This window comes from Spea bombifrons, chromosome 5 (assembly GCF_027358695.1).
Source record: "Spea bombifrons isolate aSpeBom1 chromosome 5, aSpeBom1.2.pri, whole genome shotgun sequence".
Classification (NCBI taxonomy): Eukaryota; Metazoa; Chordata; class Amphibia; order Anura; family Pelobatidae; genus Spea; species Spea bombifrons.
In genome coordinates, this window is record NC_071091.1 from 47,610,607 (window position 1) to 47,682,695 (window position 72,089).

The 72,089-nt window shown below is 41.2% G+C and overlaps 2 protein-coding genes across 2 annotated transcripts in view; one reads left to right on the forward strand and one right to left on the reverse strand.

The window, feature by feature from the left end:
- Positions 1–17,471: 17,471 nt before the first annotated feature.
- Positions 17,472–46,294, reverse strand: LZTFL1 (leucine zipper transcription factor like 1). Its single transcript, XM_053466103.1, has 10 exons — positions 46,204–46,294; positions 44,482–44,606; positions 36,286–36,480; positions 35,532–35,589; positions 33,017–33,088; positions 27,874–27,939; positions 27,254–27,331; positions 22,222–22,398; positions 19,539–19,642; positions 17,472–17,739 (listed from the first exon to the last, which is right to left on the reverse strand). The coding sequence occupies exons 1-10, from the start codon at positions 46,204–46,206 to the stop codon at positions 17,721–17,723; spliced, it is 897 nt and encodes a 298-aa protein (XP_053322078.1). The 5' UTR covers positions 46,207–46,294; the 3' UTR covers positions 17,472–17,720.
- A 23,704-nt stretch (positions 46,295–69,998) lies between these two features.
- Positions 69,999–72,089, forward strand: part of LOC128496464 (thread biopolymer filament subunit gamma-like) — a 5,557-nt gene continuing 3,466 nt past the window's right edge. The window contains exons 1-2 of the mRNA XM_053466100.1: positions 69,999–70,758; positions 70,994–71,054. Coding sequence (XP_053322075.1) covers positions 70,067–70,758; positions 70,994–71,054 — 753 coding nt within the window. The 5' untranslated portion in view covers positions 69,999–70,066. The remainder of the gene's footprint in view (positions 70,759–70,993; positions 71,055–72,089) is intronic.

Sequence of the window (72,089 nt, forward strand, 5' to 3'; positions counted from 1 at the left end):
GGGCTTTTACCCCGCATTAAAGATGGCCCTGGCAGCCTATTTTCAGGTAGGGCCCTGGAGCTGCAGCTCCATCAGCCCCTATGTTAACCCAACCCTGTGCAGTGGCCATTTAGTTTAAATTTAGGGCGGCCTGGGGGGCAATTGTCTAATCAGAACCATATCCTCTGACTCAAAAAGCCAGCCCTGGGTGTTGTGAGTCCATGAGAATTGATATTGTTCTTGTTTAGTGTGTTGACAAGCGAGCTATTGTAGCTCATTAAGAATTTTTTTTAAATCGTTTTTAGTGTTGATTTGGATTCATGTTGTTGGTCTGCTATTATTTTGAATGTTTATGTCTGTGTGGTAAAATTAGCTTTCTTTACCTGTAAATAAATAATTATTATTATACAAGGGTATACCTTTGAATCAATACATCCAAAGGGATTAGGTTAATAGTTTAGGGTTTGACACATATCACCTAACCCTTGACATGACAAAGCAATATTTAAATGCCAAAACATACGATAATAAATAACATTAAATATGCGTAAGCTAAAAACAATAATAGGCATAAAGGGAGCAAATAGCAGAATGAATAACTGGTTTGATGTTGTTAATGTTTGATTATAATAATCACCAGTTATGGCCCCTAAAAGTACTTCTGAGTAGTAAAACTGGGAAAAATAAAAGAACAATAAATATTATTTAGCATACAGGCTTAATGAAGTATAGTAAACTATGTTTGCCATAGGTACAGTGATATAGAAAAGTCAACAAATATATTCAGCAAGAGTGGCCCCAATCTTCAAAAGCAGATACTTAAGGTAATGACTGAGAACAAGGAAAAAAAATATATCATAAAGTATCACAAATATAGCAATAAAGAGGTAGTCACTACCCTTGTTGGTTCATGTAAATATAAACAATGTTTTTCAGGACCCGGGTAAGCAGGTCAGGTAGGCGCCCAGTCGCAGGGGATACTTGGAGTTCTGTCTGTACCCCACAATGCCTCAAAGCTGAGGGAAGGTACATAGAGGCGCAGAGAAAGACACCACAGGTAGGATACTATGATATAGTCTGTATTAAGGAAGATGGCAGGACAAACACGTATTGATAATAAGTCTCTGTGGCTGGAAGCCCAATGGCAGGGCGCACGGCAGGAAGCCCAATGGCAGGAAGCCCACTGGCAGGGCTGACGTCAGGAAGCCCACTGGCAGGGCTGACGTCTGGAAGCCCACTGGCAGGGCTGATGTCAGGAAGCCCACTGGCAGGGCTGATGTCAGGAAGCCCACTGGAAGGGCACTCGGCTTGGGACCCCACTGGAAGGGCACTCGGCTTGGGACCCCACTGGAAGGGCACTCGGCTTGGAACCCCACTGGAAGGGCACTCGGCTTGGAAACCCACTGGAAGGGCACTCGGCTTGGAAACCCACTGGAAGGGCACTCGGCTTGGAAACCCACTGGAAGGGCACTCGGCTTGGAAGCCAGGAACAATTCAGGATCAGGTACAAGTCAGGATCAGATACAGGGCCAGAGCAAAACAGTCCTATAACCTATAACAGAGCAAAGGCCCTGACTCAAGGGCAGGGCAGGTTTATAAAGGCAGGGTAATCCAGGTAACAAGGCCCAGCTGCTTTAATAACGAGGTCTGGGTGCTCCAGAGAGAGAAGGGCGGCCACTAGTGGTTGTTGGAAAACATGAGAGTAAATACTTAGTGCATAGTCCTGGCAGGCAGGGTGGATCCTGACAGTAATACACAAATTTTAAAGTGTATAAGATAATTTTCAGGTGATATGTGCACCATCATTCACAATAGCGTGCCTCAGAAAAGAAATACTCAACAAAAAACAAAAAAACAAAAAATTGGGGAAAAAAGGACGAATAAAGATTGTGTTGTGTGTGCAAAATTTTTAGGTACAAATAGAAGGTGTATCATCAAATTCACAGCCTGTCTGTGCGGGCAGTAGGAAAGAAACCTGCTCCAGGACACACAAGGCAGTGATGTCAGAATGTCAAGTAAAAGAAGCTCCTATGGATTATCACGGTAGAACCAGGTAGTGCTACCATGTGCAAGTGATATTGATCACAGGATTTTGTGGTCCAAGATAGCAGCCATACTGGAGGATCTTGTGATGATCTTGTGTGGTCAAGGCCACTAGTGCACACATAAAAAACAAAACAAACAAAAAAAAAACCCAATTCAACAAAAATGTTGAAAAAACTACTGTTGTATACAATATACCAATTATTTATAATATAGTATTTATAGTATACAATATACCAATTATTTATAATTGATGTATTGTATAGGACAGCAGTTTTTTTTCAAAATTTTTGTCATATTTAAGGTGTAAATAGCTGGTATTGTGTTAACCCTTAAGGTGTCGGCAAAGCTTTTTCAAACGTTTTTGAGTTTCACGAATTCCTTTGTGTGATCTTGATATTATTTGGAGGTATGGCAGAATAGTTGTCATTCACTGTGGGATTCTCCCATCGTTTCCTGTCCTTCAGGACACTATCTTTGATAGATACAACCCTTCACATTTAGTTTGGTGTTTCATGAATTGATATTTTTGTTAGTGATTTTCAGTTTGGGGAAGACCAACTGGGCTATGTTTAATTACATGAGGTATCATATACCATATATCATACTTTTTAGTACCTACTATTTGATTTTCTTTTTAAGTTACCCTAACCTCGACTTACTAATGTGATAATTACCTACGTTTTCCACTACCCCCTAATTAATAAATAACATCAAATTAGTTAAAAAATAATCATTAAGGGTAAACAAATTACAATATTTATATGATTACTGCACTCATTAAAAAAGAAAATTTGTTTAAATTAAAAGTTACAAATAATGCTTGGTGCTTGTGTGCTATACTTAACTGTTCTCTAGTCCTTCTTTAGCTCAAGATGCAAAGAGGCAGAGAACACAGACAAAGGCAGTGTTTCTTAACACTGCTTTTGTCTATTGAAGGTTACTGTACATGTGATAGTTTTTTTTAAAAAAAGATTGCATGTAGGGATTTACCTCTAATGGCCTGAAGCTGGTCCACCCAGTATTTAGACTGTCGGCATCAGCTACACCACCGACAATTGCTGGAGGACTTTTAAATGCAGGACATACTACTACATCCTCATGCAATCTTTCAGGAACAGGTAATACATGATTTACATAAAATAAAAAAAAAACAATAAATATAACAGAAATTTTAGTAAAAAAGAAATAAGAGCATTAAAAGAACTCCAAAATTATCAAACCAGCTGATAAAAGAGGAGGTGTGGTTATTTTATCTAAGACCTATTACCTGGAAGAAATAAATAGACAATTAAATGATAAAACTACCTATGAGGTTCTGAATAAAGACCCACGTTCATTTATAACAACAAACTTTGGTAAATATTTAGAACAAGGAAAATCTCTGGGGATTTTAACCCAACATGAATTTAAAATATTTATTTATACCATATCCAAAAATTCCAGTACTCTATATATTACCTAAGATACGTAAAAGACCACTTCTCCTCCTGAAAGACCAATAGTGTCCGGAAAAAAATCTATTCTCTCTAGACTATAAAACTAGAAACAAAGTTAGTAGTAAGAAAGTAACAAATTTTAAATCTAATGTAACAAATACCGTAAAAGGTATGATATAAAAGAAGTACCGGTAATAACCTGCCAGTCAACCAATGTCATATACTTAGTAACTTGTCCTTTTGGGATACAATATGTTGGCCGTATTACTAGAAAAATATTAGATCGGATCAATGAACATATTGGGAATATTAGACAAGGATATATGTTCCATAGTGTATCTGCTCATTTTACTGAAGTACACAAAAAAAGATCCCACAGGTCTAGATTTTATAGGTATAGAAAAGTACACTATATTAATACATATATATATATATAATCTTTTTTATAATAAATTATGAATTTTCTATACAATATCTTTCTTATATTTTTCAATTTTCTAAGTATATATATATTTTTTAATATATCTTTCTCTATGTTTTATATTCATTTTCCTTTCGATGCCGGAATTAAATTGTATGGGGAACAATACGCAGTACATCGTTTATTGAATCTCACTGCTTATCGAATTTCACCGTCCACGAGAAAAATATATTTTTATTAAATTATTAGTGCTTTTCTAGAGCTGGTCTGAAGATTTGGATTATTATCTCTTTTTATATTATTTTTACATTTATATGTTACACTATGTATGGTTTGTTTTTCATGTAAATGAGCCAACCTGAAATATGATTTGCTGATATTCACATATGAGTATACAATCTTAATACTCAAATCACTGGGTTATAACATGTTTTTTTGACTGATATATTACTTACAGCTCACCTACTCTCACTTTTATTTGTTCTTTTTCATATTCTGGGTTTGTATAAGGGCGACTACCCTGCGTATTTGGTTTGAAGCTTTTTTCTTTATACAATCGCTTTATTTCACTTCTATATACTTTTTTCAATTTACTGCATCCTCATTGCTTGGAAGTGAAAGACACAATATTATATCCTGTGTGTGCAGGAGCTCAGAGACAATCTCTCAAGACGTACAATGTGGTGAATAGGTTAGCAAAGGGTTTCTCTGTTACAGACTCCTCACTAAATATTAGGTTAATTTAAAATAAGCTATTACAGTACTATGCGGCTTGCAATATTTTAATTTAGACATATAAGATCTAGATATAATCAAAATGTGTGTGCAAATTGTCTATATTTAAAAATCTTGGATTTCACTTTTCTGTTGTTTGGGTGTTGGTGTTAAAGTTTTGTGCTCATTAAGTTGTAGTTTCAGTTTGATACAGTGATTATCTCGATATACCCTGTATCCACCCCTATATACCAAAAAAGATATTAACAACAAATTATAGTTTAAATTCTTAAAAATGATTTATCAATTGCTAGATAAATGTAATAAAAAAGCACTTTGGAATATAAAAGGTTCATTTCTGCTATGAAAAATTGTTTTTTAATAAAGGTCATAAAGTAAGCTTGGACATTTTCTGTTTCAAAGATTAATTATCTTTAATTATTGTTCAAATACACGTTTGATATTTTACGTCAATGTTCAGTCAATCTTCAATCAATCTTCACTGGATAATATTTTTAAAGTTTTTATATTATACCTTGAAAGTCATTCTAAAAGGCAGTTATATATACACAACATAAAAGGAGTGCCTACATGTTTTTCATATTAAATAACATTTACAAAAGTGTGTGAAAAGAAGTAGAGTGATCACCCAAGTTAAGAGTTAACTCAACTGATCAGACTTGAGTGAGGTTACATGCTCTTAATATGCCACCACTCCTAAAACAACTTGTATATTTGTTATTATATGTGCAAGTACATGCAAGTTATACTTCAAAATTAAAGGGTTTTCTTGCTGTCTTGTTTTGAAACACAATTTCCCTCCTTCTTGTTTAACACACAAATTATATTTTGTTTTTTAAGGACAAGTAGAGGGTTTTTTTTTTAGAAATCATAAAAATATGGATAATCCATATGGCTATAGTACAAAATAATATAAAACAATGGGAAAATGTAGAAAACAAATCACAGTTTTACATATGGAAACTATACATAATGGCCGGAGTAGTCTGGTGGCTGAGAACTGTGGATGGATGGAGAGCTCCAGTGACATTTTTAAATTCCAAATTTTTTAAATAATCAGAGTGGTGATACCTACCAGAATTATCCTTCCCTTGATGTACCAATGTCTCAGCATCGACAAAAGAAAGAAAAGAAAATGTTTTACTTTTCTTTGAGCCAAAAGTCAAGAGAAAGAAGAGGGCTTCAAATTGCATGTCTGTAGAGTTGGATGGATATTTGGACTCATCTACAGGTCAGGAGCCATTTATAGAGCGAGATTTGAATTCCCCATACTACACATATGTGATGAGAATCCAGTGACAGGGGACTCAAATGATTTAAATAAATCCCCTTTTTGAGAAACGCAAGAGACTTTTAAAAAATAATTATAGAAAATATAATTCACATGGGGGTTGTTGATATGATCAACCGATAACCCATGGTCCTGTTGTGAGGCTATTGTATGTTTTTCTCCACAGCATATTGTACCATTCAAGTCACCTTGTGAAAATCTCAATATATAAATAATAATTACAGGATATCACAAACATTTTGCAGAAGAAGAACTGGGCGAGCATTTTGACATATGGAAATTTAAATGGCAGACTTTTCTGAGGTCAATAATAATCTTGTGGATAACGTCACAGCTATCCTTAAAATTGTAATTGTGGATCTGAAGAATCAATTGCACTGGGAGACCATCAGACTGCAGGAAATCCCAGAAATGGTACTAGTTATTTGTAGCCAAATAGGTCCATATGATACTAAATTACATTGCACGCACCACTTTTCAAAAGCCAAGATTCTAAATTAAAATTTATCACTAGGCTTTTATTTTTTATTTTTAATGCATCTTAGCTGTGAAGGCTTTAGCCCCTTAACAACCAGTGATGTGCCAGGCATGTCATGCAAAAACAGTCATGTCATTAAACAAGCTTAGAAAGCAATCTAAGCTAAGCTCAGCTTAGATGGCGTCACTAAAATGCCTCGATAGCGAGGCATTCAGTGACGCTGATAACCCACCCCAGGACGCACTGTGACCACTCGGGAGAGCAGTTGCAAACGTCACTGCAAGAGATTTTGCAAAATGGCGGAATCCTTTAAAAAATAACTATGAAGCTTTCTAATCATAACGTGATTGTAAAATATAAACAAAATAAAAAATGGAAACAAAATTAAAATATTAAAAATAAAAATTTGGTAACATTTAAAAATAATTATGCAGTAATGTCGCCATCAGGGAAATCATCCAGTTCCAACAAAATGTAAAAAAAAAAAAAAGGTAAAAAATATCAAAAATATGCGGGCAGAAGGACTAGATGTGCGCACTTCCCAAATGTGGTGTTTTTACCTCCCAAACAACCATGCATTGGTGGTATCACTGTACTCGGGAGTATTAATTATCTGATTTTTTTTAATTTTTTTTTTTTTTTTTTAATTACTATGGCAAACTTTGGCAAAGGGCTGGTGGTAGAAGTCACTTAAATCCCCTTTCTTCCCCATTCTGATGCTCGGTTTGAACTTCAGCAAGTTGTCTTGACCACATCTACATGCCTAAATGCAATGAGTTGCAAAGAGCATGAGACAAAAATCCGAAGTGATTTTGTTTGCCATGCACATGTCTAATATCAACTAACCAGTTAAGATATTAATTTTCTAAACAAATTTTCTCAAATTTCTCAAACAAAACTCTCAAATTTAGATTTGTTTTCTTTTGCATTAGTTTAATAATTTTGACGGAGATTAGCATTCCAAGAGAGAACTTGGCAACTCATATAATCACCATATCTAAGCCAAATAAAAGAACTGATAGATATAAAAAAAATCCCACTAATTCCTCTGCTGAACAGCAAAATATATCTGAAAATAGTTCAGAAAATAGCAATCAACCAGCAGTAGAAGCCATAAGAGATCCCAGCAGGGTCTAGAGAACATTGACACCTAGTGAAAGGAATTGCCCAATCGTATAACCAGGTATTTCTATTATAACAATGTACTGGTACTTGCACTGAGCGCCTTTACACATGATCGGTCATCAGGAAGCCACCAATCCAGGGGAGAATCCAGGCTGCCATTAGCCTGACTTCCCACGTAGCTGCATGCAGATGTCCCTACCACTACAATAATATCATGGTGGACAAGTATGCCCTAAGGGACATCTTGCCGCCTTTTTTTTTTACATACCTTTATGTTTATAGGGGCATTATGGTGTTAAGAATAAGAGCGAGGTCTAGGGTAATTAAAACCACATTATATGCTCCAAGATTTTGAAGAGGTCTAGGTTTTCAGTACAATGATATTATTATTAGTCTACACATTTAGCCCAGGGAATGCAAAGTTATCTAAAGGAGCGCGAGCTGGCAAAGCTGGCCCAAGAAAATCAATTACATCAAATCATCTGTAACAGAGATGAAGTGGATTCCCAAAAAACGTTGACCACGTCTCCTTCACTTTATGTATTGGATGTAGCAGCTAAGATGATTCCACAGCTGAAAGGAATTACGAAAGCGTCATCATTAAGGTCATTGCCCCATATGATCCCCATATTACTTTTGCAGACTGGATAACTCAAGGGTTGTCATCTGTTCCTTTTAATTGTGTCCCATAAAGATGTTTAGAAGTATCTTCAGTAACATTTATGGAGCTGATGGAACAAAATGTCACCAATGATACAAACATTTATAAATATCCCTAATTCAAAAGGAGTGATTAAGATCTGTTATCCTAAGTTTTGTGCATTAGGATTCATACAAATTTAAGAAAATCTGCTGATTTTGTCAATTTCTACGTATTTCCGAAAACAAGGCCAGCCCTCACCCCACGGGGCCTTTCCTCCCACTCTCCTAAACTCTCTAAATGCCTCCCTACCTCCCTACTTTCTCTTTATACCACTTTGGCTTCCGTGTCTTGCAGCTCCATTTCTGTGTTATGCATATTCTTATTCTTTATCTTCCTGTTCTTCTCTCTTCTTTCTTTATCCAGATCTACTTGGACATGAACTCCCAGCGAACTTCAGCCAATATGGCAGGGATTTAGATGATTTTTGTTAATTATAGTTGAGATTTTACTGTATATGAATCTTATGACTCCTCCAGGACTGGCCTTCAAGTACCATTCAAAATTAATAATAGTAAGCTATCTTATAAGTAACTTTAGCAAAGCTTCCTGGAGTTTACAAAAGAGTATACAAAGTATGTTTTCTGTGTTTTCTTGGAAATGCAATAGAAATGGTTTCATTTAATTACTTAAATGCAAATTCTAAAACAATGCATAATAATTGAAATTTGAAGTGCACTATAATTAAAGCGATTAAAGGTTCCAAAGTCTTGCAGGAACATTTTAAAGCAACTCAGTAGAGTAAACATGTTAATGCTTTAAAGTATAAGAAAGGATTAATGCGAATTATTTCATTGATTATAAATGAATCAAGCCTGGTGACATTTGTTCTTGATAAAATATCAGTGCAATTCCTGGGTGTGTCATTGCAATAAAAGTAATTAGTTTATCAGTTAGTTAAAGTTAATAAGTATACCAGTTAGTTTTGAACGCAGGGTTAATATACAAAAGAAACATTTATTTATGTGACATGCGGTACAATACTTTGTGGAAGACAGAGGACAGCAGATTCTTTAGCACTATTATAAAAGGGGAGAATACAAATTTACCAATGGCATTAAAATTGATATTATACAATTATTTCAGTCATTTTACTGGGTTTTACTAATTTAAAATTCTTCAGACACTTATTGAGATGTGTTTATTGTTTCTCATATCTTGTCTTACTATTCTTTCCTTGTGTAACAAACTTCTTGTGGAAAAGTAAAAAAGCACAATTATGCCACAAAATAAATGCAAAGGTTGCTGTGAGCAGGGCTGCGCCGAGGCAGGTGCACGGCACACAGGTGGCAGGAAGCAAAGAGGGGTGGTCACTCATGAAAAAGTTCTTTCATCAACTGCTTAGTGCCCCTCTCCTCTGCTCCCTACCGCCACTTGCCGTGGTGCTGCCCTGACTGTGGTGGTGTTCCCACCACAGGACTTCAGCGGGATGAGTAATAGTGAATATAATTAGAAAAGGGAGGGAGAAAGTTAGGGAAGAGGTAGATAGTGAGAAGGGGGAGTAGATGGTGAGAAAGGGGGTGCTAGGGAATGTCACCTGAATGCTGGGGCAAGTCCTCTGAGTGAAGTCTGGGTGCTGGGGCAAGTCCTCTGAGTGAAGTCTGGGTGCTGGGGCAAGTTCTGTGGATGCAATCTGGATGCTGCTGCAAGTCCAAGAGTGCAATCTGGGTGTTAGTCAAGTCTTGTGGATGCAACCTGGGTGCTTGGCAAGTGGATTGGATGTAACCTAGGGGCTGAGCAAGTGGTTTGGATGCAACTTGGGTGGGTAAGCAAGTCATGCGGATGCAATCAGGCTGCCGCGGAAAGTCCTAAGGGGTGGATCTGGGTGCTGAGCAAGTCCCATGGATGCAATCAGGGTGCCAAGGCTGGCCTTTGGGGTGTGTGACTTATCTATGATCTATGCATGCTACGTGGGCCAACAAATACTAATGTGCATTTTTCACTTAATCTTGGTGGTTTTCTGTCTGTTTTCTGATTCTAACTTTGTTAACACCATAAAAATGTAATTTGTTGATGTGTGATGACTCAATGTTCATATTTTTAATTGTGCATTCTGATGGGCTAACTGTTTATAGTTTCTTCTAGCTGGCCCTTTTATATATTTAAACTGGCCCTTAATAATGTATAGTTATTGGACACATGTTTTACCTTTAGCTACTTGTAAAACTAAGAAATTTTGAACCAATGGCCCAGCACATTATCATTATCTCTGACAATGAGATTGGGAGCGATTGGGAGCGGTGGTTCGTGTTGCGGCCCCCAGTGAGAGGTGGGCTGCGGTCTCTGACAATGGGTGGTTTTACTGTAGACAGGTTCAAGGTCAAGTTCAAGCTGAGGTCAGGATGCCAGAAGTCAGGAGTAATGATAAACAACGCAAGGTCAGGAATCCAAAGGTCAGAAAAACAGGAACAAGCCATGGTCAAACACTGAAGACGAAAACCAAAACGCGCACTGAGTAGCACTATGAAACATAGGCACGACCATTTAGAGGGCAAGGTCTTGATGTCCACTGAGGGCTCATAAAGGATAGGAAGTGACTAGGCACCAATTAGCGTTTTTGGCGCCAAAATATGAAAAGTCTGACGTCACTTCCCCTTTGGTGGAATCCGGCAGCCATCTTGAGTGTGGCAAGACCGTAGCCTATAAGTATAGGTGCCCGCAGTTCTAGGTCTTACCACCAGTGGGCGCACGCAAGCGGATGGAGGTCTTCCTCTTCTCTGTGCTGGCTGCTGCAGCTGTTGGCTGGTGGAGGGAGGTCCCCCTCTCTTCTGTAACAGCTGCTGTGGCTGTTTGCTGACAGTATGGTATGACCCTTGGAATTGGGTAATTCAACAATACAGTCCATCGCTAAATGGGTACAAGGAGCAGAGGGGTGAGGAAGAGGTTGGGCAGACCGGCAGGTGGTCTTCTGGATGCAGCACAGGCCATGACGTATTGCATGGAGTCTTTGCTCCAGTCTGGCCACCAGAAGGTTCGGGAGGCAAGCTCCTTAGAACCGTGAGACAGTCATAAAACCTCAGTTCTCAGCTCTATAGGTATGTTTGACTGGAGGTAAAGCTGAAGGAGCTGCATTCTGCGTGCCGGAGAATTGGTCAATGAAGGGCGTCAGGCGATGTAGTTGTACCGGTGCTACGAGTTTGGCTAATGGGATGATTGATTCTGGAAGGCATCTCTCCTCCTCCTCGGGTACCATAAACATGAGTGAGAGAGCATCCGCCTTGACGTTCTTGGTTCCTGGTCTGTAGGTGAGAACGTACGGGAACCGGGACAGAAAAAGCGCCCATCTGGCTTGAGTTGGGTTGAGGCATTTAGCGGAACCGATATATATTGCAGGTCATCTTGTGGTCAGGGAACCTGGGCACCTTCAAGCAGATGATGCCACTCCTCCAAGGCGAGGATAACTGCTAATAATTCTCTGTTGCCTACATCGTACTTCCGTTCAGCGGGTGTAAAACGTTTAGAGACGTATCCGCAGGGGTGCAAAATGAAGGGTTGCTGTGGAACGGGATGTCTGATTACCAGGGCTGTGATGAACTTCTCCTTTAGGCGAGTGAAGGCTTGAATCGCCTCAGGTGACCAAGATTGTGTATCGGAGCCCTTCATAGTAAGGGCCATGAGGGGTGTAGCGATCTTCGAGTGATCCTGAATACATTTCCGGTAATAATTGGCAAACGTGGTATGGTTGTTGGTGACAGATGGGATGGGCTGAGTATTTAAGAAACTCATCTACTAGGATTTTCTCGCACAACCATCTCTAGGGTTTACAGAGAATGGTCTGAAAAAGAGAAAATATCCAGTGAGCGGCAGTTGCGGGGACGAAAATGCCTCACTGTTCAAATAAACCTACCAAAATTATAGACTGATTTGTCTTTGTCGCTAGGCAAACATACAAAATCAGCAGAGGATCAAATAATTTTTTCCCTCACTGTACCCCCCCTTTTCACTAGCTTCCTCCTCCCCACTATCTAACCCCCCCCATTTGTAGTTCACTTACCCTGCTTAAGACCTTTGGTGAGAGTGCGGGGTCTCTGTCTTGCTGCTTCACTGCTGAGCGCCTGGATATGCCTTTACTCTGCACATCACTTGGCACCACGCTCCTACCACCAGTCATGAGCGACTGCTTGGCACCCCTCTCCTCCGATCCCTGCTGCCTGGGTGCCGTACACACCCACTTCAGCGCGGCCCTCACCTTGGTGATGGGACGGCCACCTGGCAGTTTCATTGAGGAGCATACAGAGGGGCAACGCATGACGTAGAAGGCCATAGCTCCCCTGCCGACGCCAATATTTACCTCATCAACGAGCACCAAAGAGGGAGGGACTGTATGTAGGAGGGTACACATTGACTGATTAATGCTCATTGTTCACCTACCATATGTCAAGCTCATTAATAGTTTATTTTAGTGCAGAGAATGTACTGTTGTAGAGTGGATAGAAGAAGCTGTAGTGTACTACTGTAGTGTTTTACAGGGAATGTGGCAGACATTTTTTCCCTGTTCCTGATTAAAGTTTATTTGATTAAGTTGTCCATTTAAGTTAGTAGCAAAACCTGTACTTTGTGGACAAGTTTATTTTTTTATCTTATCTAATCATATCATTAATTATTCTTCATTGATAAATATTGGTGACAATATAATATGTATAAATAATATTGTGGAAATTCAGTCCTGCTCCAGGGGGCTGTATGTTTCTATTATCTGTCAATGTCTGCCTGCCCAGGCCCAGTGCTCTAATACTGCTGCACCTCCTAGATCATCCTTACTCTGGGAGAACCTTCCTTTCTATTTATATCATGAAAGGTGAGCATAGAACACCATTTCGGATCAAAAGTGGCCATCTGAATTTCATCCTAGCCAAATGGCTGGGAAACAAAATTTGTTGCCTGAAAACAAATGCGGCAAAGACTAAATAAAAATTTTGTCCTACCGATTTTGCTTGCTGTGCACATATCTAATACACAGGATGTATAGAGAGATTTTGGACTGGGACACTGTACATAGTCCTCTGTATTGGTTTAGCCCCCTAATAATTGCTACATCCACTGGTGCAGGAATAGACAAATACTAAGATTTTTGTGATGCAGTTTTTTTTCTATATGTACTTTATACATGGTTTCTAAAGCCCTTTCAGAACTAAGCCACCGATGACCATAAAAGCATGCCCTTGCTTACTAACATTGGTGAGAACATGCAAAAGTGCCCTCAGTTCAGTGCCCTAGGCCATCTGTGTGGTGGCATCAGCTCAGATATCTAAATATTCCCTCCTAACTCTTACATCTATGCAGGGGTGACTCTTACACAAAGGTTATTCTTAAGGATCTTCCAGGGACCACTTAATATTAAAGATACATGTCGAAAATAAGTAGCAGACATTAGGATTTTACTGCATATTTAAAACCATTGAACTACACTACACTGAATAAAATTACCTCAAAACATACCACCATTAAGCTTTTATTAAATATCCCAACATATTTAGGGAAGTGTTTACTGTGTTCAACTGAATATAGAAAATGACCAGAATGGTGTCAATGTATACTAACAAATGGAATGGAAGCTGCTATCCCTGTGCCAGTGAACCATAAATGCTTAATAATTGTATTATTATTGTTGTTTTTTTATTGCATCATCATATTCTGTAGCACTGTACAATGGGAAGACATAACACTTTGACTTACAGAAACAACTGGTGTGGAGGGCCCTGATCAAATGAGCTGACAATCAATGCTGTATGCAAGGGGTAGTGTCCAGTTTAACATATGAATAACTGACATCACTTAGTATTGTATTAGTGAAGCGGTTTATCTTATGTGTGCATACTAAGTACCGTATTTGCTTGATTATAAGACCCGGAGGTCCTGTCTTTGCCCGGCGTTTTGACCTATGTGCGTATGCTCGATTAATGTTTTCTTGAGCCTGCGCACTATGGAAAAGACATCGGATGCGGGGCAGTGTATGACTGGGCGGAGACGTGGTGCCGGCGCCAATTTGTCTTCAACACGTAACTTCCGGTGGGAGAGGTATACATCTACACATTAGGGAAATAACAGCGACCCCTTGAAAAAGGAGAACCGAAACGGCGTAGGGGAAGTGGAGGTCATATTTATCTAATGGGTAAGCACTAGGGCACTTTATTTGATCGATAATAATCATTTGATTATCTGTGTATGTTTGCATTCTGCATAGGCACAATATGTTATAATGGATATAGGCGCACTCCATAGTGAGCAATTGATGTTATAGCATCTTATTCTTATTTATTTATATCATTGTCCATATGCACATAAGCCACTTTATATATGTAATTATACCGTATTTGCTCGATTATAAGACGACCCCCCAGAATCTGAATATTAATTTATGAAAAAGAAAAAGCCTGAATATAAGACGACCCTATAGGAAAAAAACTTATCAGTACATGTTAATTCATGTAAACAATTGTTAATAAAAGCTATGATTGAGAAAAATATTTTGTTTTTATTTCCTTTTTTTTTTCAGCCTGCCCCCCCAGTTATGCTTGCCACTCTGCCCCAGAAATGCCTTATACCCCCTATATGCCACTGTGCCCCATGATATGCCTTTTAACCCTCTAAATGTCACTGTGCCCCATGATATGCCTTTTGACCCCCTATGTGCCACTCTGCCTCCAGAATTGCCTTATACCCCTATATGCCACTCAGGCATTTAGGGGGTTAAAAGGCATATTATGGGGCAGAGTGGCATATAGGGAGGTATAAGGCATTTCAGGAGGCAGAGTGGCGTATAGAGGGTTAAAAGCATTTCTGGAGGCAGAGTGACATTAAGGCAGTTAAAAGGCATTTCACAGAGCACTCTGCCTCCAGAAATGCCTTATGCCCCCCATTTAACACTCCCTCCCTCCTCCAAACTTACCGGTGCTTCTGAGTCCCCAGTGCTTAGTCCCGGCAGCGCCTAGAGCTCTACGTGATTCGCGTAGACAACTTCCGCTTGAGCTCTACACGCTGCGTGGACTAAGCACCGGGGACTCAGAAGCACCGGTAAGTTGGGGGGGGCATAACACAGGAGGATCCAGGTCCCCTGCATCGCTTAGTCTCATAGTCAGACCTATTTGAGGTCTGATTATAAGACGATCTCGTCTTATAATCGAGCAAATACAGTACTTCTGTACCTCAGTTGTGTAAAAAAAGGCTGCCCTGATAGACAGAGAAAAAAGCATGTCCCCTTCATAAATGATATACTGATGTTTGCATTTGCTAATGTTTCCAATAGCATAAAACCCTATTGGCTGAATCCCAAATGCTCTATAAAAGCTTATATAGAAACACATATTGACGGCAGGTAAGAAAAATACAGTACTTCTAGTCTGGTTGTTTTTCCTGCCATTAATATTTGTAATGTAGCCATATATTGTTATTGAAGACCTTACATATTACATAAGCAGATATTCAGACACTACATAACCATAACTACATAAATGGAAAATAATTTGGCAAATGAAATAATATATGATCTACAAGGAATTACATGGTGATAGGAATTATCACAACCCATGAATATACAGGTAAATCAAAAGACAAACACATAAGTAAAAAATCATTCTGGAAGGCAAGTATCTTATCAGGCGCAGCACTATTCAAAAAGTTGAAGAGTTCTCACTGATTTAACTATATAGTATCCACTAAGCTGTCCTCCAGAAGAAACTCATTCGTTTTGGATCTTAATAAATGTATGTATTGTTATGCCATGGACTTGAAACCATAACCTTCCTACCAAGTACCCCTTAAGCGAATAGACCCCATTGCAGCCACATACTCATAAGGTTACCAATGTGAAATACATTATAAATCTTGAAACACATGGAAAAATTGCTTTCCTTTGTCCAAAATACCAAATAAGCTATTAAAAATTTGAAGCAATGAAATATTCCACCAGGGGGATACCTGTAAAATCCCTGTACACTTTAATTTGGTATTAAAGCTTGTTGTTATACTTAACAAAACTCATCCATGTCTAACAATAATTATATTTTTGGTTTAATTTGTTTAACATAACAATGAATCACAAACTAAGAAAACTAAGTGCATTACACTTGTGTCAAAAGGCTGGTATGATGTTAAAAGCATTCTAGAAAAACATCTTATCTTGAGGGGAGGTTAATTCTGAAAGTCATGATTACTATGACTTTCAGTTTGACTGCAGGTAGAGCTAAAACACGCAGGACCACTTGCTACATAGCCATTATGGTCAATGAAAAAAAAAAGTACCTCAATTATACCAGTAAATGTGTACATATTGCTGTGGGAGATGCATAGCTTGTAATTGTCATTTGTGGTAATCGAAAAACTCAGATTCATGTAAAGGGAACTTTAACTGTAACCACCTTCAGAGAAACTCTTTTTGGACAAATATAGTTTGTACCCGAAGGGGCCCAAATGAAGAATTCAATTACACTACATTTATAGTTTAATTACATTGAATGCATAGGTGTGTGCATTTATGAATCCTTGTTCACTCTCTATACTATGACAGTGGGGGCAGCCTTCAGGCTGCACCTCGAAGTCAAGCGGGCTACACGTAGGACGCCCCTTTGCTAAACAATAGTACCGTATTGGCTCGGATATAGGCCGCACCCGGATATAGGCCGCACCCTAAAAGTTAGGTGCTTTTTTAAAGAAAAAAAGTTTCTGCCCCCCCCGAGATATGCTGCCACTCTACCCCCCCCGAGATATGCTGCCACTCTATCCCCCCCGAGATATGCTGCTACTCTGTCCCCAAGATGCCCCCCCCACCAGACTTACCGGTGCAGACTCCACGGGGTCTTGCGGGGCCGGCAGGGGACATCTACGCATAACGCGTATTCAACTTCCGGCGCCGGCACTTCCCTGTGGGAAGTACCGGCAAGGAAGATTGTTCGCACAGACGTTCACCGGCAGCGGCCATGCGAGCATAAACAACCTCCGCTGCTGGCACGTCTCCAAGATGTGCTTTAAAATCTCCCTTGCCGGGACTCCCCCGTGGGAAGTGCTGACAGGAAAGGCTGTCTGAGCATATCAGAGAGTAGGATACAGGTCCCCTGCACCGCTGCGGGGGATCTGTATCCTAACCCCGCTGCCTGCCCGGCGCCCGGTACTGCACGTCCCGGGTGTCGGGGGCTAGACCCCGAATATAGGCCGCACCCCCACTTTAAAGACTTAAAGCGGGGGAAAAAAGTGCGGCCTATATTCGGGCCAATACGGTATATGCCGCATATGAACCGGTGCTCATTATGTTTCTCCACAAGAAGTACTTCTTATACCATTTCTTTATTATTGACCTAAGTTTTTGTTGTTCAATTACCCAAAGCCAAGGACATGTTGAAGCTATGTGATCTTTATGAAGAGCATAAAAATACAATGTTTTCTCAACACACAGCCCTGAACTGAAACATTTAAATGCACTACACAATAAAATAAACAAATAAGATAATTTAATACATATTATTGTGCTACAAAAAGTTGATATTCCTCGTTTACTCCAACTAATTTTTCATATCTCAGTCATCTGGTTCATACCTAGAACAGAAGAAAATTTAACAATTTAATAATTGTTTATTAAAATGAAAGGCCTATGCCCAGCCAGTCTAGAAAAAGTGGGGCAGAAATTTAGGGGATTTACTCACTTGAAATAGTAAATGTGATAGAAATATTTAAAAACATAAAGGGAATTTTAAAAGTTCATTGTAACGGGGGTATAAATGTTAAAACACAAGGTCATAATCTAAACCTAGATGGTCAGAGGCTTGGATGTAATGTAAGGAAGTTTAACTTTACTGAGATGGTGGTAGATAAGTGGAACAGCCTCCTAACAGAAGTGGTAAAAGCTAATATGGTAAGTAAATTACCGGTAAATTAAAGATACACGGAACAGCTATAAACCTGTCCTGAACCTATGAAAAGTCCTTGTCAATCGTAGGAAAAGGACTGCAGTTGGACCTGCACCAAAATATCTGGAAATCTTTTTCACATCGCCTGGTTTTTTGTTGATTTACTTTATAAAATAAAAATAAACCATAGTATTTCCAGATCTTTTGCAAATCCGGCAACATCGCCGCAAAGAGTAAGGATATCCACATATGCACTTTGTTCTAATTCTATTCCTGATGTAATGGTCACTACTGATAAAAGCTAACAAGGACTTTTATGAAATAGCATTCTAAATACAGACATTAATATGTAATTGGTCCCCCCCTTTGTAGCTATAGTAGCTTCCACTCTTCTAGGAAGGCTTTGGAGTGTTTCTGTGAGGTCAAGCACTGATGCTGAATGAGAAGGCCTGACCTCACAAATGCTCTACTGGATGAATTCCAGAAACTCTCCAAAATCTTCTGGCTATATATATCTATATTGAATGCAATGTCATAAAAGTCCACATTTATTGACTTATTAAAAAGGCGTAAAATGTATTTATTAGCTCATGGCATCTCTTACTTGTTGAGACATGGCCTGATAATCTTTTCAAGAACTTAGGAGACAGGGGGACCTATTCAGGAGCTTGCCCGTTTTCTTGCATTGCTGAATTGAAAAACCTCAGAACTAAATGTAGCATTAGAAACTTCCTTCCTATTTGTATTGAATGCTCAAATCCTTCCCAGAATTACCGTATTTGCTCGATTATACCATTGTCTTACATTCGAAGTTGTCTAGGGATACACTGGTAAGTCGAGGGAAGGTAAGAGCGGCATATGGTGGGTATAAGGGCTTTCTGGAGGCAGAGTGGCAAATAGGCAGAGTGGCATATAGGGGGTTAAAAGGAATATCAGGGAGGCAGAGTGGCATATAGGGGTAAAAAGGAATATCTGGGAGGCAGAGTGGCATATAGGGGGTGTATAAGGCATTTCTGGGGGGCAGATGTGCATAACTGCATAACTGCAGGTGCATTTTTTTCAATCAGAGTTTTTATTAAATATGAAAAACAGGTTTACATGTGAATTAATATTTACAAGTAAAACCTTTTTCTTATAGGGTAGTCTTCTAATCAGGCTTTTTCTTTTTTTCCTAAATAAATATTGAAATTTTGGGGGGTCGTCTTATAATCAAGCAAATACGGTACTTATATTTATATTGAAAAATCATATGACAATGCTGCACAATGGAATATTCAATACAATTGCTGCCATACAAACAAGAAAAAGCTTCTCAAATGTTTCTGTATTACATAATTATATGTAGGAAAGAATAAAATGATCTGTTAAAATGTATTTGTTTAATATACTAGAGCGCTCAAGTTATATTTCTCAAAGTGAAATAGCACCTCTGAGTGATTTCTTTGTCTTAGGTTAAAAAACTAAATAATAGAAAAAACTGATACTCACTTTAAAAGTTTCTTTCGCAAATCCTTTATCAGATCATTTTTCTTATTCAGAATATCTTTCATATTGCGATAAGCAGTTGTCTGCTGAAATTTCATTTCTAGTTCCTAAGTGAAAAAAATAAATAAAATAAAAGGGGATGAGACTGCATTGATTGCTTATATTTAGCATATCTTCCAAAGCAAAAGAAAAAATAAAATTTTGCTATCCATGCGTATATAAAATATACAAAGCACTGAGGCAATTTTAAGATTGCAACATTTTGCAAAAGAGTAAAAAAAAAAAATTCTATAATTGCATCGACATCAAAAATAAACCTGAGACATCAATTGGGCAGAAAAATATTGTGATGTAAACACCGATCAGCCATATCATTATGACTACTGACAGGTGAAGTGAATAACATTGATCATGTTACCTGTCAGTGGGTGGGATATACCGTATTGGCTCGAATATAGGCCGCACTTTTTTCCCCCACTTTAAGTCTTTAAAGTGGGGGTGCGGCCTATATTCGGGGTCTAGCGCCCGACGACCGGGACATGCAGTCCTGGGCACCGGGCAGGCAGCGGGGTTAGGATACAGATCCCCCGCAGCGGTGCAGGGGACCTGCATCCTACTCCCCGATACGCTCAGACAGCCTCCCCTGCCAGCACTTCCCACGGGGGGGGGTGTCGGCACGGGAGGTTGTCTAAGCGCATCGTGCGGACCTCCGCACGATGCGTTTTACCTCTGCCCCCCCCGGACTTACCGGAGCAGACTCCCGGGTGTCTTGCGGGGCCGGCGGGGGACATCTACGCAATACGGCACCGGAAGTTGTATTGCGTAGATGTCCCCCGCAAGACACCCGGGAGTCTGCTCCGGTAAGTCCGGGGGGGGGCAGAGAAGGACAGTGGTAGCATATCTCGGAGAGGGAGGACAGTGGCAGCATATCTCGGGGAGGGAGGACAGTGGTAGCGTATCTCGGGGAGGGAGGACAGTGGTAGCATATCTCGGGGAGGGAGGACAGTGGTAGCATATCTCGGGGAGGGAGGACAGTGGCAGCATATCTCGGGGGGGGGACAGAGTGGCAGCATGTTTTTTTGGTGCTTTTTTAAAGAAAAAAACTTTTTCTTTATAAATGCACCAAACTTTTAGGGTGCGGCCTACATACGGGGGCGTATATATCCGAGCCAATACGGTATTAGGCAGCAAATGAACATTTCGTCCTCAAAGTTGATTAGAAGACGGAAAATGGGCAAGCACTGGGATGTGAGCGACTTTGACAAGGGCCAAATTGTGATGGCTAGATGACTGGGACAGAGCATCACCAAAACTGCAGCTCCTGTGGAGTGTTCCCGGTCTGCAGTGGTCAGTACCTATCGAAAGGGGTCCAGGAGGGAAAAACTGCGACAGGGTCATGAGCGGCACATTGATATATGTGGGGAGAGAAGGCCGTATGGTCACATCCAACTGCAACTGTAGCTCAAATTGGCGAAAAAGTTAATGGTGGTTCTGATTAGGGCTGAAACAACTAATCGATAATGAAAATAATTTGCCAATAGTTGAATCGATTTTATCGATTATAAGATAAGGGTTTTTTCAGAACAAATGCTCTGAAAAATACCCTTTGTCAAATAGAGGTCGGATTATAATAACTCTAAGATCCAGATCCCCCGTAGCGCTGCAGAGAAGCCGGATCCTTCTCTCTGGCAGCTGGTGGGCGTCTGTTGTGTATGGAGCTATGTAGCTGCAGACCAGTCAGGGTGCCCATGCTGACTCCTGTCCACTGCCAAAAGCGCCTACAATACTGACGGCATTTATCATAATGCTGGGTTTGGCAATCGCTGCATATATCTATATCCAAAATGGGTATGGAAGCCTACATCAGTAAATGTAAAGACGCTAGTTTAATACACAGTGTTTATCTTGGCTTTTAACGCAGTACAAAAACAAACCGAGTTGCTGCTTTAATCATTATATTATTATTATTATTAATATTGTTATTTGGTATTTAAAATAATGTAGTAACAGTTGTACAAATTTGGAAAAGACAGTCAAGAACTAGGTACATTAAAGAAAAAAAATCGAAATGAAAAAACTAAAGTTAAAAAACGAAACCTGGCTGTGCGTGAAAACCATCTCATCACAGAAAACCAAAAAAAGCAGAATGTATTCCACAATACATAAGAAAAACATCTGCAATTTGTATATTTATTACTTGCTTATCTAATCAAATATTTTACCACGTTAATATAATTTACACCTAGCCATATACAGTTATTTCTTAATGTTTGAAAGTATGTTAAAAGGTGCTGTTCTCAATAGATCACATGTATTGCTCTCCAGTGTGTTAAGCAAATAAACCTTAGCAAATAGGTTCCTTTTTTTTCATCTGAAAGTTCACAACACAGAACACTCTAATAAGCCTTTTCAGTTATGTCGGGGTTACCTACCAGTGACTACTTTCCTGTCATACAACAATTAAGTGTTCCCTTGCAAAAATGACATAATTATTTCTGAGAAGAGTGTAAATAATAAAACTTACTAGGGAAAGTGTTACATTTGTAAGGTGGAACAGTACCTTTTCATTTGTGTTATAACGCGAACAAGGGTATTTCAGATGCAATATTAAATTTTTTTAGGACTTTTCCCTCTCTGCAAACAAGTTACACTTTTAGGTTATTTAGTATATACAAAACACGACAACCTTTTCAGCTAAAGAAAGTTGTTCCTGGACCTTGAGAAGATCATGTTTTGATCTAATTAGATTTTCCTCCATGCATTTTTGGTTAGATTTACGCTCATCCAATGTCTTTTCAAATTCAGTTTTAAGGTCAGCCAATGTTTTCTCCAAAGTTTCAACCTCTTGCATGCCCTGTTTCTCCTAAAACAACAAAACATATGAATGCAACAAAAATAAAATTCCATAAGAGCATAAGTACGATAAAATATTGGTATATGAATACTAGTTTGAGTTTATCTATGATGATTGATTTTTTCAACAACCGACCTCAGACTACAACACATTTAAAACAACAACAGAAGAGTAATATACCGTATTTGCCCGAATATAGGCCGCACCCCCCCACACTTTAAGTCTTTAAAGTGGGGGTGCGGCCTATAAATGGAGTGTAGCGCAGGAATGCACAATTCGTATCACCCGACGCCCGTGACATGCAGTTCACGGGTGCCGGGCAGGCAGCAGGGTTAGGATACAGATCACCCCCACAGCGCTGCAGGGGACCTGCATTTTACTCTCCTATACGCTGAGACAGCCTCCCCTGCGAGCACTTTCCATGGGGGAAGTGCCGGTAAGGGAGATTGTTAAAGTGCATCGTGCAGACGTTCATTAGCTGCGGCGATGCGAGCGTAAACAATCTCCGCTGCCGGCACGTCTGCTCGATGTGCTTTAACAATATCCCTTGCTGGGACTTCACACGGGGACAGTGCGAGCAAGGGAGATTGTCAAATCACATTGTGCAGATGTGCCGGCAGCGGAGGTTGTTTACGTTCGCATCCCCTCAGCCAGTGAACGTCTGCACGATGCGCTTTAACAATCTCCGGAAGTTGTCTACGCGTATCGAGCAGATGTCCCCCGCCGGCCCCGCTAGACACCCGGGAGTCTGCATTGGTAGGTCTAGGGAGGGGGGCATATCTAGGGGGCAGAGTGGCAGCATATCTCGGGGGGGGGCAGAGTGGCAGCATATCTATTCCACTAAGTTGTTTTTTTTTTCTAAGAATCTTACTTTTTCTTTAAAAAAAGCACCAAACTTTTAGGATGCGGCCTATAATCGAGCCAATACGGTACTTCTTTGTGCTAAATTATTACTGATTTCAATCCCAGTGAACCTAGACCTTGCATGCATAATAGACTCCATGATTTGAAGTTTGTAAACTTAATTTTGACAACTAAAAATGTCCTATATAGTCCACAACTCTGCAGTCAATATGTCAGAAGTGCAAGACCTGAAAAAAACATTGCACTGTACTATTACACTAATTGTCAACATTTGCAGTCCTATTATTGGAAACCCCTAGGGGCAAATGAAAACATTGGCATGCAATTAGACCATATACCTATTTTTTTTTTTTGGAAGAGAATAGGTAAGTAAGTGGTTAACAAAAAGATTAAAAATGGTTCCAGATGGTTTCCAGCCTAACCAAATAATTATAGTGTAAGCTAGTTTATTGTAATATATTACTTCTTTTTCCGTTTACCGTATATTATGTGTTTTATTTTACAAATGGAGAAATGATAATAAACCTTTGAAACGCAAGTTTCTGATTAATATAATTAAAGCTTCCTAAATTACAGGAGTATGTACTCTTATACAAAGCAGCTCATGTTTATGCATAATGTGAGTTGTACTCCACAGCACATAAATTGTGGAATAGTTTGACACTGAACTTGTTGTGGACATCTAACTACTGTCAAGCACATTATGTTTTTTTAAGGTGCCTACATGTGTTGCAGGAAACCCTTGTGAAGAATGTTACCAGCAGATCAGGAGGCATCACAAATGTAAAACAGTAGTCCCAAGCTGTCTGATCAATACATTACTTAACTTTCTATAACTCCTAATATGTTAATTGAGACCTGAATGTCTCCTGACAAATACACTATGCCAGGCATGTCCAATCTTTTTTCGAAGAGTGCCAGATTTGATGAAGTGAACATGTGCGAGGGCCGACCATTTTGCCTGACATTTTCTGAACCATTAAAATTAAATGCAAATTAACTATTTTATGCAAAGTTTATTGAAACCTTCTCACAATCTCCCCTCTCCCTCCCTACCCCCTTCTCACAATCTCCCCTCTTCCTCCCTACCCCTCCTTCTCACAATCTCCCCTCTTCCTCCCTACCCCTCCTTCTCACAATCTCCCCTCTTCCTCCCTACCCCTCCTTCTCACAATCTCCCCTCTTCCTCCCTACCCCTCCTTCTCACAATCTCCCCTCTTTCTCCCTACCCCTCCTTCTCACAATCTCCCCTCTTTCTCCCTACCCCTCCTTCTCACAATCTCCCCTCTTCCTCCCTACCCCTCCTTCTCACAATCTCCCCTCTTTCTCCCTACCCCTCCTTCTCACAATCTCCCCTCTTCCTCCCTACCCCTCCTTCTCACAATTTCCCCTCTCCCTCCCCTTCTCACGATCTACCCTCTCCCTCCCTACCCCCTTCTAACGATCTACCCTCACCCTCCCTACCCCCCTTCTCACGATCTACCCTCTCCCTCCCTCCCCCCCTTCTCACGATCTACCCTCTCCCTCCCTCCCTCCCTTCTCACGATCTACCCTCTCCCTCCCTCCCTACCCCCCTTCTCACGATCTACCCACTCCCTCCCTACTCCCCTTTGTAGGTCACTTACTGTCAACTCCTGTGTTGGGAGCGTGAGGCGTTTGTCTCGGGTGCCGGCGCTTCACTGCTGAGTGCCGGCATATGACGTCATATGCCGGCGCTCAGCGTGAAGCGCCGGCACTCGAGACAAACACCTCACGCTTCCAACACTGCACTCTGGGCAGCGCAGAGGCAGGCGGCGGTGGCAGCGACGGCGAGCAGAGGAGTCCTGGATTTCTGTCAGTCAGGGGGGCCCAAGAGGTGCCGAGCGGTCGTTTTCAGCAACTGCTCGGCACCCCTTGGGCCCCACTGACTGGCAGAACTCCAGGGCCCGGTCGCAGTCGTGACCCCGGTAGTTCCGCCACTGCCTACAATTTCTTCATCAGATGCCCTTGTGGCTGTGTGTGCCGGCGCAGGGAGAAGGAAAGCCCAAATCTAACGACGTCCGAGATCGCAAGATTTGGGCTTTCCTTCTCCCTGCGCCGGCACACACAGCCACAAGGGCATCTGATGAAGAAATTGTGTAGGGGAGGGCAGGGGCGTACCTAGAGTATTTGGCACCCGGGGCGGATCCTGTATGTGGCACCCCCCCCACACACACTTTAAAACTACCTGGCCGAAACTGAATATGACCCCCCCACACACCATAAAAAAATCTAACACTTTTATTTAAAGTAGGTAACACACCAAAATAGGACAAAACAATTAAATAACAATATATATATATATATATATATATATATATATATATATAATTGTTAACGGCAATCACATTCCTATCATGCCCAGGCATACCCAGATTCCAGGAGGCACTCGCAGACTTGGCATGATAGGAGTATGATTGCCTTATCTACCCCTTCTCGCTCCCTTCTGCCCTATCTTCCCCCTCTCACTCCCTTCTCCCTATCTACCCCTCCTAACTATCTACCCTCTCCCTCTTTGAAGTTCACTTACCTTTCAGGAGTCCTGCGGTGGGGGTGCAAGGCCTCGGTCTCCCAGCTCTGCCACTGTATGGAACAGTATAGAGTGATGGGAGTTATGATGTACTTTAGAGCATAATTATATAATGAAAAATACATTGGAAATGGTACAGCATAACACCCATCACTCTCACACATTTACCAATCCACACGCATACCAATCCACACGCACATACCAATCCACACGCACATACCAATCCACACGCACATACCAATCCACACGCACATACCAATCCACACACACATACACCAATCCACACACACATACACCAATCCACACACATACACCAATCCACACACATACACCAATCCACACACACATACACCAATCCACACACATACACCAATCCACACACATACACCAATCCACACACATACACCAATCCACACACACATACCAATCCACACACACACACCAATCCACTCTCACTGTATGCTTTCCTACCTTTCCTCTTTTCTCCTTACAGCTCCTTTTCCTGCTCTTCGCTCCTCTTCTTCTTCAGTTCTTCCTTCTTCTTCCGAGGGTACGGGGTTCAGAGGGCACGGACAGCGGTGGGCGCGGCTTCAGTGTTGTGCGCCGGGATCTGACAACAAACCCCGGCGCACAACAGCTGTTGCCGCGCGGATCGCAAGGGAGCGGTATCGGAGGTCTTTAACAGACCTCCGGCTCCCTTGAGTGATTTTAAGCCAGGTTCAAGGGAAATCCTTGAACCGGCTTAAAATCACTCAAGGGAGCCGGTGGTCTGTTAAAGACCTCTGATACCGCTCCCTTGCGAGCCTGCTCCTCCAGCGGCGGACATTACTGTCCGTCTCTGGAGGGGAGCCGGGTGCCGGCAAGTTGGCACCCCTCTGATGAGCGGCACCCGGTGCGGACCGCCCCCTGCTAGGTACGCTACTGGGGGAGGGTTAGATTTCAACCCTATTTAAAGTTACTGTAGACGAGGGTTGAAATCTAACCCTCCCCTACACAATTTCTTCATCCGATGCCCCTGTGGCTGTGTGTGCCGGCGCAGGGAGAAGGAAAGCCCAAATCTCGCGCTTTCCTTCTCCCTGCGCCGGCTGATGACGCCAAGTCCCGTGGCTCACCTGGGGGCCGTATCAGTCCGGAACGCGGGCCGCAATTGGCCCGCGGGCCGGACTTTGGACATGCCTGCACTATGCTGATTTAAGAGAAAGATTGCCCTAGGGCAATATAAGCCAAACTTTACACAGGCATACTATTAGTTACCAGAGTGTAGCATGAGAGGGCTCAATGCAATTTTGCAAACTGGAATAAAACTGCATTTGAAACCAAGAATTATAAAAAATATTAAAGTCTATTTATTAGCTGTTAAAAAAACATTTACCTTACAAAACTTGAATGAAGTCTTGAACATCATATTAATTTCCTAAAACTTCAGTATCATATATAAAATATGATGCTTACCTTATGTGCATCCTGAATTTTCTGCAAGTCTTTCATTGCACGCTCAAATCTTGTCTTTTCATCTAAAGCACTGGTTGCCTTTGTAAAAATGAAATCATAATAGGATAAACCAACTGGACACACATAACAGAAAATTAGCAATCATGTATGCCCCCATATGCCCCCCAACTGAAACAGCCCTTCTGTAGCCTTGCCAATGGAGCGGATACCCTAGACAAGCAGCTGAAGAAAAAAGACTGAAGAAGAGGCAAGAAAAGTGGAGGATAAGGGGTACCTTATCCAGTTCCAAGACAGATCCTTGAGGTCTTTATCTCAAAAGGAGCCTCCGGTAAAAACCCAACAAACAAAAACAAACACAGCAACAACAAGTGGTATAAAGAGAAATCCCTATCTGTCCTTCGAAAAAAAACCCTATCATTTGTGTGGTTACATTTAACATGGAAATGGGGAATCATGGTTGAACAAACATATGGTAAAAATGGCAATAAGCTCCACTTCCTATAGGGCATAAAATCCCTGGTGGTCTCAAAGGGGGTCAATCTTCTCCAGGTAAAACAGATCGGGATTTTATTCATTCATTCATACTTCAAAGTTCACAAAAGTAAAACGATGTGCGTTACCTGAGCCTCAACTGTTTTTAAACGTGCCTTCAATTTTTCATTTTCTTCACTGAGTCTTGCAATTTCCTATTTGGGTAATAAAAACAATGTTTGTTGTTAAATGTTCAAAATGAGGATTTTGCTGAAATGCATGTTAGTTTATACGGTTAAAGAGAAAAAAATTGCTACAAACAAATACTCAAGATATGCGATTCTAATCATTGGATTAATAAGCACTTGTAATGTAATTTAAGCACATGGTCTTTTTTTCCCCTTGCTACTGAAAATGCTTATTCTGCACCAAAAAGCTCTAGAATATGTATCAGAGTATACCGCATAAATTAGTGGATGCTTTCAAAATTTAGATTCAAGAATGCACCTTTATATTTTATTGTACTTTTATGACTAAAGGGACCAATAAAAACTTGCCTGTCATTACAGTGCCCGACACTGACAAGGCCTTGAGGAGCACAAGCAGGTCAGGGATTCTGTGTATACGTGTCAGAAAAAAAGTATATTACCGTATTTGCTCGATTATAAGACGACCCTGATTATAAGACGACCCCCCAAAATCTGAATATTAACTTAGGAAAAAAAGAAAAAGCCTGAATATAAGACGACCCTAAAGGAAAAAAGTTTTACCAGTAAATGTTAATTCATGTAAACTATTTTTTTTAATAAAAGCTATGATTGAGAAAAATATTTTTTTTGTTTTTATTTCCTTGTATTTTCCAACCTGCCCCCAGTTACGCACATCTGCCCCCAGGCTTGCCACACCAATATGGCACTGTGGCCCATGATATGCCTTTTAACCCTCTATATGCCACTGTGCCCCATGGTATGCCTTTTGACCCCCTATGTGCCACTCTGCCTCCAGAAATGCCTTATACCCCTATATCCCATTCTGGCATTTAGGGGGTTAAAATGCATATTATGGGGCAGAGTGGCATATAGGGAGGTATAAGGCATTCCAGGAGGCAGAGTGGCATTAAGGGAGTTAAAAGGCATTATATAGAGCACTCTGCCTCCAGAAATGCCTTATACCCCTATATGCCACTCTGGCATTTAGGGGGTTAAAAGGCATATTATGGGGCAGAGTGGCATATAGGGAGGTATAAGGCATTTCAGGAGGCAGAGTGCTCTATTAAATGCCCCCTTAACGCCACTCTGCCTCCTGAAATGCCTTATACCTCCCTATATGCCACTCTGCCCCATAATATGCCTTTTAACCCCCTAAGTGCCAGAGTGGCATATAGGGGTGTAAGGCATTCCAGAAATGCCCTACACACACACACACACACACACACACACACACACTTACTTACTTACCGGTGCTTCCAATTTCCTGCTGTATTGCCGGGGCAGCGGGTTGACGTCTCATTCCGCGGCAGCCGGGAGGAGGTGGAGTTGGCAGCGGGGGTTTGTATGCGTCCGTCGCAAATACCTTCCCCGGCTGTCAGCGATCAGGAACTCTGGAACTCTGATCTCTGACAGTCGGGGAAGGTATTTGCGACGGACGCATACAAACCCCCGCTGCCAACTTCACCTTCGGAAGCACCGGTAAGTGCGTGCGTGCGTGCGTGCGGGGGGGGGGGGGGCGACGATAGGAGGATCCAGGTCCCCTGCAGCGGTGCGGGGGATCTGGATCTTAGTCTCCTAATCAGACCTCTATTTGAGGTCTGATTAGAAGACGACCCCGATTATAAGACGAGGGGTATTTTTCAGAGCATTTGCTCTGAAAAAAACCTCGTCTTATAATCGAGCAAATACGGTATTATTTTTTTTTTTTTTTTTTTTTTTTTAAGATATCTGTTCCCAACCTCAAAGACTGATTGTGGCCTCAGGGACTGGAGTTGTGCATCGGTATTCTATTACTAGAAACTTGCATATAAAATACAAAATTAGTTGTAGTAAGAAATTTGCATAATGTTAATTTTGTTTTTCCACAAATCAAGGCAAGATAACAATTTGGAAAATGGATTTATCTGGAAAAAATGCCTTGGAGGATAACTGCTTTCCCAAGGGAGCAGTTAATATTGCAGGTTACTTTAATAGTCACCTAAGGAAAACCAGAAAAAGAGGTTATTTACCAAACGACCATAAGGTATAACAAACTTTATGGTTGTTTTGGCCTTACATAACCAAAAATAGGCAGATATTTTTTTTAAAAAATGCAGGTAATATCTAGTGCGAAATATTTGTATTGGTAGCATCAATTATTTTTATATGTTGGGGGTTCTGTTCTATTTTCTTGGAATGTTGTTTCACACAATATTTCGGCATATTATGTTGTATTTGCTAGAACCATAAACGGTTAATGTAATTTATATGTGGCAAATTCTAATCAATCAAATGTACCGTATTTGTCGATTATAAGACAAGTTTTTTTTCCTGAATAATACGACCTTATAATCGAGGTCGCCTTCTAATCAGACCTCCAATAGCTGGAAAAAAATGTCCGCAGCTTTGGTTGCGAGCAGCGTCTCTTGTACTAGCAGCAGGAGAACAGGAAGCCAGCAGAGTCGTCACATGACTCTGCCCCACTCCTTCTTCCTCTGGGGCGGGACAAGAGAAGTTGCTCGCATAGCCGGACCCCTGCAGAAGTCTGCAAGTGAGAGATCTGCAGTTCAGGTAAGGGGTGGGGGAGAGTTTATGAGCAAGTATGTGTGATTAATGGAATGAATGAGTATTTAAATGTTTGTGAATGAGTGTGTGTGTGAGATAACATGGATGTGTAAGGGGGGGTGGTGGTAGCATGGCATTGGGAGGCTTGAATCACACTACTATCATCCCCAGGTTCCAGCATATACTGGCTGCCTGGGCCTGATAGGAGTGTGATTGCTGTTAGCAATATATATATATATATATATATATATATATATATATATGTGTGCCTTTTAACCGCCTATATGCCCGTCTGCCCCATTATATGCCTCATACCACTCTGGCATATAGGGGGTTAAAAGGCATATCATGGGGCAGAGTGGCATATAGGGGGTTAAAAGGCATTTCTGGAGGTACATATATATCTATATATATAGAGATATATATGTACTGCCCCCCAGTTATGCACATCTGCCCCCAGGCTTGTCACTCTGCCCCCAGAAATGCCTTATACCCCCCTCTATGCCACTCTATGTGCCCCATGGTGAAAATTACAGGCGTCTCTCTTATTTTTAAGTGGGAGAACTTGCACAATTGGTGGCTGACTAAATACTTTTTTGTCCCACTGTATATGCCACTCTGCCCCATAATATGCCTTTTAACCCCCTATATGCCAGAGTGGTATGAGGCATATCATGGGACAGAGGGGCATATAGGGGGTTAAAAGGCACATCATCGGGCAGAGTGGCAAATAGGGGGGTATAAGGCATTTCTGGGGGCAGAGTGGCAGATGTGCATAACTGGGGGGCAGGTTGGAAAATAAAGGGAAATAAAAAATATTTTTCTCAAATCATAGCTTTTATTAAATATGAAAAAATAGTTTACATGAATTAATATTTACTAGTAAAACTTTTTTCCTATAGGGTAGTCTTATATTCAGACTTTCTTTTTTTTCTAAATATTCAGATTTTGGGGGGTCGTCTTATAATCAGGGTCGTCTTATAATCGAGCAAATACGGTATTCTTTTTCAATTCAATCTCAGTGTGTGTTAATACACATACACTGTTCTAGATGCTTTATGCTTGTGCTCCAGTAACCTTCGCACTAGGTATAATAAACCTGACGTCTATGTGATGGGTTAGAAAGTGTCGTTTTAAAACATTAGGAACAATATAGTAGTACAATATACTTTTATTTTATAGAATAAAAGTTAGCAGGAAAGCCTAAGGGATAGCAATGTGTATTGCTTGGATGAAAGAAGGGAAAGGGGAGATGTTATGGGAACATTTAAATACCTACAGAAGGGACGTTTATTTAAAATGAGGAGAAATGATAGAACAAGAGGTCATTCTAAAACTAGAGGGAGTCAAAGGCTAGATTTAATGTAATACAGTTTTACTTTAATAGGAGGGTGGTAGATATACTGAATTTGCCCGAATATAGGCCTCACTTTTCCCCCCAACTTTAAGTCTTTAGAGTGGGGGTGCGGCCTATATTCGGGGTTTAGCGCAGAAATGCGCAATTCGTATAGCCCGACGCCCAGGACATGCAGTTCCAGGCGACGGGCAGCTCTGCAGGGGACCTGGATCCTATTCTCCTATTCTACTGCGCAATACGTGTAGACAACTTCCGGTTCCGCCATTTCCGCCGTGGGAAGTGCTGGCAGGGAAGGTTGTCTGCGTGATGCGAATCAACAACCTCCCTTGTCGGCAGAGTGTCAGCATATCTGGGGGGGGGGCAGAGTGTCAGCATATCTGGGGGGGACAGAGTGTCAGCATATCTCGGGGGGACAGAGTGTCAGCATATCTGGGGGGGCAGAGTGTCAGCATATCTGGGGGGGCAGAGTGTCAGCATATCTGGGGTGGGGCAGAGTGTCAGCATATCTGGGTGGGGCAGAGTGACAGCATATCGGCATATCAGCAATATTGTTATATTGTGACCATGTGGTCACCACACTGACAAAAAAACACCTTCTAGCATTGCAATAATCTGTCTTCTATCTTGTATTTTGATTTTGTGTTGTGACAGTTGAAAAGATCAATTTTGTACCATCCTCCAGCTACTATATCGGGATATGAGCTGTTCTCACCATTAAGTACGGTATCCAGGCACTGTAGACATTTATGGGGGTCAATGCAATGGGACAGGGTCCAAAGGCAGCTATCAAGTCTGTTGTCTTCTCCTACATATCATGTTATCCTTTTGTAGGGGACAATTAAAATCCACTACACATGTGTGAACAGCCCTTGATAGAAGAGATATTTGATCTTTCCAACTGGCCCATTCAGAGCTGTGAGACAAAGTAATTCTGACACTCCCTCGGACCGACTGTCCTAGGTCTATGTGAGAATATGCTCTCCCATTTCAGTTACACATTTTCCAGCGGTTGTCTATTTGATAAGTACTGTTGACATATAAAATAAATCAGTGTTTCCACTATTGTAAGATAGTTTCCTGCTTGTGTCTTTTAGATCTAGTTAAAGTCAGTCAAATACGACAAAACAGATACTTTTATCTTGTGCACTTTATAAATGAATTCAATACAATGAAAACACCTACCCTATTAAGCAACTCTGATGATCCACCTTCACAAAGCGGGGCAAGTTTAGGTTTAATAAGCTCTGTATTTGACTGTGAATATAATTAGAGAGAAAAAAAAAAACATTTTAATGATAACATTTGCAAAACCACTCAAATCACATGTTTTAACACATTTGTATCAACTGGTCTTCACCAAGCTTAATTCGGTGTTACAAGCTTATTTCAGAAATAGATCCTTGTGATTAGTTTTTCAAACCACAGAGGCAAAGTAACCGTTTTCTTGTTTACTTATTTAAATCATTAACCCCTTTGTGGCAATGGCTGATTTTTCTGCGGTGCTCGTGTTAAGCTGTAATTTTCTTTTTTCCTGTTTACTGAACCTTCAAGGGATGCAAGTTATGCATTGTGTTTTTTGGGTTTTCTTTCTTGAGATCTCATAATTTTGATTGTATCATATAATTTACTAAAAAAAGTATACAAAAATGTGGTGAAAATTTTACTCATCTATAAATACTAATGAAATTTACTAAACAGCTAAATAGACTCTACTATTTGTCCTGAGTTTAGAAACACCCAATGTTTTTTTTTCACGTTATAGGGCAATAAGTACAAGTAGCGTTTTGCTATTTCAAAACCATTTTTTTTCCAAATGTGGTAATTTTGGCCCCATGAGCTATTTCGGGTATCTTTGAAGCGGGTCAGTGTAATTAACCCAATCAAACCATCTATTTTTGAAAACTGGACACCCCAGGGTATTTCAAATGCTAGTATTTTAACTCTTTCTAACTCTACCCCTAGTCTTTGTCAAACTTTGCGGTAGTTATGCTTTTGCTTTTTTCTTTGTCTTCTGTCACACAACACCCCAGTATGTGATAAGCAACATCTCCCGAGTACAGTGATACCACCCATGCATGGGTTTGCCTGGCTGTTTGGGGGCAAAAGGGCCACATGTTGATCTTTGACATTTGGTGATCCTGTGCCCATGCCCTATTTGGTAGATATTTGAACTTGGCCAATTCAGTGGGCCCAATACAACCATATATTTTTGAAAACTAGACACCCCAGGGTATTTTAAATGTTGGTATTATAACTCTTTCCATCCACACATTTTACCGCCAGCCTTTGGCAAATTTATAGTAGTGTATTTCCCTACACACATTGTACTTTAGATATGAATTTACACAATATGTGTTAGCAACATCTCCTGAGTACATGGAGATTGGGCTGTTTGAGAATTTTTCAAATTAAAAAAATTTGACATGTGGTCATCCTGCCCCGTGTTTATTGGGACATTGTTCAACCTGGCCAATTCAATTTACCCCACCAAATAAAACATTCAAACAACAGAATTGTTTGAAGATATGACTTGCTCATATTATATATATATATATATATATATATATATATATATACATACATGCATACATACACACACACACACACACACACAGTGTGTATGTATGTACAATGAGTACACTTATTTTATTATCTTTTCATGCGACAACACTGTCACTGCTACAAGGTAAAGTAGTGAGTGCACAGCCTATATAACAGTGTAAATTAGCTGTCCCCTCAAAACAACAACACACAGCCATTAATGTCTAAACCTTGGCAACAAAAGTGAGTACACCCCTTAGTGGAAATGTCCAAATCGGGCTAAATTAGCCATTTTCCCTCCCCGGTGTCATGTGACTCGTTAGTGTTACAAGGTTTCACTTGTGAATGGAACTGGTACGTTTCCGTGGTGGTGATCAGTGCAAAATAATTTACATGTTACCATTTTTTTTCTTCTTTTTTCTTTTTCATTTATTTTACTAATCACATTGTGATTAGAAAGCTGGGCTCCACTGACTTGCATAGTTGAATGCCTGAGCCCGAGTTCTCAGGAGGGTCTGGAGAGATCCTCTTGGAAACTTTTCTTCTTTTCTCCATAGACTTGCATGGAGATCACAGTGTCCATGATCTAGACAAACCCTGCACGGGATATCCTGTCCTCCGATGACTTTCCGAGTGACGTCAGCAGTGACGCGACCCTGAAGGGAATGGTCGATAATGTGATCGGGCATTTTAACCGTAACAGCTTTCCGGTGCTTGTGTCGGAAATCAGTTATAGGCGATCGGGTAGCAGAAAGCCAGCGATGCAAGAAAGTCAGAACATACCGGTACATTTCTTGCAATGTGTTTTCTGGACGTACCGGTACATCCATAGGGGACTGAAGAGGTTAAAGATATTCTAGAGCAGGGGTGTCCAACCTGCGGCCCTCCAGCTGCTACAGGACTACATCTCCCATAATGCTCTTTCAGCTAACTGGCTGGCTGAGGAGTATGGGAGATGTAGTCCTGCAGCAGCTGGAGGGCCGCAGGATGGACACCCTTGTTCTAGAGAGAGTTGTACGCATTTAGAATCAACACACAAACATCCGTTTCATTTTATATGCATGTGGAATTTACCGGAAGTTAGGCCATTTCAGCTTGTAAGACACTGGCTAATAATAGAATAATGTACATAGTGATACATATTTATAACATGTACCTTTTTGCTGGATGTAAATTCTGCTTTTTCAAACTCAGCAACTTGTTGCAACAATTCCCTGAAACATGAAGAGCACAAACAAACAAAAAATGGCATTTGTTATTGTAGGTTCAAATAAAATAAAGGAATAACCATTTTCCTCATTTTTGTGCTTTCCACCTGCAGATGTACACTAATGCTCCCAAAATATGAAATTGTGTATCTATATTTTTTACGATAACTGGGGAGCATAGTAGGGGGGTATGAAAGTGTTATTTATTATGAGGATATAGATTAGTAGGTTTAAAAAGGTTTAACTATTTTAAATGCCGTTGCTCATTTTCTGGGCAAGAAATAAAAAAAAGGAGAATTACAAAGAATCAATGGAAACAGGGGGGAAAACAAAGTAACCACCAACTTTGAAAGTGATTGGAGATAATATGGTCAAGGCCCTAGTAAAATACTCCAGGTGGGCTTTTTTTTTTCTTCAAACCCAGGTGATAGTTCTTTCATCAAAACTACTGAAGTCCCACCTTTCTAATTTTGACCTTGTAATATTTGCTCCATTACAGACAAAACAGATGACAATCCTGGACATGGCTGTAGCTGTGTGTAATTTATAACTTACATTAAATTGCTTATCCACCAGAAAAATGAACTGGTGGATGTGTTGCTTTTCTTCTAACATCAGTTGCTGTGATTGCAAAGATTAATAAAAGCCAAATCAGTGCAAACCATTCACATATTTTTTATATTGCCAAGTCCAGCTTCATACCTGTTTTCCAGTTCAGAAATGTCAGTCTGTAGCTTCAGATACCACTTTTCCGCTTGAGTGAAAAGCTGGCGAAGTAGTAATACATTTGTATGGGCTGTGTTAATTAGCTCCAATTCCATTTCACTATGTACCACAGCTTGCAGCCCGTGAAGCATATCAGAAACCTCATCAACAGTAAAAGTCTCCTCCACAAGCCTGGAAAAATGGGTGAAGATGAAATATAACAAATAGACACTAAAGAAACATGTTGCACATAGAATTCAGATATAAACTAATTACAGGAAGCTTGTAAATTTGAGACATTAAATTGGTCTGTGTTATTTAATCTGCATCCTTAATAGGTAATACGCATTTGCTGTTACTAGTGCAAATCATCACTTTAATAATTACAGAAAAAATAGAATTGCTGGCACATCATGAATTAATTTTGTACGTAGAGAGCAGAAAAAAAACAAAGCAGTATTGCGCTACCATGCTTTCTGAAAAGAATTAGCAATGTAAACCAAGGACCTACATGCCGTACACTACCACGTATTATGCACCTAGAAATGCTCACTATTCAATTTGTGCCAAAGGTAAATGTAAAGTAAATAAAAGAAACTTAAATTCATGACAATTATGTTGAAAAGTATTCATAATGGATGTATATTTAGAGCTATGATTGCACACTTAGTCAGATGGAGATTGTATTTGAAGACAACACTGACACATGCACCTAGGTATTTAGTATAATTTATGTTACAGACTATAAACAACCTCTTTGTTCTTAAGAAAATCATGTTGGTTGCTTACAAATTTGTCTATTTAACATGGCTATATTATATGTAACATCATATTGGGGTTTATTCAAAGGAAGAGTTGTCAAGAGAGTTGTGGGTTTCACTTTTTGACTTTAATATACATTATCAAGGTCTGGCCTCGGTGAGCAGCTGTTACATGAAAAACTTGGCTGGTCTCGTACAATGCTTAGTTACATAAGATTTCCTTACACCTTACAGCTTTTATAGAGGTTTTCACAATTGCTTCTCCATTTTGGTTTTCATGACATGGTGTCATATGTTGTCCATATGAGGTTGTATTTACCTAGTGAAACCACAACTCTCCTACAAAACCTCACATTAATTAATAAGCATTAAAGTCTTACTTTGACAAAAGGGCAATGCATATGTAGAACAATGACAATGCTGATGCTTAAAAATCATGAGCTTCTCTGCCTAATAAACACTTTGACGACAATTAACATGCCACGCACGTCACATAAAAGCGGGCAGTTAATGACACCTGACATCCCTGGTACGTCATGGGGTTAAATGAGCAAAAATAGGCTTTCTTCGCTCAGTGTTGCTACAGTGCCTCAATATCATTCAGCAAAAATTTTCAGGGTCCCGTGTGACCGGTCCTTGGAGTGATTAAATTAGCCCTATTGTAAGACCGTGTGTCTCTTAAATAAGGTGCCACTGGAAAAAGGGTTTCGTTCGATCAGCTGGTGTTGCTAAGATGGCCTATTGAGGGCTTCCCATATCTGTCTTGAATCTGACTATAAAGGGGGAGACCTCAACTCAACATCAAGAGGGCAGAAAGGAATTATGCATGCTGAGCACCATCCACAACTATGGAGGTTTATGTCTGTGGCAAAGATGAGGTTGTGGGAAAAGCGGTGCGCATCACGGCCTTTAACAGGAATATGGGGGGGGGGATCTATCATAATGAGGCAGACAAAGGCCTGGTACAAGAAGGTTGCAATTTATCTGATTCTATATGCAATTTACAATGTTGCACAAAAAAGCAAACCTTGGAATTAATTATTATTGTTTTTTTTTTTTTTCAGTTTTCAGCCTCGGGTCATTTCAGGGATCTTATACCAGGCTGCATGTGACCCACAGGCAGTAATAGGGTATTTAACCCTTTCCATGCACTAATTGTACTGCAAGCCTTTGTCTAACTTTGTGTAATCATTTTTTGCATTTATTTATTTTACACACATTTAAAGCTCCTAGTATGTCAAACACCACCATAATACAGTGAAGGAAAAAAATGATTTGATCTCGTGCTGATTTTGTACAGTTGCCCACTGACAAAGACATGGTTAGTCTTTAATTTTAATGGTAGGTTTATTTGAACAGTGAGAGACAGAATATCAACAAAAAAATACAGAATAATGCATTTCAAATAAGTTAGAAAATAAAAATACATTTGCATTTTACTCAGTGAAATCAGTATTTGACCCCTTTGCAAAACATGACTTGGTACTTGGTGGCAAAACCCTTGTTGGCAATCACAGAGGTCAGAAGTTTCTTGTAGTTGGCCATCAGGTTTGCACACATCTCAGGAGGGATTTTGTCCCACTTATCTTTACAGATCCACTCCAAGTCATTAACCCCTTAACGACCTTTGCCGGCTCAGGACCGTCATGGAAAAACGGTTACTTAATGACCTTTGACAGTCCTGAACCGTCAAAAAATTAAATAAGCTTAGAAAGGGATCAACGATCACTTTCTTCGCTTAAACGGCGTTACTGTAATGCCTCGATGTCGAGGCATTCAGCAAGGCCGAGATCGGCATCGGGGGCCATGTCTGGCCCCTCCCTGGGGCGTCAACAGCCACCATACATTGTATGGCGGCGGACGCCCGTTTTAAAAGCGTTTCGGAGGCGATCAACGATCGCCTCCTAAACTTAAATGGTGTCGCTGGAATGCCTCGATCAAGAGGCATCCAGCGACACCAAACACTTACCTCTGGACCGCCCCTACCGGTGATCTTCACCATCAGCAAGATGGCGGCGCCCGGGAAAAAAAAACAATAAAGATGAAAGAGTTCGCTAGACGGTCTCCAGACCCTCTAGAGAACTCTGGCTCCACTTGCAGGTTGAATACAAGTACTGCATTCAACCATGCAAGTCAATGGAGCCCAGCTTTCTAATCACAATGTGATTAGTAAAATATTCAAAAAATAATAATAAAAAAAAAATGTGCTAACATTTAAAAATAATTATGCAGTGATGTCACTAGATGAACCATCCAGTACCAGCAAAATGTGTAAAAAAAAATATAAAAAAAGTATTAAAAAAATAAAATAAAAAAATAAAGTTTATTATTTTGAGCAAGTGCTAAAATTTCTCAAAAATCTCAACAAAGAGTTAAAATAAAAGCACTTCAAATACCCAAGGGGTGTCTAATATAAAAAAAATGGCTGATGGGGTAAATTGGAGTGGCCGAGCTCAAAGATAGGGCATAGGTACAGATTGACCAAAATGGAGAAAAAAAGCGCACTTCCCAAATGTGGCATTTTAAATCTCAAACAACACAACAAACCCATGCATGTCGGGTATCACTGCACTCAGGAGATGTTCCTGAACACACATTGGGGTATTGTTTGACAGTGACATATACCAGAACCTGTATATCTATAACTAAAGTACAATTTGTGTGAAAAAAAAAATAAAACAAATTACTATTACAAAGTTTGACAAAGTGTAATTGTATAATTGGTGCATGGAAAGGGTTAAAATAACAGCATTTGGAATACCCTGGGGTGTCTAGTTTTCAAAAATATATGGTTTGACGGGGTTAAATTGAGTTAACCAGATTCAAAGATATTCCAAAGAGGAGATGGAGGCAGAATGACCAGATGCTAAAAGTATGTGTTGCCTCAAAAGTAGCCCTTTACCAGCCAAACAATCTAACAAACCCATGCATGTGGGGTATCGCTGTACTCAGGAGATGTTCCTGAACACATATTGGGGGGTTGTTTGACAGTGACATATACCAGGACCTGTATATCTATAACTAAAGTACAATTTGTGTGAAAAAAAATACAAAAAATTACTATTACAAAGTTTGACAAAGTGTAGTTGTATAATTGGCGCATGGAAAAGGGTTAAAATAACAGCATTTGGAATACCCTGGGGTGTCTAGTTTTCAAAAATATATGGTTTGAATGGGTTAAATTGAGTTAACCGGCTTCAAAGATGTTCCAAAGAGGAGATGGAGGCAGACTGACCAGATTTGTTAAAAAAGGTTTGGAAATCATAAAACGCTGCTTGTACTTATTGCCCTATAACTTACAAAAAACAGCAAAAAAACATAAAAACATTGGGTATTTCTAAACTCAGGACAAGTAGTAGAATCTATGTAGCTAGTTTTTTTACTTGCTTTTTTAGGTGAGTAAAAGATTTTTCAAATAAAAGTCATAAAATGTGTTTTTTTTCAATTTTTCACCATGTTTTTTTTTATTTTTTTTTATAGTAAATAAGATGATACGATCAAAATAACGTTATCTGAAGAAAGCCCATCTTGTCCTGAAAAAAACAATATATAACTTATGTGGGTACACTAAATGGGTGAGGAGAAAATTACAGCTGAACACAAGCACCACAAAAGTATTAAAACAGCCTCGGTCCCACAGGGTACAAAAAGAAAAAACGAGCCCGGTCCTTAAGGGGTTAATGTTTCCAGGCTGACATTTGGCAACTTGAACCTTCAACCCCTTCCACAGATTTTCTATGGGATTAAGTTCTGGAGACTGGCTAGGCCACTTCAAGACCTTAATGTGCTTCTTCTTGAGCCACTCTTTTGTTGCCTTGGACGTGTGTTTTGGGTCATTGTCATGATGGAATACCCATCCACGACACATTTTCAATGCCCCGGCTGAGATTCTCACCGAATATTTGATGGTACAATATGCAGTGAAGTTGTCCTGTCCACTTAGCAGAAAAACACCCCCCAAAGCATAATGTTTCCACCTCCATGTTTGACGGTGGGGATGGGGTTCTCTGGGTCCTCCTCCAAATACGGCGAGTTGGGGCCAAATAGCTCTATTTTGGTCTCATCTGACTACAACACTTTCACCCAGTTCTCTGAATCATTCAGATGTTCATTGGCAAACTTCAGACGGGCCTGTACATGTGCTTTCTTGAGCAGGGAGACCTTGTGGGCGCTGCAGGATTTCAGTCCTTCATGGCGTAGCGTGTCACCAATTGTTTTCTTGGTGACTATGGTCCCAGCTGCCTTGAGATCACTGACAAAATCCTCCTGTGTAGTTCTGTGCTGATTCCTCACCGTTCTCATGATCATTGAAACTCCATGAGGCGAGATCTTGCATGGAGCCCCAGACCGAGGGAGAATGACAGTTATTTTGTGTTTCTTCCATTTGCGAATAATCGAACCAACTGGTTTGGTGATGGTCTTGTAGCCCATTCCAGCCTTGTGTGGGTCTACAATCCTATCCCTGACATCCTTGGACAGCTCTTTGGTCTTGGCCATGGTGGAGAGTTTGGAATCTGATTGATTGCGTCTGTGGACAGGTGTCTTTTATACAGGTAACAAGATGAGATTAGGAGTACCCCCTGTAAGAGAGTGCTCATAATCTCAGCTCATTACCTGTATAAAACACCTGGGAGCCAGATATCTTGCTGATTGATAGGGGATCAAATACTTATTTCAAATAGTAAAATGCAAATCAATTTAAAACTTATGTGAAATGCGTTACACTGGATTTTTTGTTGTTATTCTGTCTCTCACGGTTGAAATAAACCTACCATTAAAATTAAAGACTGATCATGTCTTTGTCAGCGGGCAAAGTACAAAATCAGCAGGGGATCAAATATTTTTTCCCCTCACTGTATGTATTCAGCAACATTTCTCTCCAGAGACCGATGATCTCCTCCTAACTCCTTTTAAACAAGTGGTCGACTAAATATGGCGCACGCTAACACTCCGTGGAGCGATCAGATGGGCCCCTGCTGCAGATTTCGGTGTTTCTGAATGCCTCGGGATGAAGGCATTACAGCAACACTGCTTGGGAGAAGAAAGTGATCTTAGATTAGTTTCTACAGTTGTTTACACTCATGACGTGCTAGGCTAGTCAATTGTCGCCAGCAGTGATGTTTGTAGCATATCGAGGTAGTTCGAGGTAGCATCCGTGGCATTTTAACAGTCACCTTTGCCCTTTTAGGGATGGGTGGTACTGGGCGGAAGTAAGCTATAGAGGCTGTGCAATTTTGACATAGTACTACAAAGTATTGATTATACTGCGTTCAAGAGATCGTTAATCTACACCCATAGAGAGATCAGCCTATTCAGCAGGGTGATTGGCTCCTTTGTACGGGACAGCAGGGCCTCTTGGAGCTGCTGTTTTAGGACTAGGCAGCCTAGGACAAAATACACCACTGGGGGTAGTAGTTGTACTATTCTGAAATACTCGCATTTTCTTTATCTTACTAGCCCCAGGTTTATAAAAATAAAACAAAATAGAAAAATGCTCCAAGTGAACTTGATAAAGACCTCATCGTGAGGTCGAAACGTTGTTGTTCATCTCTTTCAATAAATCTGCCTGATGGAACCCCTGAGTGCCTGGAGCCTGTTTCTATTTTGATTTACTGGGGAGTTGGCCCTTCCTGGCACAGCTAAGCACCTGAGTTCCTGTGGGAGTGTGTGCAGATTCCTAATTCTGGTGACACACTATAAAAATAAAACAAACATAGCCTCAACTAGGGATGCACAAGTACAAGTACCGATACTTTTTGTCAAGTACTCACAATACCAATTACCAATACTTTTTTTTAAAGCTGTGATGACCTCCCATGCGTTGTCAATCATAGCATGGGAGCAGCACCGGGAGGCTGGCAAAACGTAGTGACACTGACACTCTGGGATCAGTCAGTGAATCAGCATTGGTATAGGAGGTGGGTGGTGAGCGAGCGGCACTTGACTGACACTGACTGGCAGCGTATGCTCGCTCAGTGATTCAGGCACAGGACCGGACTGGGAATGAAAAGCAGCCCTGGAAACATTTGGAGACCATCCCCCATATAGTTTATCTGGCGGTCCAGCTCTTATACCTACACGCACCCTTAATACATACCCGAGTCACACTATTTGCCATACAAATAACTATAAAACATTATTTTTGTCACATTATTTGTATTAAAATGCCAGAAAGCAAACGTGTTAAAAGGCCCTAATAAATTCAATACATTAGACATATTGGAATCAAAACATTTGCTACTACAAAATTTTTTAGATGAAAAAGTTAAATTTTATTCAGTGGAACAAAACAGTGATCACATTATTCTTCACAATATTCTTGTAAGAAACTTTTTTCTTTATTAATGCATGTAAACTATTTTCATATTTAATAAAAGCTATGATTGAGAAATGTTTGTTTCTATTTCCTTTCATTTGCCAACCTGCCCCCCAAGTTATGCACCTCTGCCCCCAGGCTTACCACTCTGCCCCCAAAAATGCCTTATACCCCTCTGCCACCAGAAATGCCTTATACCCCTATATGCCACTCTGGCATATGGGGGGTTAAAAGGCATATCATGGGACAGAGTGGCATATAGGGGGGTATAAGGCATTTCTGGAGGCAGAGTGGCATATAGGGGGTTAAAAGGCATTGCTAGAGGCAGAGTGGCTTATAGGGGGTTAAAAGGCATTTCTGGAGGCAGAGTGGCATAAAGGGGGGTATAAGGCATATCATGGGGGACTCTGCTTCCAGAAAAGCCTTATGCCCCCCATATAACCCCCCTCCCGACTTACCACTGCTTCTGACTCCCTGGGGGCAGCGGGTGGAGGCCGTTCATGAAATTAAAGGGGCCGGTGTGCACGCACCGCGCCGCCCAATGGCCGTGCCTCAGCTCTTTGTCCCAACCCTTTTAAGACATGGGACGAAGTGCTGAGGAACGGCCATTGGGCGGCGCGGTGCGTGCACGCCAGCCCCTTTAATTTCATTAGGCACCGGCGCCTGGAGGAGGCGGCTTTCAATCCCACTAGCAGCCGCTCAGCGGCTGTTTTGAATGTCGGTCTGCCAGCCGCCTGGCCCACAGACCAGTCCGGTCCTGTTCAGGCAGGGTATCGTTTCGGCATCGTGCAAGTACAAGTACTCGTGCAACTGCTGTGTATCGGCACTGACACCAGTATTGGTGCATCCCTAGCCTCAACTACACAGAGAGTATTGCCAAGGAGATAATGCAGTTACTTTACATACAATAATATATTTAAGAAACAGGTGTTTCTGGTAAATGTCTACATACTACACAGTTGGTTGAATACAGGACATTTTAGTGTAAACATGCATTGCATGGTAAGGAGGATAATTTAACTAAAATTAGTTACACCTTTGTAAGCTTTACATAACAATTCATTCTTGGATAAACAAAAATGTGGTAATAAATACTAAAACACAAATGCAAGTTACCTACTATCCTTGAGATCCTGGAAGCAAGAGTCAATCGTTTTAAGTCGCAGAGCCCTTTTAGACCTAGCAAAACGTATATAATTAATTACTTCATTCTGATGATGATCATTCAAACCAAGTTCCGCCTAGAGCAAAACAAATAAAACACAAACAGCGTTAAACAGATTAGTAGTATAAGACTCAAAGAAGTAGCTGCAGAGTTTCCCAGAGACATAACAAAACATACATAGAGTACAAAAATGTAAAAATTACATAATGCGTTGGTTCAATTTGCAATTTACTATGCTGTATTTTAGACCTCCTGTTCTAATGGCCTTTAGTAGGAAGTTTCTCTACTAGCAACTGCAACCAACGATGGCTGGCTAGCTGTTAGCAAGTGGCTAGATGTCAAACATTTCTCACAACTGGTCATCCAGTGGCCCTTTCATTTAATTCAGTCGTACAGGAATTATAAAAACAACAAAAACAAACTGCTTCATTGAGCTCATGTTTGAAAGATGTAATTAAAAGAATAAGATAAAAAGGTGGGATATCAAGGAATAGTATGAGCAAACCATGTACACTATTCAAAACTTTGGAGTCTGTAATTTTCGTCTCATGTAGTGTACCCACACAAATTGTACCGTTATTCTAAACGTATCATCTAATTTACTAAATAAATTTATATATTTTTTTTTTTTTGCAAGTTATAGGGAAATAAGTACAAGTAGTGTATTGCTATTTAAAATTATATATATATATATATATATATTCGAATCTGGTTATCATATATACATTATTATTCAAACATTTATTTGGTCACTTAGCTATTTTCATGAAAAACAAGGACCTTTCAAGCTATGTAACATAATTACAAAAAGGGGTTTCTACTGATCGATTAGCCTTTAAAACATAAACCTGGATTAGAGAACACAATGTGTCATGGCTGCTGATAAACGGCCTCTCTACACTTATAAAGATTTCCCATTTAATATTAGGTACAATAGTCAATTACAAAATTAATAATGTCTCCATTGTGTTTGTGATACATTTTATGGACATGGACATTTCCAAGTGACCACAAACTCTTGAGCAATAGTGTATGTGGAATGCACATCACACCATTCAGGATTGGAAGGTGGAGCCATGAAACTACTTACTACACTGAGGTGGAGGACTAAAACTTAAAACTGGGAATAAGCTTTTGTATCTACTCCATGCACATATGTTACATAGATACAGAATAATACATGCACATAATTTAATTGCAAACAGTTTTGGTAGAACATTTCAGCCAAAGAAAACCTGTTCAGATCAAAGCATATGCCTCTCCCACCGTGCAACATTCTAAAAGTGCTAAGCTTTGTAAATGGCAATTTAATATAAGCAACACAGGTAACCGATGGTGCCCGAAAAACATTTGACATTAATGCCTACAATGTGAGACATTTATCAGTTTTACGGAGAGGCGCACACACAGATCGCTCGCCCGTTTCTTAAATACATCAACATTTAAGCTTAATTGAATGCATTTACAAGTAAACATTATATAATGTATTTGTACAATACTCAAGCAAAAAAAAAAAACACGTCAGCGCTACGAACGATAAATGCCCTTTACGTGACAACTGTAAAACCTACACCTAAATCATACGGGGACTGATTATGAAGGTCATTTGCCACATCATCAACATTTCTCGCTTGATGGGATGGTTAAATAAAAACACACACAACTCTGCTTACCATTTCTGAAAACTAAAGGCGCAACCGAACATGGAATTGGTAGGCCGATCATCTGGTTGTCATGGGGACGTACCATTCGACAACGTCTTAGCATAGCTATATCATTGGATAATTTTCTGGTCACATGAGCCGTTGCTTTTTTGCGTTTTCGTTACCTAGGGTTACGGGGCGGCGCTTACAAGTCTTCGTCTGGGTAAAAATGGCGCGACCAAGTTGTAGATGCGAAATAAAATGACACGGGTTATATTGTATTCAGTTCGTTTTGATGAAACGAGTAATTTTAAAATGATGAAGCCATCTGCTTTAACACACATCACACTTCTGTGTGGTTTACTTACTGGCAAGACACTATTGTGTCTCTCGCCGGGTGTCTACTTGTTTCCGTTGTAGTGTGTCACGTTTAACCGTTTAACAGCTGGTGCATAGTACAGCAGAACCTTTTAGTTTGATCACATCAACAAATGGGTCAAATCCTATCCATCATATGAAAACAAGAGAAATAGATGAAAGAACATAACGTTTAATTAAAATAGTTTTGCCACATAAAATAATTAAGTAGTTGTGTTAATTTTATTGAATGCGCACATCAACTTATCTGTAATAATTGTACCTGGGAACTCTCTGGGCTTGGCCAGGAGAAGCCCTGCTTCTCTGGGTCAACACCTGAATCCTTTGAGTCAGGGAGTGGGGTCCTGATGTCACCCACTCCTCGTCCATTTTCCATTTAAATGGGGGTGTTTCCCGTGGTGTAAGCAGGAATGCCCACTGATGGCAGCAGGATGGCCCACTCACGTCAGTGGGTGGTCCTGGCCGTGTCCCGCAAGGGTAGGCTCCGGTTATGGTGATAATATATATTTTTTATTAAAGTGAAGATAAGATACACTTAGATAACTGATGTGGGACAATCCTAACATAATAGCCGGCCCAAAACTCTTCCCAAAAGCGCCCCACAGACAGAAAAATGTAACTCGAAGGTTATAAAAAAAAAGCTAATAATAATAATAAAAAAAAAACCTTGCATCCCATTGCCCCAACACAACATCTAAAAGGTATAACCCTCCTGCCCCCGTTCACAACCCACAAAGCCGTTAAGCTACCCGGAGACTTCACTTGCGGGACGCGGCCAGGACTGCCCACTTAAAAGAAAATTGGGCGGGGTATGTCAAGACCCCGCTCCCGCGACCTGGAGGATTCGGGTCTTGACCCAGAGAACCGGAGAGTTCCCAGGTATGCCTATAGGGTACTATATGTAAGGCATGTATATGACCTTCTAGAAAGAAAAAAAACAAATGATCGCTAACCGGCATACCGCAAAAATTGATCCAGGAGTTGAGGTACCAAAGCCCTGTTACACCTACCTGTCCGGCCGGGGTCCCACGGCGTTCCTCGTGCACGTCCCCCTCGTGTACTGACGTGTGTGCGTATAGAGCAGGCACGCCTCCCGGCCACTGACAGCCCTGTTCGGGGCTGAAGGGGTTAAACACCTGGGCAGCCCTACCACCCTGAAAGCCCTGGTTATCAATCCAGGGTTGAAACCATGAAACCTCCCATTGCAACCGAAGAAGCAGCCTCACCTGTTTCCATGCCCGTATTGTAGTGTTTAAGAGGGAGTTCTCTAGAACATCTACAACCAGCCTAGTTATCAGAGTGTGCAGTAAGGATAGCAGGGAAACATCTTTAGACATATGAACATAGGTATAACATCAGACGAGAATATGAAAAACACACAGTATCTAAACACTTTAAAGATCATCACTATAAAGATAAGCCTTTGGAATTGAACAGGTAGTTTTGCCAATTATGTCAGTATAGGCCTTGTCAATTATTCTGTAGGATTTCTTCTACATAATTGCTGCTGCTGAGCAATGATCATACCTGGGAACTTCTTCACTCCGGGTACCCAGAGCCCTCCCTTGCGGAACGCGGCCAGGACTGCCCACTGCTGTCGGTGGGCAGTCCCGATGACGTTGGTGGCGTTCTCTCTGATGTCAGCGGGAAACACCCCCATTTAAAGGGCAAATGAGTGGGGAGCAAGTCTCCACGACCCTAAGGGTTCGGGTGTTGACCTACAGAACGAGAGAAGCGGTGCTTGACCCGGAGATCTGCGGGTAAAACCCGGAGTGTTCCCTGGTATGGCAATGATCCAATTTATATTTTAAAACATTCCCTGATTATAGTAATTTTTTAGAGATCCAAATCCATTACTTAACCTTCTATTGTTGGGTAGTGTAAAATGTTTTACATGTAATGGAAGGGCTTACAGGATGCTAGGGTACTTTTTTGGTTTGAAATCCCTCTTTGGATGTCAGTGATGTCACAGGGGGATCAACGACAAAGAAAATATTGTTTTTGATTATTGTAGCTTAGCCCATCTGGATGTGGGTGTCGGTGTGGCAGAATGTGTCCTGGTGTGTGTGTTTGGGTGTCAGTGTAGCAGAGCCTGTCCTGGTGTGTGTGTTTGGGTGTCGTTGTGGCAGAACATGTCCTAGTGTGTTTCTTGGTGTCGGTGTGGCAGAGCCCTCCTGAATTTGTAGTCATTGCAGAGGGCAAAACGTTCTATATAAAAATAAAGTTATTGTGTCATTTTCTAAATTTTAATCTGCATATTTTATTAAAAAGGATTAGTGGCACTAAATTGTGACTTCAGGCATCCCAATTCCATTACATAAGATTCTATCTTGTATTATCTGCCTAGCACTGATGTCATCTTTATCCAGTACACATGAATGCAGAGGAGTTAAGATTCTGTCTATTTTATTTATTTCCATAAAAAGGCCCACCAAAATCCTCAGCACCAGGCCCACGATTCTCTTAATCCGACCCTGCTTGTATCTAGGGTAGGGTGACCACATGTCCCGGGCAGCTTAAATCTGGGATAATGCAAAAAATGTTTTTTGACGTGGAGGAGATCGGTCGCAGTGCCGGCATGTCATGCTGAGGGCTGGAATATGATGTTATATTCTGGCACTCAGCAGTGAAGCAGCGCACACTGTGGCACAGGCCTTGCGGTCCCACCGCAGGACTTCTGGAAGGTAAGTTAACTACAAAGGGGGGGTAGACAATGAGCAGGGGAGGAGAGGGGGTAGATAGTGAGAAGCAGAGGCGTATCTACTGAAAATAGCACCTATGGCAAGTGCTGAAATTGCGCCCCTGTCCAAATATCTAAAACCCATTTATTAGCCCCTGCTGCCCATATATATATAAATATTAGTCCCTGCTGCCGATATATATATATATATATATATATATATATATATATATATATTAGACCCTGCTGCCGATAGCAGGTATAGATCAACACACAAACCCAGATCAATTGAAATTCACTTGTGATCTCAGCACTGAAGGTATAGATCAAATAACACACATAAAAACACGGCATTAAAGGTATATTTAAAACCCCCTAAATTACAGGCATAGATCACAGGTTACACACCCCAAAGCCAGCCCTGGCGTCCACACTGCCCACATAGAACCTGACCAGCACCCAGATAACACACATTAGATTTGCAATCTTTGTCCCCAAATAGCCCAGCACAAGTCAACTTTGTCCCCAAACACAGGGCCGGACTGGCCCACCGGGATACCGGGAAATTTCCCGGTGGGCCGGGCGGTCCGAGGGCCCCTCCGCCCGATCGTGCGGCCGTAAGTCTTGTAAATTCGTAAGACAGCCGCTAAGCGGCTGCGAGGAAGCTTCAAAGCGGCCATTGCGCGGCCGCCAGTCCGCCTCCACCGGCTACTAAAGAAATGAAAATGGCTGGTGTGCACACCGCGAAGTGGCCGCTTTGAATTTTGCTTGCAGCCGCTCAGCGGCTGTCTTACGCTGCAGCAGCACGGCGGCTGTGTGGAACGTGTTGTGGGGAGGGTCGAAGAGCTGCGGCACGGCCATTGGGCGGCGCGGTGCGGTGACACCCAAGGGGGCGGGCTCAGCCTCACAGAAGTAAGTGTTCCTCACAGAAGGATTGTCACGTCGTCAAGGAGATCAAGAGAGCAGGACAAAAAAGAAAACACAAAAATGTAAGTACTGGTGTTAGTATTACCAAAATATAGTTATGGGTTAAAGGGGAAAGCAGACCCATATTCAAGGGAGGGGGGTTTGCCTTCATTAAATTTTAAAATTAAATAATACAAATGGAGGGGGTTGCTGGGGGGTAATACACATGGCAGTGGGGGCATCAATAATAGACAAGTGTGCTTCACAAAAGTGTTAGGGGCATCAAGGGAGGGGGTTAGCTAGGGTATCACATAAATCAATGGTGGGGGTAATAAATGCACAAAGAGGGCAATACCCAAGGTTGTGTTGTGAGGGGAAGACAACTGTGTTCTACATGATTTCATGTTATTGAGCTACTCCATATAAAATCATGTTGTGTTTGGTTGTCGTTCAGTTGGTTTATACCTGTGTTTACAGGTTTTGCATGCAGTTGTCGTTCAGTTGGTTTATACTTGTGTTTACAGGTTTTGCATGTGGTTGTCGTTCAGTTGGTTTATACCTGTGTTTACAGGTTTTGCATGTGGTTGTCGTTCAGTTGGTTTATATCTGTGTTTACAGGTTTTGCATGTGGTTGTTGTTCAGTTGGTTTATACCTGTGTTTACAGGTTTTGCATGCAGTTGTCGTTCAGTTGGTTTATACCTGTGTTTACAGGTTTTGCATGTGGTTGTCGTTCAGTTGGTTTATACCTGTTCTATGTATTTCTTAAATGGTATGCAGCCTGTATACCCATGATATACACTTTATACTGCATTTGTGCATCTCTTGTTTTACAGACATCTTTCTTATGTGGAGGTACAATGTAGAATTGTACAAGGCTGTGATCACAGGTTTTGAACCTTGTGCAAGCCATTTTTTGAGTTGTTGGTTTTCAGGGCATTTTTAGAGACATATGTCCTTACTATTTGGGATAGGGACACTTAACCTGGAAATGTCTCTTTTTTAGAGTTGATGGATAAAAAGGGAGAAGGAAAAAGAAAACATCAGAAAGGAGGGGCAGAAAAAGAACGTGATAAGAAAAAAAAATTATTAGAAAAGGATGCAAGCCAGTGCCAAAAAGTCAGTTCTATGTTTAAGACCATTGAAAGCAAACAAGTATTGGATTGTGAAGATGATGAAGATTTACATGAAGGCACCAGTGCCAGCTGTAGCACTGCTGCACATGCAGCTGTACAAAGCACAGCGATAACTAGTGAGGCCACTAAGAACATTGTAGAAGCGTGTATTGATCTACAAGGTGATGAAGAAATTTCAGTTGAGTGTACTGAAGAGTCCCAACAAGTGATTGAAAAACCAACAACATCCATTCGTGAAGGTGTGCATGACATAATTGAAGATGAAAACTTGTTCTTTAGGCCATCATCAGAAAATCTTAGTGCCTTTTTAAAGTTCCATCCTTCCCAACCAGATGTCCTCAACTTGAATTCCAAAAAGTTGTACCAAAGAAGAGATGGGAAAAAACGTCAGTGGCTAACATATTCACGCAGTCATGGAGCTTTTTATTGCATGGTCTGTCTTGCTTTCAGTAGAGAAACAGACAACAGTGCTTTTATTGGTGGGTGCTTTGATGAGAAACATATGTACCAAAAAATTGAAGAACACGAAGGAAGCAATCTTCATAATACAACTTCAGAAGCCTTCCTCATGAAGTGTAAGGGCATGGACTTACGTAGTAGGTTTCATGAGAAACAAATGTCTGCCAGAAAACAAGAAGTGAAGAGAAAGCGTGCAATTCTTGAGAGAGTAATTGAAACTGTTAAATTTATAGGCAAAAGAGGATTGAGTTATAGAGCATCTACTGAAGCTGCTTATACTTTATTGGATGAAAAAGTCGACCATGGCAATTTTTTAGAAATTCTTCTACTGCTGAGTAAATTTGACCCTATGCTCAAAGGTCATCTTGATGACATAATTAAAAAGAGTAAAAAACAACATGAGGGTGCAGAGGGCAGTAGAGGACGTGGCAGCCTTGTAACAATGATTTCAAAAACTACAGTTGATAGTATTATCTCTATAATTTCAGCACTCATAAAGGAAAGTATAGCTAAAGAAATCAAAGAAGCTGGTATGTTTTCTGTACAGCTGGACACAACGCAAGACATAAACATCTCTGATCAATGTGCCGTTATTATTCGATATGTCACAGATGTGGTGCATGAACAGCTTGTAGCGGTGATAAATTGTACATCTACCAAAGGAAAGGCTCTTTGTGACCTAGTTTGTGAGGTTCTAGAGTCCATGGATATTGATATTACCAATTGTGTTGGCAATGCAACAGACGGAGCTTCAAATATGCAAGGGCAATACAATGGGTTTACTACATGGTTAACCAGCAAAGCACCTGGCCAAATTCATGTATGGTGCTATGCACATGTACTTAATTTAGTCATAATGGATGTCACCAAGATTTCTATACAGGCAGTATTGTTATTTGGACTTCTAAATTCTTGCGCTGTGTTCATTCGTGAATCTTACCTCCGCATGACTGTTTGGAGAGAGCAGTCTCATGAAGAGCGATTTAGATCTCTGTCTGTTATTGGAGAAACAAGGTGGTGGGCCAAGGATGCAGCACTGACCAAAGTGTTTGGTTCATTTAATGACCAAAGCCAAGCAATGTATGTGGAACTCATTCAGGCCATGGCTGAAATCTCAACATCTCATGTTTTTAATGCAGAAACAATGTACAAGGCTGGGACATTCCTAGAGTCACTGAGAAAGTTTCAAACTTTAATCACAGCCCAAATGTACCTATTTATTTTCAAACATACCTCTCCCTTGTCTCTTTACCTGCAAACCCAGGGTCTGGATGTTCTTCAGGCATATCGAATGGTGACAGAGACAATAGACACCTTAAGAGACCATGAACGGGACTTTCAAAGCATTATGAGTGCAACAAAGAATTTCATTTTGTGGGGAAATGAGAAGTTAGAGAAAGCAGGCTGTGAGTTTGTGATTGAGGAAGATTTTCCTATACCTGGAAGAGTACGCCGAAAGAAGAAGATGGCAGGTGAATGTGCAGATGATGAGCCAATCATATCAGAGTGTGACAAATTCAGGGTGGACGTGTATAATATAACACTGGACAAGATTATCAACAGTCTGCAGAGCCGGTTTACTACCCATGGCCATCTGTTTGCAGATTTGGTATGTTTGGACCCTAAACATTTTGAGGACATTTTAAAGCACATTCCCCACAATGCTTTAGAACGACTGAGTAAACTACTCTCAAGATTTGATTCTGCAGCATCTAAAGAAAAACTGCAAACTGAACTGCTTGATTTTGCATCAAAGTGGAATAGGCTAAAAATGTCTCTACCATCATCTCTACCATCACCAAAAATACCATCATTGATGTTCTAGCTTCCAAGAGTAGCTTGCTGCAAGGATTATTGGTTATTTAAAATGTTTTTTGTATCTCAATACTCTTAATGTTTTCACTGTTTGTTTGCATAGTACTTTAATTCTATGCCACATTTAGTGGTTTTCTGTGTTTTGCCCTGTAAGGGCTTTTTGCACAATAAGATAAAAACATTTTGCACTTTTTACCAAAGTTTATAAGAATTGCTTAATATAAGCTACAGTGTAGCTAAACAGTTTACATTTTGTATTTATTTATAATTATTATTATAAATATTTTTCATTACCTGTAAGAGTTTCCACCTTATTACAGTTTTAAGGCACATTATTTTTAGTAAATTATGTAAATTAATAAAACTTTGAAAAAGGTTCCACACTATAATGTGTATTCAGGCTTCCCATGTTGAATGATTTATCGTTTTTAGAGTACTGATGTCCTCCTAATCCCTTTACATAAGGTTATATTGCTTTACAATCTGCATAGCACTGATGTCATCTGTATCCCTTACACATGGACCCTGAGACGTTAAGATTCTGTCTGTTCCCCAGGTACTTATTTGGGCCTTTTAACATTTGGTTTCTGGGATTTTAATAATAATGTGATATAAAAGAATGAGTTATAGCTATTTGAATGGCAAATAGTGTGACTCGGGTAAGTATAAGGGGTGCGTGTGGGTATAAGACACGACCGCGAGATACAACATATGGGGCTGGTCTCCAAATGTTTCCAGGGCTGCTTTTCATTCCCAGTCCGGCCCTGCTCAAACAGTCCGGCCTGTGCCATCTTTGTCCCATATACACCCTGCCTGTGCCATCTTGGTCCCCAAGGCTCAAACCTCCTGCTAGTGCCATCTTTGCCCTTCCACAATTATACGTCTATGATAAACACAAACACTTTTATAGTCACTCACTAATTCACACTTTCATTCAGACAACTCATCCACACATTAACTCATGCTCTCCCTCATTCAGACAATTCATCCACACATTAACTCATGCTCTCCCTCATTCAGACAATTCATCCACACATTAACTCATGCTCTCTCTCATTCAGACAATTCATCCACACATTAACTCATGTTCTCCCTCATTCAGACAACTCATGCTCTCCCTCATTCATTCAATTAATCCACACATTAACTCATGCTCTCCCTTATTCAGACAATTCATCCACACATTAACTCATGCTCTCCCTCATTCAGACAATTCATCCACATATTAACTCATGCTCTCCCTCATTCAGACAATCCATCCACATATTAACTCATGCTCTCCCTCATTCAGACAACGCATCCCCATATTAACTCATGCTCTCCCTTATTCAGAAAACTCATTCCACATATTAACTCATGCTCTCCCTCATACAGACAACTCATCCACATATTAACTCATGCTGTCCCTCATTCAGACAACTCATGCTCTCCCTCATTCAGACAATACCTTCACATATTAACTCATGCTCTCCCTCATTCACTCAATGCATCCACACATTAATTCACACTCTTTACTTATATCTAACCCCTCTCCTTCCCTTATCACTTTCTAACCCCTCTCCCTCCCTTATCACTTTCTAACCCCTCCCCCTCCCCCTACTCACTATCTACTCCCGTCCAGCGACGGGAGCACAATGCTTCTGTCTTCCTGCACTGCTGTGGTGCCCGCTGCTTCACTGCTGAGCGCCGTAATATGACATTATATTTCGGCGCTCAGCATGAAATGCAGGCACCGGGACGGAGTAAGAGGCCTTGTTGTTATGGTCTAGCTGCTTTTCTGCTGCATTGCTGGAGGCTATACAGCCTGGCTGGGTTGCCATGGTACACTCCTGTGACTCAGCCCACAGCCAGCCCCCTTTGGCTATTTAAGCAGATTAACTTCACTTCCTCCTTGCCCTTGTGTTGTTTCTGGCTGCAAGTGCTATTGCTGTGTTCCTGAATTCCTGTCTATGACCTGGCTTTCTCTGACGTCCATCCCGGCTCCTGATTCCTGGCTTGTTCCTGACCTCGGCTTGTCTTTTGGTATATGCTTTTGGATCACAATTTGGCTATGTTCACTATTGTCATTACAATAAAGGTGATTGCATTTTACGTTTTGTGTCTGTCTGGTTCCTGGTCCCTAACATTACACAAGGGCCATGAACCCAGAAGGGGCAGGCAATCCACCAAATGTTTTTACCAGGCTGGACCAGGTAGACCAGCGCATGGACCAATTTGCGTTAGCTCTCCAGACCTTGTTGCTCCGTACTGCACATCTGGTTCTGCCAGCTCAGGTCCCCACGGCACAGGCAGCCTCTATACCTGCTGCTGCTTCTGCTCCGTCTGCCACTGGTGATTTTAATACTGCCAGAGGCTTGACTGGGTCTGTCCCGCTTCCCGAGCGTTATGGGGGCGACCCTAATTTGTGCAGAGGTTTCCTGAACCAGGTCAGTATCTATCTGGAGATGGTACCTCAGGCCTTTCCATCTGACAGGAGTAAGGTGGGCTTTGTGATTTCTTTACTCTCAGACAGGGCCTTGGCATGGGCGAATCCCCTTTGGTAGACACAGAAACCTTTAGTACACAATTACCCTGAGTTTGTTGCGTCTCTAAAACGGGTATTTGATGTACCGGCACGCTCTGCTTCGGCTGCCAAACAATGTCCATTCGGCAGGGTACAAGGACGGTTTCAGACTATGCTATTGAGTTTCGTACCCTGGCCGCTGAGGTTGGTCGGAATAATGAGGCTCTCGTGGCTGCTTTTTCTAATGGGCTCTCAGATATACTTAAGGATAAGATTGCGGCCCGGGACCTTCCCAGTGATTTGGAGGAATTGGTCTCTCTTTGTATCCTTATTGACTCATGAATCCGTGAGAGACCATCCTTCCGGGAGCGCCTGCGGAGGCCTCCTATACGTTTAGCCCCGAGCTTTTCGTCCCCACCCGTGCATCCCTCTCCTCCCATGCCTCCTGGTCTCGACACTTTGGGCGTTGTGGAACCCATGCAGCTTGGATTTACCCGTCTCTCAGTTGAGGAAGAGGGCCTTTAGGAGGAGGGAGGGTTTCTGTCTTTACTGTGGTAAAGCAGGGCACCTGCTGCGAACTTGTCCTACACGTCCGAAACGCCTGCACCTAAGGCTACAGAGGGGACAGTCCTTAGGTGGCATCTCGACGTCCCCAGATATCCAGAAGGATAAACCTCTAGTCTCGGTGGGTCTCACTTGGGGCAAGATTTCCGTCATTTCAGAGGCACTCATTGACTCGGGGGCAGCGGGCCTTTTTATTGACAGCACTTTTGCTCAGAAGCACTCTATTCCGTTGCAGCTTCGGAATCCTCCACTTGCCATTGAGGCGATCGATGGCAGACCGTTACAGTCCCCGCAGGTCACCCATGAAACCGCTCCTTTGTCTATGGCTGTTGGGGCTCTCCGTCATGAAATTATTCAACTCCAGGTCATACACTCTCCCCATTATCCTGTGGTTTTAGGATATCCATGGTTACGCAAACATAATCCTGTGTTTGGGTAAGGGCCGAAGTCTTGGCATGGTCGCCTAATTGTTCCAAAACATGTCTAGGGAGAGTGGTGAAGGTGCTAACCACTTCTCCGGTCTCTTTGTTGCCTGAGGAATATCAAGAGTTTCATGATGTATTTGATAAGGGCCGGGCTGGTGAGCTCCCACCTCACCGCCCGTACGATTGCACCATTGAGCTGCATCCTGGTGCCATACCCCCTCGAGGTCGAGTCTACCCATTATGTGTCGCAGAGAATAAGGCCATGGAGGAGTATGTTGCGGATGCGCTGTCCCGGGGTTCATCCGTAAATCCTCTTCCCCTGCTGGGGCCAGATTCTTTTTTGTGAAAAAGAAGAGCAGCGAACTGAGACCATGTATAGATTACAGGGGGCTCAACCGTATCACGGTTAAAAATGCCTACCCGATTCCACTCATTACTGAGTTATTCGATCGCTTAAAAGGGTCCAAGGTATTTACAAAGCTCGACCTGCGAGGGGCGTATAACTTAGTAAGGATAAAGGAGGGCCACGAATGGAAAACCGCGTTTAACACCAGGAGCGGGCATTATGAATACCTAGTTATGCCCTTCGGTCTCTGCAATGCCCCCGCGGTTTTCCAGGAATTCATAAATGATGTCCTAAGGGACATGCTCCAACAATGTGTGGTGGTATACCTAGATGATATTCTGATCCATTCCACCTCCATAGAAAGCCACCACGCTGATGTAGCCCGAGTCCTACAGAGGTTACGAGAGAATAATCTCTTTTTGCAAATTGGAGAAGTGCGAGTTCCACCGCAAGCAGGTCACCTTTCTGGGGTACGTAATTTCAGAGGTCGGTTTCGCTATGGATCCTGAAAAACTCTCGTCTGTTCTCGAGTGACCACGACCTGTAGGTCTCCGCTCCCTTCAACGGTTCCTCGGCTTCGCTATTATAGGAAATTAATTCGGAATTTTTCCTCTATTGTTAAGCCTCTTACGGACATGACCAAAAAATATGGCAATGCCTCTCTTTGGTCCCCAGGGGCCATCAAAGCTTTTGAGTCATTGAAGGCCGCTTTTGCCGCAGCTCCTGTTTTGGTACACCCGAAACCCGAACTTCCATTCATACTTGAGGTTGATGCGTCTGAGACAGGGGTAGGCGCCCTCCTGTCTCAACGTCCTACTCCTGAGAGCCAGTTGCACCCATGCGGGTGCTTCTCCAAGAAGCTAGGTGACGTGAGTTGCTTGCGATAATACTGGCTCTCAAAGAATGGAGGCATTTGCTTGAGGGAACTTCCGTATCAATCCTAATTCTCACAGATCATAAAAATCTCACCTACCTGTCCGAGGCTAAATGCTTAACTCCGAGGCTCGTTGGGCATTATTTTTATCCCGTTTTAATTATGTGGTCTCGTACCTGCCGGGGACCAAAAATGTCCTGGCCGATGCTCTCTCTAGACAGTTCTCGAAAGCTAAAGAGGAGTGTCCTCCTAGTCCGATTATTCCCCCGGACCGAGTACTGGCTACCATACGTACCAGCATAACATCTCCCCTCGGGGACAGAATACGAGCCGCTCAGGTAGATGCACCTGCTGAAACCCCCTCAGGGCGATGTTTTGTACCTGTCAACTTGCGTGCCAAGTTACTTTCCACCTATCATAATCCTAAATCAGCAGGTCATCCCGGGAGGAACCAACTTCTCTGGTCGGTTTCCCGTCTCTTCTGGTGGCCAGGAATTAACAAAGATATTGTTGCCTTCGTAGCAGCCTGTCTAGTCTGTGCACAGACTAAATCACCCCGTCACCTTCCAGTGGGCCTTTTCCAACCCATACCTACTGGTGAGAGGCCATGGTTTCACCTTGTCATGGATTTCATAGTCGACCTTCCGCTGTCTAACGGTAACACAGTTATCCTCATGGTTGTTGACTGCTTTTCTAAAATGATACACTGCATACCATTCAAAAAGCTCCCTTCCTCTAAGGAGTTGGCTACAGTTTTTATCAAGGAGCACGAGCCTATGGCACGAGCCATAGGTGCCATATCCTAGATACGCCTCTGGTGAGAAGGGAGGGAGAAGGGGTAGATAGTGAGAGGGGGTAGATAGTGAGAAGGGAGGGAGAGGGGGTAGATAGTGAGAAAGTAGGGAGAAGGGGTAGTGACAAAGAGGGTAGTAAGAATATTGAAACAAAGAGTGAGAATGAGTGAGAGAATGAATGAATCAGTGTGTGGATACATTGTTGAATGAGTGAGAGTATGAATTAATGTGTGGATGAATTGTGTGAATGCGTGAGGATTACTTAATGTTTGGATGAATTGTGTGAATGAGTGGGAGAATGTATGAATTAATGTGTGGATGAATTGTCTGAATGAGTGAGAGAATCAATGAATTTGTGAGAATGCATTAATGAATATGTGTAAATGATTTGTGTGAATGAGTGATAGAATAAATGATCATGTGAATGAAAGTGTGAATGAGTGAGTGACTGTAAAAGTGTTTGTGTGCATCATAGATGTATAATTGCTTTGTGGAAAGGCAAAGATGGCACAAGCAGGGTGTATGAGCCTTGGGGCCCAAGATGGCACAGGCAGGGTGTTTATGGGACAAAGATGACATAGGACAGGCTGTTTGCTGGGCTCTTTAGGGACAAAGATGACAAGTTCTATGTGCGTTATCTGGGTGCTGGTCAGGTTCTATGTGGGCAGTGTGGACATAAGGCCTTGGGTTGTGCAACCTGTGATCTATGCCTGTAATTTGCTCACTGTAAGGGGCTTGCATCTTCTAAGTGACTTGCTTTCTGTAAGTGACCAGTTTGTGCACCACAGCAGCGGCAGAGAAGTGGTATTATAAGTATACCAACAGTGGGTTTGTATCTCAACCAGCAACAAGAGGGTTGAAGGGTTTGTGGTAAAAAAACAAAAAAAAAAACAAAAAAAAACTGTGTGTTTTGCATTAACTGTTTGGTTTTTTTTTCTCTCCCATTTTCTATAGTGTAATTAGTTAAGGGTGGGGTTTATAATCAATTAACTGTGTTGCTCTGTATATAAGGAAGTGGTTAAACTCACAGAGCTTGCTCACTGTAAGGGGCTTGCATCTTCTAAGTGACTTGCTTTCTGTAAGTGACCAGTTTGTGCACCACAGCAGTTAGTGCAACACAAGAGTGCAAGAGCAAGGAGGGTAAGTGACATAAAGCAACTGTTTAAATTCTATACTCGCGTCCCTTTATAAAGAATGAGCAAGCTTGGAGATTTCACTCAGTGCACATCATGCCATATGTATGCATGCTTGGAACAGCAGTTCCTGGGTCCATATCGCTGTGGTAAGTGTGATCAATTGGTCTCTCTGGAAGCTGAGGTTGGTGCTCTTAAGAGGCACATTGAAACACTGAGAGAGATTGACAACCTTGAGAGGAGTCTGTTGCTCACTGAGGAAAGTTTAGATGGGGCCCCTAGCAATGAGGGAGGAGATCAGTCAGAAGGGAGTCAGGCACATAGCTGGGTGACAGTAAGACGTGGTTGCAGTGGGGAAGGGAAGAGGAAGAGGCAAGCCAGCCCAGAGTCTCTCCCTCCCAACAAATTTGCCCTTTTAAGCGAGCATGTTGGGGAGGCAGACTCAGAGGTAGGCTTTGCGGAAAAAGCTGTTCTCCCTAACAGCCGGGAGAGCAGCTCATCCAATGTGCAGGGGATCCGAAAGGAAGGAAAGCCCAGGCAGGTTGTGGTGGTAGGGGATTCAATAATCAGGAAAACAGACAGGGTAATCTGTAGCTCTGATCGCAGCAACCGAATGGTTTGCTGTCTCCCGGGTGCCCGGGTTCGGCATGTTGCGGACAGAGTGGATAGATTATTGGGAGGGGCTGGTGAGGATCCAGCTGTCTTGGTGCACATTGGCACCAATGACATAGTAAGAGGAAGATGGAGTATCCTAAAAGATAATTTTAGGGACTTGGGTAGTAAGATTAAGAAAAGGACCTCCAAGGTAGTATTCTCAGAGATACTACCTGTGCCATGCGCTACACCAGAAAGGCAGCGGGATATTAGGCAGCTAAATGCATGGCTGAAGTCTTGGTGTAAGAAGGAGGGCTTTGGGTTCTTAGAGCACTGGGCTGATTTTGCTTTGGGGTACAATCTCTATAGTCGTGATGGATTGCACCTAAATGCAAGAGGGTCCAATGTGCTTGGGGAGAGAATGGTTAGACGGTTGGAGGAGATTTTAAACTAGGAATGGGGGGGGGGGAGGGAATAAATACCGGGTTAGACAGTATAGAAAGGGAAGGCGATTTACTTAGTAACCAGGTGGGTGGATCTGGGGGCTTGGTCTATAAAGATAATAGGGAGAAGCATATGTTTTGCCCCCCAAAGCAAGGACAGAAAGTGATTGCAGCATCGGTGTTAAATGACAAGCTGAAGGTCATGTCTACAAATGCTCGCAGTTTAGGGAATAAGATCCATGAACTTGTAACAGTTGTGGCAACTGAGAATGTTGATATAGTGGCTGTTACTGAGACATGGTATAATGAGAAAAATGACTGGGACATATCAATACCGGGGTACTCTTTATATAGAAAAGATAGAAAGGGCAGGAAAGGGGGAGGGGTGGCCCTATATGTGAAAAATAACATAAAATCTAACTTAATACAAGTTGGTGAAGAGAACTTAGAGTCGGTTTGGGTTACAGTACAATTTGGCAAAAGTAAAGTAACTCGCATAGGTGTGATTTATAGACCCCCAGGACAAGTAGAAGAACTCGATAATCTACTAGTGGAGGAAATAGCTAAAATGACAGTGAAGGGGGATGTTATACTCATGGGTGACTTTAATCTCCCTGATGTGAACTGGAAAACGAAAGTAGCTGGTTGTACCAGGAGTGCGGATATTCTAAACTCCTTATTGGGATTATCTTTAAAACAGGTGTAAGGAGGCCACATTGGATTTAGTGTTCACAAATGGAGATTTGTTAACAGATATTTCTGTAGGTGAAAGTTTGGGATCTAGTGATCATCAGTCTGTGTGGTTTAATATACGAACAGTGACTGAGTCACACCACACAAAAACAAAAGTTTTAGATTTTAGAAAAGCTGACTTTTCTAAAATGAGAAAATGTATAGAGGAGTCATTATCAGACTGGCACAATTTAAATGGTGTTCAGGAGAAATGGGATTTTGTAAAAGCTGTTTTATCGAAGATAACAGAAAATTGTATTAGGTTGGTCAGTAAGAGTAAAAAATTAAGGAAACCGCTGTGGTACTCTGCAGAAGTGGCCAAAATCGTGAAAGACAAGAAGTTAGCCTTTAGTAGATACAAAAATACCCAAAGTGAGGAAGATAGACAGATCTATAAAATTAGGCAGAAAGAGGCAAAGAAAGTTATAAAAACTGCCAAATCACAGGCAGAAGAGCGAATTGCCCTATCAGTAAAAAATGGAGATAAAACATTTTTTAGATATATTAATGAGAAAAGGAAAGTTAAACAAGGATTAGTTAGACTAAAAACAAAAGGCATATATGTAGAAGAGGATAAAGGTTTAGCTGACTGCCTCAATGAATATTTCTGTTCAGTTTTTACAGATGAGAATGATGGAATGGGACCTCAGTTGGGAAAAAAGACTGAATCATTTGAAATATGTGAGTTTATCGAGGCGGAGGTTTTACTTCAGTTGTCTAAGGTAAAGACAAATAAGTCGATGGGGCCTGATGGGATACACCCCAAGTTATTAAAAGAGCTTGGGGGTGTACTAGCAAAACCATTAACTGATATATTTAACGAATCATTGGTAACGGGAGTTGTCCCTGGGGATTGGAAAGTAGCGAATGTTGTGCCTATACACAAAAAAGGCAGTAGGGAGGAGTCGGGCAACTACAGGCCAGTTAGTCTTACATCTGTAGTGGGAAAATTAATGGAAACAATGTTAAAGGAAAGGATTGTTGAACATCTGAAGTCACATGGCTTTCAAGATCAAAAACAACATGGGTTTTCCTCAGGAAGATCTTGCCAAACAAATCTTATTGATTTTTTTGATTGGATGACTAAAGTAATTGATCAAGGTGGTGCAGTAGACATTGCGTATCTGGATTTCAGTAAGGCCTTTGACACTGTCCCACATAGAAGACTTATAAATAAACTGCAATCTCTGGGTTTAGATCCCAATGTTGTTGAATGGATTAAGGAGTGGCTGAGTGACAGAAAACAGAGGGTTGTAGTCAATGGCGTATATTCAGAACAAGGTCTTGTTACCAGTGGGATACCTCAGGGATCTGTACTTGGACCCATTCTCTTTAATATTTTCATTAGTGATATTGCAGATGGTGTTGATGGAAAGGTATGTTTATTTGCCGACGACACAAAAATTTGCAACAGGGTTGATGTTCCTGGAGGAAGAAGCCAAATGGCAAACGATCTAGGTAAGCTGGAAAAATGGTCAGAGCTGTGGCAATTGGCATTTAACGTGGATAAATGCAAAGTAATGCACCTGGGGCATAAAAACCCAAGGGCAGAGTATAGACTATTTGGTACTGTCCTAACCTCAACGTGTGAGGAAAGGGATTTAGGGGTAATTATTTCTGAGGATTTAAAGGTAGGTAGACAATGCAGTAGAGCAGCAGGTAATGCTAGCAGAATGCTTGGTTGTATAGGGAGAGGTATTAGCAGTAGGAAGAGGGAAGTGCTCATGCCGCTGTACAGATCACTGGTGAGACCTCACTTGGAGTATTGTGTACAGTACTGGAGACCATATCTCCAGAAGGATATAGATATGTTGGAGAAAGTGCAGAGAAGGGCTACTAAAATGGTTTATGGATTACAAAATAAACCTTACCAGGACAGGTTAAAGGATCTTAACCTATATAGCCTGGAAAAAAGACGGGACAGGGGGGATATGATAGAAACATTTAAATACTTAAAGGGAATCAACAAAGTAAAGGAAGAAAGTTTATTTAAAAGAAGAAATAAAACCGCAACAAGAGGACACAAGCATAAACTAGAGGGGCAAAGGTTTAATGGTAACATCAGAAAATATTACTTTACGGAAAGGGTAGTGGACGCATGGAATGGCCTCCCAGTGGAAGTGGTAGATGTTAATACAGTAAAGTCATTTAAGCAAGCATGGGATAGGCATAATGCCAAGCTAGATATAGGATAAGGGCAAGTACTAAAGGAGAGTACTCAGAGGTTGGGCAGACTGGATGGGCCTTCTGGCTCTTATCTGCCGTCACTTTCTATGTTTCTATGTTTCTATGTTTCTAATTTAGGGGGTTTTATCTATGTGATTTCCAATTGATCTATACATGCAAAGCTGGGTTTGTGTGTTATTCTGCTGATCCATATCTGCAATGCTATGTTTCCATACATTAGTTATGTATAACTGCAAATACACGGTTTGTATGTCTTACATACATAACAAAAACAAGTTAAAACAAAATTTGGAAAACTATGTAGATGGGTCAAAAAGTACAGGAATAGACATGTTTGGCCTATCAACTTACTTTCTGTCATGACATTCCCCTCCAGGTTAGATGTTAAAGAAGAGTCAGCTAAAAATAAAATGCCTCACAGTCAGCATTTTACTAAAGTAATGAAATTATTACTTTCTGCTTATTTTTTTTATATAAATATAACTAAAACACGACTTTTAAAATAATGTATAGGTGGAACCACAGTAAAGCATTGCTTTCATATATATATATATATTCTTTACTTGCAAGAAAAAAAGCACTTACCTTTGTAAATAAGCTGCAGCGTTAGAGATGTGTACTGGCCCCCTTGTTTTTTCATCGCAGTACTGGCTACTTAAAGACACATGGAGCACATTCTGTGCATGCACGGAAGGTTTAGCTGGACACTCTCGCATAGGGTGACTCATGGAAGGGAACCATAGTCAGATATACATCCCCCCATACTGCATGGCAGCATAAAAATTATATGTGTCCTGAAAAACATGACCAATGTGGCCACCCTACTCTGGGACTGTTGCACAAGCCAGTGCTGAATCTCCATGGGTTAGGTATTACATAGTTACATAGTTACATAGTTCATAAGGTTGTAAAAAGACCTAAGTCCATCAAGTTCAAACCTTCTACCTAACCTTCCTATTCTTGATCCAAAAGAAGGCAAAAAACCCCTAATTAAGCTACTTCGAATTCTGCCATCAGGGAAAAAAATTCCTTCTTGACTCCAAGAGGCAATCGGTTTTCTCCTTGGCTCAAGAAGCTCTAAAATATTAATGTTATTGTATTTATATCCCTGTATGTCATGCCTTTCTAAGAAAATATCGAGACCCCTTTTGAAGGTATCTAATGTATTGGATAACACCACCTCCCTTGGAAGTGAATTCCATACCTTTATTGTCCTCACTGTAAAGAAGCCCTTCCTTTGTCGTCTATGAAACCTGCGCTCTTCCAGTCTCAGAGGGTGACCTCTTGTTCTTTGTATATTTCTGTTAATGAACAGGTCACTGAAGAGCTCTTTATATTGGCCCTGCATATATTTATATAATGTTATCATATCCCCTCTGAGACGCTGTTTTTCTAGCGTATATAATTTTAACTTTTTTAGGTATTGAGAGCACTGCAAGCAGGAAATGCATTCAACCAAAATGTTGGTGCGCCTTGACGGGCCTTGACGTGGCAGGTGAGCTTAATTATGCTTTGGCCAATTCCTATAACCAAAACATCTCATTTATATTATGTTTATATATTTATTGCTAACTTTATTAGGGTAAGAAGCAGAGACAGTTTTTGTATTCAACCAAACTACAAGATGTTGCAATAAGCCAAGGAACTGAGTGAAAAGATCCCAGCATGTAGAGAGGATTCTGCTGAATCCTTCTATGCAACTGGATGCTAAAATATATATAAAAGGTATAATACAAAGTGACACTGTGCATTAAAGTGCAATTGATGGCTAGCGTGTAGCATACCTAAAACAGGAAACCTGTGCTGGGGGTATGGAAAGAGGTTAAAGGGGTATGTGCCAGAACCCTAAAGCAGACAGGGTGGGGCCATTACAAAATACAGATGTTTACACAGTTAAAGGAGGTTACTTAAAATGGGTTCTTTAAATGGGTTCTTCTATTACTTTATTAAATAAACTACCCCAATAAGTCAGTCTTCAATTCATTTTGCAGGAAACATATAAAAAATGCATGTAGTGTCTTTGTTGGCGTTGTTCAAACTTTAGAAGTTCGGAAAGAGGTAGCCAATAAGAAATGTAAGTTTAGGTGGCATGGCCATTGTTGAAGGCAGCAGCTCCTTGAGTGAGCTCTGGCCGAACAGCAGCTAAAACAGCTAAATAATGGCAAGATCGGGATCAAAACAGCAATAGACGGGTAGAAGAGACAGGAAAAGATGGGGAGATGGCATCCAGCAGGCAGAAACAAGATGGCTTCTTACCGAAAACAAAGAAGGTAATGTAGGTTCAAGATGGCACTAGTCTACAGCATGCAGCAGCTCCCTTGGGCATTCATCAGAGGGGCATTCAGACACACCATTGGAGGAAACAGCACATCAGTCAGTATTTATCAATACACTGAAAGCCTTACTTATAGATCACAGAAATAGATCTCAAAAGGATTTCAAAGAAACAATAGCTGAGCTCTGCGCACAATAATCTGGCAGATATACACATTAACTAAGAGGAAGACGTAAAGGCACTATGTTGAAACTTTCAAATATTGAAGGTAAGCAAAGGAGAAATAACATCTGTTTAAGAGTGATTGGGGCAGAAGTAAAAATGAAAGATCTCACTTCATAGATTAAGGGCTTATCCTCCACCTGCTCCCTGAAAACAACCCTAGAGAACTGATAGTGGACAAAATTCACTGCGAGAGCTAAAGAGATACGCTATAAACTAAACCAGCTCTAGAAAAGTCATGTTCTTGGTGAGGGCGGGAACTAGCTGGGCGGGAAGAAGGTTCTCCATGGGGCCATAACCCGCAACCACAGCGATATGTCCTTATGATACCAATGGAGATCTGGCCTAAAATTGTTTGTTGTAGCGCAGCCACCACTGGCCTCCAAACTTCCTATAGGCCTCACCAATGCTATCTAAATAGCAGAAGACGCCTGATTATTGCCTGATAACAGCATCTTCTTTGGCCGACTTATCCATAAAGACCACCGTACTCCCAGACTCACTAACCTGAGCAGCAGCCTGGCCCACACCCCCCCAGGTCCACCTGTGTTACACCCTATCAGGGTTCCACCCTACCAGCCTGGACTATGTGATAATCATAACATTGTCATGTCCACGGGGAACCCCTTCCCCACTTAAGCCCAAGAGCGGAGAGAAAGTAAAAAATAAATGAAAGGAAGAACCATGCTCACCCTCAGTCAAGGTGGATGTCACTGGCATAAGCATAGGGTGACTTACTTCCCTTAGTTCACAGCTGACCAAATAATATGGAATAATCAATGTACACACAGTTGGGGCGCAGAACATAAAAAGGGGAAAAATTATAATTGTGCAACAATGCTAAAAACCTAGGTAAAAATGTGTAAAGCGTAAGATCCACTCACAACCAAATTGAAAATATTGAGCTCGTCAGATGATTCAGTATACAATTCTGTTTAATATCTTCATTAAAATATATAAGACAAACAGACTACAATGGTGTGGTATCTCTGGTTCAGATGATATAAGGAATCAGAATACACTTACAGGTGTGTGTGGCACAGTAAAAGTCTCCGTACACATAAGCCTGAATGTCCCAAAGTCCACAAGCATCCAAGGTAGTCCAGGTAAAAAAAACAAAAGATTTCTCAATGCGTTTCGCCCTTGGCTTCAAGTGAACAGGTGAAGACAGTGCTTTCCCTATCTCGCTACAGTTCCCCTGTCTCGCTACAGTTCCCCCTTTGCTGTAATCCATTCCTGGATTTCCTTACGCTCTGTCCTGTACTTCTGATTCTTTGATTGTAGCTCCTGTTTCCTTTATAAGGTGTGCCCCACCAGTTTGTTATGTTTGCCTCAGTTTGCAGTCTATAGATATGTTTTCTCTCTTTTCTATGTTTAGATTTAATGTTTAGTTTCAGCTTATTAGTAATTCAGTAGGCAAGATTTAGCGTTAGGACCCACCAATTATTGGAGTAATTTGGCGTAGTGGTGGGCTAAGCATACTATGGCCATAGGATGTGACTAAATCTCCAATTGTTATCATATAGTCCTAGGGTAGTCTGTCTTTTCCCTGAATCATCTGAGGATCTTGGTTCCTCTCTCCTTTCCCCATGTCCCAGTTTAACATATCCTATCCTTGCTTTAAGGCAGGGGTGTCCAAGTTTTTTATGCAGTAGGCCACTTCATCAGAAATGTATGAGTGCGTGGGCTGCACTCATTTTTCACTCAGAGAAAATATGGCCTTTTAGCTTTATAATGCATATTAATACAGGGTTAATTTGGCAAAAATGAAAAAAAAACAGTGGAAAAGTATTTTTGATCAACCTTTACATCATTCTATCAAATTAAATTACTTAAACAGTAAAACAAAGTCAGTCCACAAACCATTTAAAACAAGTTTAGCCAAATAAAACTGCACAAAGCTGGAGCACACTGTGGGTACAAGATGGATTTAAGATGGCTGACGCACACTGGAGGCAGGGCCGGATTAAGAGCATCATGGGCCAGAATCTTAACTCATTGGCATCAATGTATACTGGATAAAGATTACTTCTGTGCTTGGCAATTAATATACACGGGGCGCCTGAAGACACAATAAAGTGCCACTAATCCTTTTTAATAAAATATGCAGATGCTCTGCCACACCAACACCCAGACACACACACACCAGGATGGGGTCTGTCACACAAACACCCAGACACAACCCCATCAGGACAGGCTCTGCCACACCGACACCCAGACACACACACACCAGGACAGGCTCTGCCACACCAACACCCAGACACACACACCAGGACAGGCTCTGCCACACCGACACCCAGACACACAACAGGACAGGCTCTGCCACACCGATACCCAGACACACATCAGGACAGGCTCTGCCACACCGACACACACACACACACACACACCAGGACAGGCTCTGCCTGGTTTCCCTGGTGGGCTAGTCTGGACGCCTCTACTTTAAGGAGAAGCATCTGAGGATCTCGGCTCCTCACTCCATCCCTTGTGTTCCTTGCCTTGTTTCCCTGCCCTCTATTGTGTCCTGTACCATGTATGTCTTGTCTGGCTATGTTTCTTGCTCGGTTTCCCTGTTCCTTGCTCTGTCACCCTTGCTTGCTATGTTTCTGCTGTTACTCTGCTTAGCCTCCCTACTCCCAGCCTGCAGCATCCTGCACATTTCTCTGTTGAACTTTGTCTCATGCCTGCTCCAGGGTGCCTGCAGGATATCACTTTGTTTTGTTCTGGACAACATCCGCTGCTATGTCAGGGCCCTGGTAGGTGACCGCACAACCCTAGGTGCTCAACATCCTGGAGAGTGCAGTCGCCCTGAACCAGGCCCTGTCCAAGTCAACTACTGCGCAATAACTCCTGCATATCATCATTGGGCGCTCTAGGTCATTAGTCGTCTGTATGGACCCAGTCCCTCTCAGGGACACAATTGTGAAATGGTTCGTATCAATTATCTGGTTATAAGCAAAAGTTAACAATAGTTTTAATATATTTCACTTTTGAAATACTATTGAACTTTGAAACCAGTTTATATGTCTATGTATAATATGAATACACAATACACATCAGATGTACTCTCACATTTCTTACAAGCAGCTGTGTATATGAAATAGTTTGCCAAACTCTCCATTCTCATGGCCTGTCTAAAATGCCTTGTGGCTATGCTTCTTAAACCAGTAAATATTTGCATCCTGACAGATATTTTAAATGTCTTCTGTTTCTGATGTTTTGCTGTAGGGCAGACGCTGGAAATCTTCATTACTCTACAGAAAGAATAAGACGCTGTCCCCAGGCATTGCAGATGATGCGTCAAGTGATGGGGTGATAAGAAATCATATAAAAACCTTCATCATTTGAGTTCTATGCTTTCACATCTATAGCACAACAAAGAGCTGGTCAAACTATTTCTTTATTCATCAGGCTCATTTTGGTGCAATCATGTCAGTCTCTGGAGCAAGTTCTCTCGGCTGGGCTGCTTCTTCCTCTCAAAAGGCTAGCTACTCACTTGCTCATGGAGGATCTTCTGCAGCAGGACTTTCTGCTGGTTTATCCCGTTTGAGCCTAGGAGGAGGAGGGGGGTTTGGATTTTCTAGTGGAGGTTTTGGTGCAGGAATTGGAGGGGGAGCAGGCCTAGGTTTAGGTGCTGGTGGTGCAGGATTTGGCAGCCTTGGGCTAGGTGTTGGAGGTGGTTATGGTTTAGGAGGGGGATTAGGAGGGGGATTAGGAGGAGGCTTAGGAGGAGGTTTAGGAGGAAGCGCAGCATTTTCTTTGGGACGCTCTTTGACTGCTGGTGGTCTTAGCTCTACTCTAAATTTGGGAGCTCCAAGAGTAGCTCCTCAGTTGGTTTCTAGAGCCACAGAGAAACAGACTTTAGCAGGGTTGAATGAGCGTTTTTACGCTTATGTGGAGAAAGTAAAGCAGCTTCAACTGGAAAATCAGACGCTTCAGACTCAGTTGAACCTACTCACAGGGGGCACTTCAGTTTCCTCTTTAGATCCTTCTGGCCCAGTCAACATAGAGCTTCAGATTACAGATCTGAGAAATACAGTTGAAACTTTAACCTTGGAAAATGTTCGATATGAGATTGAACTAGACAACATTAGAGGTGCTGCAGAAGAACTTAAGACCAAGTGAGTTATAAAACGTTTTAATATGAATTTATATTTTAGAATATTATTTGGAAAACGAAAACACTGTATATATATAATATTATTTTGGATATAATATCTTTTTGGATAACCATCATTTGAAAATTTGTAGTTTTATAACAGGTGGCCTAAAACATGACATGCATAATTCACAGCATTCCTTGAAAATGATTCTAGTGGACACGTTTGTTTCTTTTGTAACTTTCTTTCTTTTTAGATATGAATTGGAATTGGGAGTGAAATACCAGCTGGAAACTGATATTGCAGCAATGAAAAGGGTAAAATCTTCTATTTTTATCAGTTAAATCTTACCAGTTGCTGATCCTATTACCATTTCATTTTGTAAAAACATTGTAGTAGTAGCAACTGTAGAGCCATTGACTATTTGTAAAACTCATATACCGCACCCATAAGAAATATCTGTTATGTAACCATTTCATAAGTCACTTTTTTTTTACATCCGTAAAGCATTTCAATGTTCTCTACCATGTAAGGAACAATATTACCTACCTTTAAGAGGGATTATACCCTTCAAGTACCTTATCCCACTAACTTTCCTCTCCTGCTATTCCTATTTTCTAGTAGCCTAAAATGTTTTGTGGTTTTGGAGGTAGAACAATGTTTTACAGGTTTAAATGTCACAAAAACATTTCTGAGAGCATGTTTATAAATTAAAATGTGTAAATAAAATGATTTAGTCTTTTTTTCTAGTTGTCTTCAGTGAATTAAATAGTTATCAGTAACGTAGAGCCCTGTTCTATAGAACCCTGTTCATTAGCCCTGACTCTAATCACACCCTCTAAAACCAAAATGTCCTTTGGCTTGTACATAAAGTGGTGCTGTCCTAATGATAATTCTTAAAACTTATTGAATGATCGACTCTCAATATTGCTGTTTTATTATTGTTGGTGTTCAGCACAAGTAGTTAATTTGTTTGTAGAATTATTGTTGAACAAAGCAAACCAAATTAAGATATCCATAAAAGTAAATGTTGGGTGCCTACCATAATAACTTAGTCACAATGCAGCAACTGTAATCAACAAAATACTCAGGACAAACAGTTTTTCATGATTTTTAAAATTCTCTACCAGTACAACATAACACCAGAATTTAGAAAAGTATCTTCAAAGAAGAGTTTAAAGAATTGTTAATCTTATATTTCTCAACATGGTTTGATGCATACATTTATAAAAATATTTCTGCCTTCTTTTTTAAAAAAAAAACATTTAGCTGCAAAAATATACAATCTATTAAAAAGGAATGCTAAGATGATAAAGTTACATTTCTTGGAAAAAGTGAAATCTTCAGTATTG

What these genes read in the sequence shown, in the direction of transcription:
- LZTFL1 (XM_053466103.1), bottom strand. An exon ending in CAGGATCTCAAGGATAGTAG is followed by an intron (nt 36,481 to 44,481) that starts GTAACTTGCATT and finishes CCATTTTTCCAG; the next exon opens with GCTTGTGGAGGAGACTTTTA. An exon ending in CATCAGAGTTGCTTAATAGG is followed by an intron (nt 27,940 to 33,016) that starts GTAGGTGTTTTC and finishes TTACCCAAATAG; the next exon opens with GAAATTGCAAGACTCAGTGA.